The 72,089-nt window shown below is 35.5% G+C and overlaps 2 pseudogenes; one reads left to right on the top strand and one right to left on the bottom strand.

Moving 5' to 3' along the window:
* The first annotated feature begins 7,773 nt into the window (after positions 1-7,773).
* LOC124975715 (cyclin-dependent kinase 17-like) lies at positions 7,774-34,316 on the top strand (annotated as a pseudogene).
* Positions 34,317-59,123: 24,807 nt separating this feature from the next.
* On the bottom strand, positions 59,124-59,738 carry LOC124975714 (histone H2A.V-like; annotated as a pseudogene).
* Between the last annotated feature and the right edge of the window lie 12,351 nt (positions 59,739-72,089).

Genomic DNA, 72,089 nt, shown 5'->3' on the forward strand with positions numbered 1-72,089 from the left:
TTTCAAAGTGCTATATGCATATTGACTCTACTAAATTCTAAGGTTCATCATGAGTAAATTTTATTGTTTTTCAATTTTATGTTTGTTACAGACTCTATCTGTAGTATTGAAAGCACATAGAACAGGTAGGCTCTAATGTTTCATGCATGTGACAATTCTTTTTACAAGTCAAAGTAGTAATACACAGATAATGATATAAATTAAAGAGCTTGTTTAATTGAATGAATTAAAAGATAAAATCAGTCACATTTTTAGAACAAGGCTATATATTCAAAATAAAAATACTCCTAGGAATGTTATAATTACCAGAAAGGAGCTTACAAGACTGGCTGCCAGTGTGTCATGACACACAGATTACCTGGCAAGTCTTCCCTCACTGTTCCAGAGATTCTGCTGTAGATTTTTTGGCAGTAGGTAAAATATGGTCACCCTAACCTTTTGCATTGCATGTGGATGCTTGTGCTCTGAGGAAGGGAAAGGCATAGCAGAAAGGTATCTGCATTTTAAATCAGAGTCATGAATTGGGATTTGATATGCTGAAACACCTGGTTGGATAACTCCAAGGAAATCATTTATTCTACTAAGGCTTCATGTACCATATTTCCTTTTCTCTGAAGGGTCATGATTTACCCAAGGATACCCATCTTGTTGGCAGAATGAATACAGCCTAGTTTTCTTTGCTTCAAAATCTACAGCATTGTATCTATTGTCCTAGACCTCCTAGCTTCTGCTGATAATTCACTGAGAGCTGCTATCTTTTATTTAATGTGGGGCAGGAGAGATGGGCTAGTTGGAAATTTAAAATAATAATTTGGATATGGTTGCACGGAGGAGGGGAAGTGTTGCCTTTGTATCAAATTCCAAAATTTATTTTATAACCTTCTATTTTCTTGCAAGATGTTATGTTCTAGATAACTGAAAAAAAATTCTAATTTTCTGTCAGAAACCCATTGAATTCTTGGTATTACTTAAATCCAGTGTGTTCAGGGGCATTTTTTGTTTATTTGTTTTTTGATATCAGGGATTGATCCCAGTGGTGCTTCACCACTGAGTCACATCTCTAGCTCTTTTTAACACTTTGAGATGGGGCCTTTATAATTTGCTTAGGGACTTGCTTTATTTCTTATGACCTTGCTACATAGCTAAGGCTACCTTTGAACTTGTGATCCTTGTTAGCATGCCCAGCTCAGTGTGTTCATTTTTAAGATAGAAGATACTTGCCATTATGCTTGTCAGTGATATTTGGAAATAAAATAAGCACAGTATATCTCTTTATGGGTGGTTTATGGGACATGTTTGTGGGGGGAGGTGTGGTACTTGGAATTGAACCCAGGGCTACTCTACCACTGGGCTGTATGCCTAGTTCTTCTTAGTTTTCATTTTGAAACAGTCCTGGTAAATTGTTGGCTTCTGGTTTGGTGATCCTCCTACTTCAATTGCCCAGGTAGCATGAGTCACTGTACCTTACTAGGACACTTTTTCTTTTCCTTTTTTTTTGGGGGGGAGGGTACCAGCAATTGAACTCATAGGTGCTAAATCACTGAGGTGCATCACCTTTTATTTTATTTTTTTTATTTTGAGAAAGGGTCTTGCTTAGTTGCTCAGGGCCTCACTGAGTCACAACTTCAAACCCAGGACATATTTGAAATGAGTATTTCACTACAAGACATACCTCTTTTTTAAAACAGATATGAATCAAAGAAAATGAACCTACTTTTTGGAGAGTTAGTTATTATTTTAGACTGCATATTTTCTGAAATATTTTAATATTATTTATTAAAACATGTTTAGTTTGTAACCTGGTGTATTGTTCAAAATATCTAATTGTTTTCAAATAGTATATATTGTTTCCTTTAATAACATTCCCTTTTACAATAGTAACTTTGACAGGTAGTAGAGAAGAAAAAATAGAAACAGTTGAATGTCTTTTTCACCAGACTTACTTGATATAATACTTGAGGGAATCATAACTGACATTGAAGAGATTGCAGGTAGCAAGGACTACCACAATCTGATATTGCATATTCCCTTGCTTTCATTAATAACTTTGACAGAAATTCTGCATCTTTTTGTCAGTGCCTGATAATTGCTTCTATCACAGTTTTTTGATATGTAGTTTAGGTTTATTGTTGTTAGCATAAAAATTATTTTACACTAAAGAGAAGTGTAGAATTTTTTCTAAAGTACCTGCAAGAATAGAGAATTTCGAGCCTATCAGATTTTTTTAAATGTTTAATTTTAAACAATTTTTCAAAAAATATTCATACCATTTCCCCTAAGATTTAAATATAAAATTATCATATGAAATAGCAATTCTGTTCCTGGGATTATACTCACAAAGTTTAAAACACATTTACAAAGTCTCATTAATATTATTTGCCATTTTTAACTAAATAACTTTTATTTTTGGTACCAGAGATTGAACCCAGGGGCACTTAAACACTGAGCCACATCCTCAACCTTTTTTATATTTTTATTCAGGGTCTTGCTGAGTTACTTAGAGCCTGACTAGGTTGCTACAGTTGACTTTGAACTCGTGATCCTTCTACCTCACCCTCTTGAACCGCTGGTATTATAGGGATGCACCACTGCACCTGGTCTAAATAACTTTGAAGTGTTATATTTTAGGAATGTTTCTGCTTGGTAGTAGACCCATGATTGTTTAAAGATTCTTTATATTAAAATCTAAAATTTGGGACAATAATTTCATAGCCTGTGTAAATGATACTTAAGTTCTTTTGTTTAATTCACTAACTGACACAATTTTCTGTATGTCTCTCAATAGGAATATAAGTTTATTTAGGCAAGGATTATATCTTTTATATTCTATAACTTGCTTAATCATAAAGCACATAATAGGTAGTGAATTCATGAAGGAATGGATGTAAACAATCTTGAGATAGTTAAAGTCTGCAAATGGATAAAATTATTTTATTAGCTTTGTGATTATTACTAATTTTTATTACATGAAAAAGGGATAGATATTAGCTAAATTAAAATATTTTAAATATTTTTATAAATATTTTTCACAGAAATAATTTTAACTCTACTGCTTTGTATGAATAGACCTAAACATGAGTTTATATGTAGTGATCTCTGTTAAAACTTTAGTTTTCTGCTTTGCTTTCTCATTCTTTCCCATGTGATCCTGAATCTTGGGCTGATGATGGAAAAATTTTCAAATACTGTGAATCACAGAGCCTGTGTTGAAGACTAGCAGGCCTCCACCATCTCACAGCACTCATTCCTTTCTCCACCAGTACTTGGGGTCTTTCAAGAAACCCCCATTGTGGAGACCCCACAGTTACTGGAGGAAGCCTTGGCTCCATTATGGCAATGCCAGAAATCAAAGCAGATTTAGTAATTTGATTATTTGTCTATCTTATCTAACTTTCTGATTGTAGAACATGCATGTTGTTAGATTTTAGTCTGCCAGCTTTTATTATCTGATTTTTTTGCCAGTTAAAAAAAACAAGTTAAGAGTAGGAAGAACATCAGAAAGATGGAAGATTCTAGAGAAGGTATTTTTGATACTACAGAGAAGTAATATTTGAATACCTGTCCATCTGAAAGGAACCAAATCCCATAAGACATGCGGAATTTCAAAATAAATTGCAGCTTAGGGTGGTGATTAATTTAGGATCATATCTCCTTAATGTGAAATAATCACTATAGACTCACATAGTAATAAGATTATCACCTCAGTTGTTACTGTTTTATTATTATATCCTTTTAAATATCCAGGAAAATATATATCTGAAAGTTTCTATTTATTTTATGCCTACTTCCCTGATCATTTTTGGTGGTGTCTATTTTTAAATGTTAAAAAATATGTTTTAGTTTCAAATGGGCACAAGGTCTTTATTTTATTCATTTATTTTCATGTTGTAAGGAGTGAACCCAAGTGCCTCACGTGTGCTGGGCACACACTTTACCACTGACCACAATCATAGGTCTGTAATTTCTTTTTTTAAAATTCATATTTGATTTGACTTTTGCAACATGTTATGTTGTTAAATATAACAATTCAAAATTTCTTGAAAGTTTTTTTTTTTTTTGAGTACCAGGATTGAACTCAGGGACAATCGACCATGGTGCCACATCCCCAGCCCTATTTTATACATTATTTAAAGACAGGGTCTCACTGAATTGCTTAGTACCTCTCTTTTGAGACTGGTTTTGAACTCGCCATCCTCCTGCCTCAGCATTACAGTTGTGTGCTACCACACCCAGCTAAACAGAACAATTTTATTGTTTCATTAGATAATTACATTTACTGAAATTTCTGGCATTTTTTGTACTGCTTACATTCTTTCTTTCCATGGCATTTACTTCCTGATGTGTTTCATGAAATTTGGGAATATGAACTCATGCAGTTTTTATCTGTGGGTAATGTGTTTAGCTTTTACCTGTTTAGGTGTAACCCTACAGAATGGTATGTTGGAGTCAGCTCACACTGAGAGATGATTCTTAAAATTTTAGCAATTTTGCCTGTTAAACATGGCTATTATTAATGTTTAATCATATTAACTTATAATTAAGGTATATTCAGAAACAAAAGTAATGAATATACAAAAGTAATTATTTCTGATTGTTCTAGTGCTTTTTACTATTGTCATCTATGCAGTAAGAGTTACTTCTGTGGTATATTTATTGCAAAGTACCATGTAATGGTGTGCTACTGCATGTTCTTCCCATTTTTTCACATTGTGTCATGTTGGTAGTGTGAAGTCTGCTATGGAGGACTATTGCCAAAAGACATCAGAAAACACTACAGGTCAGGGCTTGGCTGACTGTTGATTGTCTAAACCAGGGGCTTGTTAGTACATTTTTAGGTTTTGTGAACTATAGTCTCTGTTGCATATTGTTCTCTTTTATTAGTAACACTTAAAATGCAAAACCAAGTCAAAACAAAAAAAAAACATGTTTAGTTCAGGAACCATACAAAAACATCTACTCTTTTTTTTAAATTTATTTTTACTGTAAACAAATGGGATACATGTTGTTTCTGTTTGTACATGGAGTAACAGCATACCATTTGCATATTCATACATTTACATAGAGTAATGATGTTTGATTCATTCCGTTATATTTCTCCTTCCCCCCCAACCCTCCCACCTCTCTTTTCCCTCTATACAGTTTCTCCTTCCTCCATTCTTGCCCCCTTCCCACCCCCAATTATGTGTCATCATTTGCTTATCAGTGAGATCATTCATCTTTTGGATTTTTGAGATTGGCTTATCTCACTTAACATGATATTCTCCAACTTCATCTATTTGCCTGCAAATGCCATAATTTTATTATTCTTTATAGCTGAGTAATATTCCATTGTATATATATATACCACAGTTTCTTTATCCATTCATCAATTGAAGGACATCTAGGTTGGTTCCACAGTCTGGTTATTGTGAATTGAGCAGCTATGAACATTGATGTGGCTGTATCTCTGTAGTATGCTGATTTTAAATCCTTTGGGTATAGGCCAAGGAGTGGGATAGTTGGGTCAAATGGTAGGTCCATTCCAAGTTTTCTAAGGAGTTTCCACACTGCTTTCCAGAGTGGCTGCACTAATTTGCAGCCCCACCAGCAATGTATGAGTGTACCTTTCTCCCCACATCCTCGCCAACACCTATTGTTGCTTATATTTTTGATAATCACCATTTTAATTGGGGTGAGATGGAATCTTAGTGTAGTTTTGATTTGCATTTCTCTTATTACTAAAGATGGTGAACATTTTTTCATATGTTTGTTGATTGCTTGTAAATCTTCTGTGAAGTGTCTGTTCATATCCTTAGCCCATTTGTTGATTGGGTTATTTGTATTTTTCATATAGAGTTTTTTGAGTTCTTTATATATTCTGGAAATTAGTGCTCTATCTGAATTATGAGTGGCAAAGATATTCTCCCACTCTGTAGGCTCTCTATTCACATTTATGATAATTTCCTTTGCTGAGAGAAAGCTATTTAGTTTGAATCTATCCCAGTTGTTGATTTTTGCTTTTATTTCTTGTGCTATGGGAGTCCTGTTAAGAAAGTCTGATCCTAAGCCAACAAGGTGAAGATTTGAACCTACTTTTTCTTCTATAAGATGCAGGGTCTCTTGTCTGATTTCAAGGTCCTTGATCCATTGTGAGTTGATTTTTGTGCAGGGTGAGAGATAGGGTTTATTTTCATTCTTTTGCATATGGATTTCCAGTTTTCCCAGCACCATTTATTGAAGAGGCTATCTTTTCTCCATTCCATATTTTTGGCACCTTTGTCTAGTATGAGAAAATTGTATTTATTTAGGTTTGTGTCTGTGTCTTCTATTCTGTACCATTGATCTACCTGTCTATTTTGGTGCCAATACCATGCTGTTTTTGTTACTATTGCTTTGTAGTGTGTGTGTGTTGAAGTTCTGGTATTGCGATACCCCCTGTTTTATTCTTCCTGCTAAGGATTGCTTTAGCTATTCTGGAAAACATCTATTCTTGTACTGGACCCTTTGTCTAGATTTAAGAAAGCAATGTTGAAAGTTTTAGGAAATGAGATGAAATTTAAATTTACTGGATCTCTAGCTATTATGTAGTCAATGGCACAAAAATTGAGCAAGTAAGTGTTCTTATGGTACTCAAAAAATACTACAGCAAAGAAACAGATTAGTAAAGTTCTGATATAAGCCTGCATTGTTTTCATTTTTCTTGAGGGGATCAAAACTACCAATGAGCATTTGTTTTTGAATCATACTTGTTTGTTAATAACACAATAACTTGGTTGTGTCAGGTAGTATTCAAGTTTTTATTCATAGTCTAAGATTACCAAACTTACCTCAGAATTCTTTTGCAAGAGACATGTTTCTGTGAGGACTCAGTTGCAGTTTAGACACCCAAGGCTTTGCCTTTTATCCCACTGTGCATCTAAACCCAAGCACTTTCCTGCCAGTATCAGAAACCCCTACCAAGAAAGTGACAGTCTGTCTATGCTTAGGAGCTCTTGACTTTCAGTTCTCTCTTTGTTAAATTTGCTTTCTGGGTATTGCCTATACATTCTTGCAACCACCTTTATATATTTAAGCATTATATTTTGATCTAAAATTCATTGAGGTAGGAAAATTTTCAGATGTTGCCAGAAATATAAGGCATGTTTAAATTCTTTAACATTTTTTAATTGTGACAGAAAAAAATTGTTACTGTAGGTATATCTGATATCAAATTTTAAGAGATTAGGAATCAATCACTAATACAATGATTTTTGCTGCCAAGTTAAATTTTTGTCTAGATGTCATTCTGGAGAATAATATTTCTACAGAATCTCTTTATAATAGAAGTGTATTCCATTTTCATTTGCAACTGCTTATGAATATGAATTGGACTTTTTTTTAGTATTTTACCAAGACAAAAAATACAGAAATAAGGTAAATTTTAATATTGATTTGGTAAGAAACCCTTGAGTTAAATTTTTAAAATACTATTTTTACATAACTATTATTCATTAAAAGTTTAAATGTATATTTCCAGGCTGTAATTTTTATTCAACTCTGGATAATGACTTGAATGTAAGTTCTTTCATAATGTTTATAATCCAAGAGTGTAAAAGGATTTTTTAGTACTTCCTATTTGAAGACTTCTGAGTTAATGTTTTGATCTCTTAACTGCAAACATATGCACCTGACTATAAAAGAATGTTATGCTCTGATTTTTGTATGTTGGTTTTCTATTTTACCTGCAATGATAATTACATAGTAGGATAAAATAAGTATTCATTAAATTAAACATTGTCTCTTTTTCCAATATAGATATTGTTCACAAATATCCAAAAATGGGATCACATATTGAGAGTGAACAAGCTTCTGGGAAGTCATCTGATGAAGTCCAGTCACCTACCGATGTTTGTCTCAGAAATTATAATCATAGATGGATCTCAATGGAGGTAACACTTTAAAATATATATACATTTATATGTGTGTTTTTGTATATAAATAAACACACACACATATATGTATACATATATATATCAAGCAAATAAATCAATTTGAAAATTATCATGAAGAGAGTTGTTATAATTATATCAGTGAGTTGTATTCTTAATATTTCCTTTTTCCTAAATATTATTCCAAGGCAAGTACACATTAATCATAGTATTCTATATTCTACAAAATACAGAATGTTCATTTGTAGTTCCCTGCTGAGGAAAACTAATTTTTTAAATTCCAGAAATCTAGACTGACATCATTTTGAGAGGGCCTTAGCAAAGTCCTCTTTTCAGAAATTTTGATTACAGTTATATCTCTTTGAGATTCATTTGGATACTACATATTTGGATTTTAAGAGAGAAAAATAGACACCAGCTTTTTTCCCCCTTGCTTTATGTTTCCTTTTATTTTTTTGGTGGTGCTGGGGATTGAACCCAGGGCCTTGTGCTTGCAAGGCAAGCACTCCCCCTTGCTTTATAAGTATCAGTATCATTTCCTTTGTGTTTCATGGCACCTAGAAATCCCTATTGTATGTAGTAAATTATTTCTCCATGTAAGTTATGTAACATATTTCTTTTTTTATCAATGGGATATTATAACTTTGAAGACAGAATTTATGATTATTATATTTCATTATGTACTGTATATTAACATTTTTCTACAAAAAATCTTTAAAAGTAGAAGTTTGTTTCTTTCCTTGTAGCTGTAGAGGCAATGAAGATTAGAGTGTCTGTCCAGCTGGATGATTATATTTTTATTGTTAAAAGATTGAGTTAAGAAAAAACAATATCAGTGTTCTCTATAATAAATTAACACTTTCAACTCTTGATCACCTTGATATTTGTGTAATTATATAGATATATCAAAATAATAATAAAATTATCCTTAGTTTTCTTTATAATATATGTGATTGTATCACAGATATAAAAGATGTTGTCATTTGGGTCTATATGTAGATCATCTAATTCTTTCATTGAAATATATATTTTCCTGCCAGAGGTGACATGCTATAGATTATATATATATTTTTAGTTTAATTCATTTTAGTATGTAGAACAATTCATTTTTTTCATTCCTCCCTTTGCACATATACACATGATGTATTTCTGATTCATCATGACCTAACTGATGATTTCAACTTTACAATGCTGAAAAATCAATATGCATTTATAAGAACCCATACTTCACATTTTGAATTTTGATTATTTTACTGACTGGCAATATACAGTATGATACTACTTTGTGATGCAATATCACAACTCACAGTTAGCCATGAAGCCACAGAACTAAACTACAGTATTCTACAGGGTTCTGTGTTGCTAAATTGTGATATTCAGTGAGTTAGGTATATTTAAATGCATTTCCAACTTAATGATATTTTCATCTTCAAGTTGGTTTATCAGGACATAACCCCATGTAATTTGAAGAGCATGTACTCTTATTCAAGAATATTTTTGGAAATTTTTTTTGTTTATTGTTCTAGATGAGTTTCATTGTTTTTGGCAAAAACAATCATGGTATTTGATTTTGTTATATAAAATATTAAAATTAATATGGTAATAACCACTATTGTTGCATTCTTTAGGCTAATAATTTGGAATATGGTATATATCTATATTTAAGTCTTTTATCTCTCAGTAAATATTTACACAGTTTCCTTCTTATTGCTTTTGTTTTTCATGATTTTATTATAAAAGGATTTCTTTTTATAGAATTTACATTTCTTGATGTGATGATAGAGTCAAGTTTCTTCTTGAAGTTTGTCTCAGCTCACATTCTATAGCTAAATGAAATAGAACAACTTGTACTTCTATTAACAGCAAAAAGAAAATTTTAATTTTCTTTCACATGTTTTATTTAAAATAATGATATCTACTTGTTTAATTATTTATATTGATCACATGTTGTTGTATCTGCCTGTTCCTACCATATGGTGTAATACTTTCAAAGTAAATCCAAGATAAATTTACTAATGTCATGACTCCAAAAATAACTGAGCCTAATTTGTCTTATATCATTTCTGTAAAACTTCATCATATACTTCTGCTTACTGTAGTAAATATTTTGCCTTCAATACATTATATATAATCAATGTAGGTAACTTTTAAATTGTGCTTAAATTTAGCAATTTTTTGCTACAAAATACTAAAGTACATGAATCAAAAGTCAAATTCCCTGTCTTTTTGGGTTTTTATTACTTTTTTTTCTTTTTGCAGGTTTAGAGAAATGATTTTCCTACCTACAGGTATCAGAAACCTGATGGATATCTGAAAATTTGCAGATCAACAAGCCACCATTTGATCAACCATTGAGCTGGTGGTCTCATAGAGCTTTCCTTTTTTGTTCTCCTACCTGCATCACCAGATCTGCTTTTTCTATTATCTGAATGTAAACCTTTTAAAATTTTGGCAGTTATGGGAATTGAACCCCCAAATTTGCACAAGCAGGTAAGCTCTGTCAATGAACTAAAACACCAGCCCTTATCTTAATATTATGTAAACCTTCTGGGTTTTATTATTTCCAATCTTAAGTGTTTATTGGAACCTGTAACATGCATGCATATTGGAATGTAATTTAACCTATGTTAGAGTTTATTTTTGGTAAATTTTATTGATATATGCTAGATATGCAGAATATGTACCACATATATCTTCTTGGATGTACTGTACTAGATACAATGAAAATTTGTTAATATATATGGATTATCCAGTGAAGTACCCAAACCATCACCCTACAACTCAATGAGTATCTCCAATGTTAACATACCATATGAGTAGTATGCAGTTGAATAAAATTTTACAAATCTCAGAAAGCTCCTTCTGTTTCCTTTCTTTTCATTTAATATCCCTCACCTGTAGCCATGATCCCTGTCTCCTTTATACCAAAGATTAGTTTTACCCTCTTTTTGCTTTCAAATAATAGCTTCAGGAAAAGTAAAGATAATGAACTATAGGGAGAGATAGGTAAAAGGCATATAGATGAATTAGAAATTTATTCCAAATTAGGCATGCTGTGACCATCATATGGAAATAGAAAGTAGAACACATACCCTTGAGGTCATGCTGAGAGAAAATAGGACCTGGTACCCAGCTGAAATTTGTGTCTGAGGGAGGAACAATTGATGATGACTTCTGAGGTTCTCACAGTTGTTTCTCTCCTTTCCATATATTAAATAATGGGATTTATTTTTATTCACAAAGCTTCTGTTTTGATTAGACAATCTAAAGTGTATAATTACTTTATTCTGTGTACACTCTGAGCACATTGACAGAGTATAACAACTTGATCTCGGTACATGTCTGTGATTACCATAGTTTTGCACCTCATGGCTTAAAACACTTAAAATATATTTTGCCACTTGATTTTCTGGTCAAAAGTTTTCTTTGGTGATCAATTTTTATAAAAGATTTGTACTTAGATGAATTCTGAATTATGTTTGTTCTTACTGGGAGGGAAAGAATGATTTGATATCATGTGATTGCTTTTGGGGAGATTATCAATCCTAGGGTCTCCAGCATACTAAGTAAGTGCTCTATCAATGAGCTCTGTCCCCTATATGCAGTTTTCAAAGCTGTCATTTGAAAAGAGTTGTCTCAAGGTGCCAAAAATATGCAATGGAGAAAAGATAGCCTCTTCAACAAATGGTGCTGGGAAAATTGGAAATCCATATGCAACAGAATGAAACTAAACCCATATCTCTCACCATGCACGAAACTAAACTCAAAATGGATTAAGGACCTCAGAATCAGACCAGAGACCCTGCATCTTATAGAAGAAAAAGTAGGTCCAGATCTTCAACATGTCGGCTTAGGACCAGACTTCCTCAACAGGACTCCCATAGCACAAGAAATAAAAGCAAGAATCAACAACTGGGATAGATTCAAACTAAAAAGCTTTCTCTCAGCAAAGAAAACTATCAGCAATGTGAAGAAAGAGCCTACAGAATGGGAGAAAATCTTTGCCAATCATACTTCAGATAGAGCACTAATCTCCAGAATCTATAAAGAACTCAAAAAACTCTACACCAAGATTACAAATAACCCAATTGACAAATGGTCTAATGAAATGAACAAAAACTTCACAGAAGAAGACCTACAAGCAGTCAACAAACATATGGAAAAATGTTCAACATCTCTAGTAATAAGAGAAATGCAAATCAAAACCACCCTAAGATTCCATCTCACCCCAATTAGAATGGCGATTATCAAGAATACAAGCAAACAACAGGTGTTGGCGAGGATGTGGGGAAAAAGGTACACTCATACATTGCTGCTGGGGTTGCAAATTAGTGCAGCCACTCTGGAAAGCAGTATGGAGATTCCTTAGAAAACTTGGAATGGAACCACCATTTGACCCAGCTATCCCACTCCTTGGCCTATACCCAAAGGACTTAAAATCAGCATACTACAGAGATACAGCCACATCAAAGTTCATTGCTGCTCAATTCACCATAGCCAGATTATGGAACCAACCTAAATGCCCTTCATTGATGAATGGATAAAGAAACTGTGGCATATATATACAATGGAATATAACTCAGCCATAAAGAATGATAAAATTATGGCATTTGCAGGCAAATGGATAAAATTCGAGAATATCATGCTAAGTGAGATAAGTCATTCTCAAAAAGCCAAAGGAAGAATGATCTTGCTGATAAGTGGATGATGACACATAATGGGGCGTGGGAGGGGTTAGTTTTAGTGTTAGGGAGGGGGACAAGAATGGGGGAAGGAAGGACTGTATAGAGGGAAAAGAGGGGTAGGAGGGGTGGGGGGAAAGGAAAAAATAACAGAATGAATCAACCAACATTACCCTATGTAAATTTATGATTACAAAAATGGTATGCCTTTACTCCATGTACAAACAGAGAAACAACATGTATCCCATTTGTTTACAATAATAAAAAAGAGTTGTCTCTTGCAGTCTATGTGAAACCCTATTGTGAATGCTTAGTGATTAGCCTTTCCCAACTTTCCCAATTTTATGTAGGTTTCCATTTTCCCAAGCCCAATTTCTGACTGCAAGTAAAACTATGATAAATATAAAATTTCATCTCTTACTCAACTTCTAAAGCTCTCCAATTTTACAGTTTTTAAAAATGGAAACAGTTGGTTACAGTCAAATTGTCAAACATCTATCAAGTTTCAAAATATACTTGATGTTGGAATATTGAAAGAGTCAGAAGTATACCAAAGATTAGTTTTACCCTATTTCATAATTGAAATAGTCAACATACCGTACATAAGGATTGGAAAATGGTCTGCAGTGAATACCTTGTTTTATTTTAAGACCCCAAATTTTAAACTAAATTTTTGGATTTTAAGACACTAAAGAATCTTGTAAAAATTACTATCTGATTTTTTTCTTTTAAATAAATCAAAAAATAATTTTTTATCCAATCTTTGAATTCCTATGGAGACTTGAAACCAACATGATGCTATTTGTTTCAGGTTCTACAATCAAAATAAAATTAAAAAGAAAACCAATTTACATTCTACTATAGATCAGGAAACATGCAAACCCAAAACCAGTAATGTAAGTCTCATTTTTCCCTCCTTGCAAGCTTTAAAAGTGAGTTCTCAAATCCTTTCTTTTAATCCTTAAACTCATTGCTTATTTTTTATTGTGTCAATAAATGGGGTAGGTGAAATATATAAAAATATGTCACAGAAACCCAATATATCCAATGTATATTTTAAAAGAAAATTTAAAAATGTAAGCAAACTTAACAGCAAAGATTTGAAAAAAAAAATACATACAGGTGGAAAATAGAAACTGAGAGAGCAAAATTAAAAAAAAATAGTAAACAGAAGCCAAGAATAAGAATTTTCTTAAAAAATTGTTTTCTAGAATCCATTTGCAAAAGTAGAAGATACAATAATAATCTAAAAAAAGATTCACTTCTTGCACAGATAATGCTAATATCCATAAATAAAAAGTTATTTAGGGGCTGGGGAGATATCTCAGTTGGTAGAGTGCTTGCCTTGCAAGCACAAGGCCCTGGGTTTGATCCCCAGCACCACAAAAAAAAAAGCTATTTAAAGGAAATAATGCATAACTTCACTGTTATAGGTATATAAAGCATATTATTAAAACATTACATTGTACTCCATCCTAGAAAATCAAATATGCATTTTTTCTGAAACTGTCAAATAAAACTGATATGTAGTGATTAGATTTGACATCACTTACCATTTTAGACAAAACAATAAACTTTCCAAACTTGAAATGACCAAAAGTAGAAGAAGTACCACAAAGAAATTGTTTTTATCCTTTTGTTACAATGATATACACCAAGTTAAAATTATGTAGAAAACTGCAAGTCCAACTAAGAGGTGCTTAATTCAAACTCTAGTCATATGTAGTATATTACTACATGACTGAAGAAGTGCTTCTTTTTGTTTTTTTTGTTACCTTTTTTCTTCATGTAGATGAAGTTTTTCATGAAAAACATTAAATTAGACAAATAAAGTTTTAGAACCATCATATGGTACCTACCCAGGTACTGTCTTGTATGTAACTAATTATTTACTAAGTTTATGCTTTCTACTAACCAATAGCTGTGCAGAATAATGAATCAAAACTGTAAGATACAGTATTTTCCAGAAACATATGAAGATTTTATTTCTTATTGATAATAAGGTCAACAACCCACTCTCTGGTACATGAAGTCTGATTCCAACAATTTTTCAATTTATATATAAAGTGAGGTTTACATGATTCACAAAACTATGATAAAATGACATTATTTTCTTATACCTATCTGTGGAATTCAGGTGTTTAAATTCACAAACATGAAACTACTGACTTTCAACTTGAATTTTAAGTTTTGCGTCATCTTTTACTAGAGAAAATAACACTACTTTGAAAACACACATAAGCCAATATGAACAAAATAATGAGTCATGAAAAAATATATAAAATCATTGTCTATAATAATGAGAGTACATGAGAAGACATGCTGTGACCTTTAAACCTTTTTTTTCTGAATAGTAGGGAAATTTTCTTACTCATTTGTGTATGTTAAGTGAATATGAGAATGTCCTTAACATGAAGTACACATTGGTCTAGTGGTGATCTTGACAAAAAAAATGGAGTTTTCTTTAAAAATTATGCAAGTGAACAAAATAGATTGCATAAGTGTACTGACTATAAATTAATTGTTTTAGAGGTGAAAAGTTACTATACAGTTTAAGGAATGATTTATAAAGGGTACATGAAAAATTTAAGACTACAAAGAACCACTCTTTGGAGAATAAAATTGAATGACATTAGAATATGCTAAAAATTTGTTTTTTTTTTAAGAGTAACAGGTTGGCAATAATTAACTGTGTATTTCAGCTAGTGGAGAAGATTGTGAATGTTCCAAACACAAATTATGAATATTTAAGGTGCTAGATATGCCAGTTACTCTCATCTGTTCAGTGCACATATATACATGTATTGAAATGTCATTATACCCAATAAATATATGAGTATTTACCAATTAAAAATAAAGTTATATATAAAGAAAAGCATAATTTAATTATACTGTATTTATGAAGTTAAATTTGAATAATCAGTGTCTAATAGAAACAGCACCACTGAATTCCACCCATGCAAGAAAGTGGAGAATTCAAACAAAAGGCAGTTACATTAGTGAACTATCAGATCCTAATGCAAAGAGTAAAGCATACTGCAATACCCATTTTAGTAATTTCCAACCTTAAGGATTTAATTATCACACCTGAATAGTAATTACTATAATTAATGAATTTTTAAATGAAATTTTTAGAAAAATTTGCTTGCATTTGTATCTGTTGAACCCAAGATTAACAATAGATATAATCACTAGCTTATTTACATGCTCTCCAGTGAAAATTATTCAGAAGACAAAACTCATTTATTTAACATTTTTCAAGCACAATGTTAGGTACTGAGCATACTGTGAAGAAGACAGACATGATCCCTGCTTTCATGAGTTCAAAATCTACAATGATTTGCACCTTATTTTGAATATTTTAAGACTTTAGAAGTTGTATAAACACAGAGTAGCTAAAAAATACAATGAACTTTATATTTTACTATAATATAAAATCTTTCTTAATTCTGCTTTCTAGACAAAAGATAATCATTTTTCTGATATTTCATTGTTCTAAGAAAATACTTCACTTTTTCACAGCCTCAGCAAATTCCTATTCAGATGTCTCTTACAGCAAAAGCACATGAACACTAAAAATATATATGCATAAGATAAATTACAACTTGTAATAGGTCTTCCTATAATTCAGTGGTTTGTAAGCAGTAGCAAGTGCAACAAGAGACTTTTAGGTGGCTTTGTTTCTAGCAACATAATTCATGCATCACAGTCATGAAACTGTATTAATAAGCTGGAGATGCATTTCTAATTTAGCTTTAGAACAGGTGAAGAATATGCTGAGGTTTTGCAGGTGCCATGTTAAAGGTGAGTATGAATTGAAAAACACTGTGGACAGCAGGAGATTACTTCAAACACCCATTTCCCTTCCTGTGAGAATTACTGAATTGCTGTATTTGACAGCAATGGGTTTTTCTCCTTGACATGTGGGGACAGAAAAGAGACTGATAACCTCAATTCTACTGGTCATATATATATATTTTTTTACAAAAATTATCAGCATAGGAATGAGGAATTCACACAGTGGGAAGAAATAAGCACTTCTAATGTACCTAATCTCATAATTTAATATAATGACACAAATGTTCATATATAGACTCATTTTATTGATGTTACACTTAAAAGTCACATCAAACTTGTACTGGGTACGCTATTATTGGAAATGCAACAAAACTGATGAATTCTGACTATCAGCATATATGATTTCTCATTAGTTTAACAGTGTTAAGAGAATACTCCATGTATTATCAATTATATATGCATATTGCATAGCACTTCCCAATCCAGTAACCAGTATTTTAATATGAGATATGATTACTAAATATATCATGATATCCTGGATGGGATTCTGGTACAAAAATGGTTGGTAGTAAAAAAACTAGTGAAATTTGATTAAAATGTGGAGTTCAGTAAATAGTAATGTACCAATATCAGTTCCTTAGTTGTATGAAATGTATTAAAGTAACATTCTACTAATAATAGGATTAACTGGGTATATGGTAAAATCACTGTATTTACTTTGTAATTTCTTTTCTAATCTAAAATTGAAAGTTTATTTAAACAGAAAGTCAATGGGAAGGATGGGATTCAGAAAGGGAGACTGAATATAAAAGAGTTTTATAGGTATAACAGATATTCCAATAACCCTGAGATGAGATGGGACAAAAGAGCAATATGATTGATAAGAAGAGAGTAATTGTAGACAGATTTTTATGATTGTTATTCAGAAAATGGGGGAGTTTCAGGTTTACAGCATGTGTTCTATTATGTAGAAGAGATCAACTAGTTGTTTAGAGTAAGACAGTGCAAATATGCAAAACTGAGGGTCCACTTGAGGTTGATGACCATGAATTTATAAACCCTATCAGCCTTTCTTGTCACTCCCTCCACTAAAAATGCATTCTAGGATTTATTTTCTTAATTCCCATCTAAGATGAAGAGTCTGTTATCCATGGAAACTTGAACTCTTAATACATGTGAGGAATATTTGTTTTTATCCAACTGCTTTCCATACATTTCTAACCTCACCCTTGTTCTTCAAACATAAAGTCTAAGATTCAGATTTCTATATTAAAGAATAGACCTGAATGAGAAAAAAAACTAATTTTAGATACATAATGAATACAACATCTATGTAAATTTGAATTCTAAGTGTTATGAAAAATAATTTTCTTTTCCCACCCCCTTTCCACTATCCCATTCATTTGCCTACTTCCCACCTTCAATTATAAACACAAGGTAAATATTTTTCATTTTGAATATATATTAAAAACAATCTGTTTAGTATTATAAATGATAACAAAAGAGAGGCATGGATAGAAGCTAAAATATAGCTGCCATGATTAATCTGAAACATATCCATTTCAAAATCAAAAAACATGGGAAATGGATAGGAACAGACAACAAAGACTTTCTCATTCATCATCTAAGTGTATGGTTTTGCAAACCATACAAAATTTTGAACATGATTGCCTAAATTATATCTTGCTCTGAAAAGGTAACAAAATTAGGAGGAATGAAACTTTCAATTCTTGAATGTATCCTATCAGCTTGAGAGGAAATGTGTATTTTTAATAGGCTTAAAAACTTTTATTGAAACACAAAATATTTTGCTTTTTTGGTAACACAATAGACATCTGTTTGTTTAGCCTCTAGCAGTCTCCTGTATTCTCATGGGAAATTACATGAGTTCAAATTTCTGAAAAATAAATTTAGAAATAAAAACATCTAATTGAAGGGTAAGAAATTCTTAAAATGTGTTTTTTTTCTTGAACTTGTCACTAACTGTAATGCTACTAATTTAGAAACAGTCTATCTTCCACAGTAATAAAGTGCAAGAAAATAATAAGTAAAAAAGTAATAAAGAGTAACAAGTAAAAATATATAAGTAATAAATAATAAACAGCAGGAAGGAAAATAATAGTTGATAAGGAAGCTTCTTTTCCTTTTTAAAGAATTAATGTGAAAAGATTTTGATAAGTTTGAAAACCTGGGTAAAACTTTTTTTTTTGATTTAACAGTATAATTATTCTTTCATTTAGTGTGCTCAGTTTCCTTCAGTCTTCATTACAGGGAAAGCACCTTTGATTTTAATACTATTGATCAAAATATTAATTTGAATTAAAGCACAAAAAGTAAATTAAATTATTGTTTTATACTTTTGAGACACTTAATGGTCTTATAAAAAATGGAAGCAATGTGTATGTAACTGAAAATTATCTTTGCCATAAGAAAATCTAATACTGGAATATTTTTTGCAAGATGGAATTCAGCATGCTTAGAAATGATAAATTGAGTTAGGGCTCTTTATTACTCTTCATTGTTACCCTCTTATGATACTCTTAACTTGTTCTTCCAAAGTATGTTTTATAGGGTACGTATCCAACAGTTTATAAAGGAAGAAGTAAGCTGACAGAGAATTTGGTAACATTAAAAGAGATCTCTTTGGACCACAAAGAAGGCACACCCTGTAGAGCTATAAGATAAGGTATATTTATTTAGCCTATTTTACAGTAAAAGCTGTATTAGAGTAATTTTAATGCATAAAAGCAAATTAAAATAATGACTGGAAGATATAATTAGACCTTTAAAAATTATTTCTAAAAGTAACATTCAGTAGAAAAAAATTAATATTTTTAAAATATAGTGAAATACTGTGAAGTAATTAAAAGTACTGACATAGTAAATACCTGATAAGGAAATTTTTCATATTGGTATATGGGAAACATGGTAACTGTAAATTAGCTACATATATTAAATATAAGAAATAAATGAAATTTATATAAACATGTCATAATACCATTTTATTTAAAAAGTGAATTATTCAAAATTGTTTTGATTCAGACATGGTGGTAAATGCCTTCAATTCCGGTGGCTCAGGATGCTGAGGCAGGATGGCAGGTTTGAAGCGAGCCTTAGCAACTTAGCGAGGTCCTAAGCAACTTAGCTAGACCCTGCCTCAAAAGAAAAATTAAAGAAAAAGCAGAGAGGCTAAGGATGTGAGTCAGGTTCAATCCCTGGTATCAAAACAAATAAAAAATAAATAAATAAATAAATAAATAATGTTCGAGGCAACTGATTAGCAACCTAGCAGAAAAAAGCTTACCTTGAACTGCATATAAATTAATCCCATAGGCTCAAAACGTTAACATTAAAGAAAAAAAAGCAGAAGATGGTGAGTTATAATATTAGAGGTGACAGGTATCATAATATCAAACTCAAAATCATTAAAAAGGTAAAAGTTGATACCTTCAGTTTTTCTACCACTCATCCTCTTGGCAAATTGCTGTTTTTAACTTTAGAGAATATTATATACAGTTGGTTTATATGTCATACTTACTTCAAGATTTTATAAATCTGGCCTTCCACAGACTAAAAAATTGGCTTTTATTTCTGTTTTACAGTTTCACTCTTAAAGGATTGAAAACATGCAAACATAGTAACCTTACATGACATTGTTCACCAAGGTAAATCTTTGACTCTGGTCCTTGAGTATCTGGTAAGCAATTAAAAAATACTCAATATTTTATTTTTCTTTAGTAATCGAAAATTTGACTTTTTTAACAGTCCCAGGGCCATTGTTTTTCTATTTATTGGCATTTAAATTGATTAAGTGGTGCATTCTGTATCTTTTCCTGACAAACACTTTTCTTTAAAAAATTAATTACTATTAGGTTAATGAGCCATGCATTCTAAAACTGTTATCATGTAGTAAAATGCTGTGTTTTTTCAGGGTAAAGACCAAAAACAGTACATGGATGACTGGGGGAACAAGATGAGTATGCAAAATGCAAAGGTATGTTTATTGTGTAATGTTAAAAAGTCTTCTAAAATATTTTTGATATTTTATTTCACATTATAACTGATCATCCTACATGTGTAGAATAAGTCTCTGCAGGTATATTTAAATTTCTGAAAAAAAAATCCAAATGATGGGTACATTTTGCAAAAGGCCACCTTTAAAATAAACTCTTCTAATATATTTAAACTGGTATTAAATTATACAATAACAGTGCATTTTCAGGGTTATGCATTATGAATAAGGGTTATAAGTAAGACCAGAAACATATAGGTATTGTGATTGCTTTGTTTGAAGTAATTATCTGTATTGTCAGAAGGAACAATCAGATAAGTGTGTTTTTGTAGTATATCTAAGAATTCAAATAATGCTAAAGAAGTTTGCTATAACAATCAGATCCAGAGAAACCCAGAAGTTATTAGATGAATAAACACACTTGACATACTTGTGTTCTTATAGATTTCTTTTTTCTGAGTGGCATATTTTACTTTTCAAAGATTTTATTTGTCCAAAGTTCAACAGTTTATAGAAACCTATTTTGAAAATAGACTGTCCCATCTTGTGTGTTTGAGACCTTTATAATTCTGTAGATAGTAAAAATAACTTCAAGCTTACATTTTTTTTATTGTAAACAAATGGGATTTCCTGTTGTTTCTGTGTTTGTACATGGCATAAAGGCATATCATTTGTGTAATCATAAATTTACATAGGGTAATGTTGTTTGATTCATTCTGTTATTTTTTCCCTTCCCCCCACCCTTCCCACACCTCTTTCCCTCTATACAGTCCTTCCTTCCTCCATTCCTGCCCACCTCCCTAACCCTAACTCGAACCCTAACACTAACCCCACCCACACTCCATTATGTGTCATCATCCACTTATTAGTGATGTCATTCGTCCTTTGGTTTTTTGAGAATGGCTTATCTCACTTAGCATGATATTATCCAATTTCATCCATTTGCCTGCAAATGCCATAATTTTATCATTCTTTATGGCTGAGTAATATTCCATTGTATATATATATACCACAGTTTCTTTATCAATTCATCAACTGAAGGACATCTAGATTGGTTCCACAATCTGGCTATTGTGAACTGAGCAGCTATGAACATTGATGTGACTGTATCTCTGTAGTATGCTGATTTTAAGTCCTTTGGGTATAGGCCAAGGAGTGGGATAGCTGGGTCAAATGGTGGCTCCATTCCAAGTTCTCTAAGGAGACTCCACTCTGCTTTCCAGAGTGGCTGCACTAATTTGCAGCCCCACCAGCAATGTGAGTGTACCTTTCTCCCCACATCCTCTCCAACACCTGTTGTTGCTTGTATTCTTGACAATCGCCATTCTAATTGGGGTGAGATGGAATCTTAGGGTGGTTTTGATTTGCATTTCTCTTATTACTAGAGATGTTGAACATTTTTCCATAAGTTTGTTGATTGCTTGTAGATCTTCTTCTGTGAAATGTCTATTCATTTCCTAAGCCCATTTGTCGATTGGATTATTTGCATTCTTGGTGTAGAGTTTTTTGAGTTCTTTATACATTCTGGAAATTAGTGCTCTGTCTGAAGTATGAATGGCAAAGATTTTCTCCCACTCTGTAGGCTCTTTCTTCGCATTGCTGATAGTTTCCTTTGCTGAGAGAAAACTTTTTAGTTTGAATCTATCCCAGTTATTGATTCTTGCTTTTATTTCTTGTGCTATGGGAGTCCTGTTGAGAAACTCTGGTCTTAAGCTGACATGTAAGATCTGGACCTACTTTTTCTTCTATAAGATGCAAGGTCTCTGGTCTGATTCTGAGGTCCTTAATCCATTTTGAGTTTAGTTTCGTGCATGGTGAGAGATATGGGTTTAGTTTCTTTCTGTTGCATATGGATTTCCAGTTTTCCCAGCACCATTTGTTGAAGAGGCTATCTTTTCTCCATTGCATATTTTTGGCCCTTTTGTCTAGTGTGAGAAAATTGTATTTATTTTGGTTTGTGTCCTCTATTCTGTACCATTGATCCACCTTTCTCTTTTGGTACCAATACCATGCCGTTTCTGTTACTATTGCATTGTAGTAGAGTTGAAGATCTGGTATTGCGATACCCCTTGCTTCACACATTCGGCCAAGGATTGCTTTTGCTATTCTGGGTTTTTTATTCTTCCAGATGAATTTCATAATTGCTTAGTCTATTGCTATAAGGTACATCATTGGAATTTTAATTGGAATTGCATTGAAACTGTATAGCACCTTTGGTAGTATAACCATTTTGACAATATTAATTCTTTCTATCCAAGAACATAGGAGATCGTTCCATCTTCTAAGATTTCCTTTAATTTCTTTCTTTAGTGTTCTGTAGTTCTCATTGTAGAGGTCTTTCACCTCTTTTGTGAGATTGATTCCCAAGTATTTTATTTTTTTCGATGCTATTGTGAATGGGGTAGTTTTCCTAATTTCTCTTTCTGAAGATTCATCACTTATGTATAAAAATGCATTAGATTTATGTGCATTGATCTTATATTCCGCTACTTTACTGAATTCACTTATGAGTTCTAAGAGTTTTCTGGTGGAATTTCCTGGTTCCTCTAAGTATATAATCATATCATCAGCAAATAGGGGTAGTTTGTGTTCTTCTTTTCCTATTCATATCCCTTTAATTTCTTTGGTCTGTTTAATTGCTCTGGCTAGAGTTTCAAGGACGATATTGAATAGAAGTGGTGAAAGAGGGCATCCCTGCCCTGTTCCAGTTTTTAGGGGAAATACTTTCAGTTTTTCATCATTTAGAATGATATTAGCCATGGGCTTAGCATAGATGGCCTTTACAATGTTAAGGAATGTTCCCACTATCCCTATTTTTTCTAGTGTTTTGAGCATGAAGGGGTGCTGTATTTTATCAAATGCTTTTTCTGCATCTATTGAAATAATCATGTGATTCTTGAGTTTACATCTATTCATATGGTGAGTTACATTTATTGATTTCCTGATGTTGAATCAACCTTGCATCCCTGGGATGAAACCCACTTGATCATGGTGCACTATCTTTTTAATATAGTTTTGTATGAGATTTGCTAAAATTTTTTTGAGAATTTTTGTATTGATGTTCATTAAGGATATTGGTCTGAAATTTTCTTTCCTTGATGTGTCTCTGTCTGGTTTAGGTATTAGGGTGATATTGGCTTCATAGAATGAGTTTGGGAGGGTTCCCTCTTCTTCTATTTTATGGAATACTTTGAGAAGTATTGGAATGAGCTCTTCTTTAAGGTTTTGTAGAACTCGGCTGAGAACCTATCTGGTCCTGGACTTTTCTTTGTTGGTAGGCTTTTGATGACTTCTTCTATTTCATTACTTGAAATTGGTCTATTTAAATTGTGTATGTCCTCCTCGTTCAGTTTAGGCAATTCATATGTCTCTGGAAACCTGTTGATATCCTCGAAATTTTCTATTTTGTTGGAGTATAGATTTTCAAAATAGCTTCTAATTATGTTTTGTATTTCAGTCGTATCTGTTGTGATATTTCCTTGTTCATTCTGAATTTTAGTGATTTGGGTTTTCTCTCATCTTCTCTTTGTTAGTGTGAATAAAAGTTTATCAATTTTGTTTATTTTTTCAAAGAACCAACTATTTATTTTATCAATTTTTTGTATTGTTTCTTTTGTTTCAATTTCATTGATTTTAGCTCTGAGTTTAACTATTTCCTGTCTTCTACTAATTTTGGTGTTGGTCTGTTCTTCTTTTTCTAGGGCTTTGAGCTATAGTGTAAGATCGTTTATTTGTTGAGTTTTACTTCTTTTATTAAATGAGCTCCATGAAATAAATTTTCCTCTAAGTACTGCTTTCATAGTGTCCCAGAGATTTTTATATGATGTTTCATTTTTCTCATTTACCTTTAAGAATTTTTAAATTTCCTTCTTATATCTTCTGGTATCCATTCATCATATAATAGCATATTGTTTAATCTCCAGGTGTTGGAGTCGTTTCTGTTTTTTACTCTTTTATTTATTTGTAACTTCAATCCATTATGATCTGATAGAATACAAGGTAGTGTCTCTATCTTCTTGTATTTGCTAACATCAGCTTTGCGGCCTAATATATGGTCCATTTTAGAGAAGGATCCATGTGCTGCTGAGAAGAAAGTGTATTCACTCTTGGTTGAATGGTATATTCTATAAATGTCTGTTAAGTCTAAATTATTGATTGTGTTATTGAGATGTATGTTTTCTTTTTTTAATTTTTGTTTGGAAGATCTGTCCAGTGGTGAGAGATGCGTGTTAAAATCACCTAGTATTATTGTGTTGTGATCTATTTGGTTTCTGAGATTGAGAAGGATTTGTTTGACATACATGGATGAGCCACTGTTTGGGGCATAGATGTTTATGATTGTTATATCTTGCTGATTTATGCTTCCCTTAAGCAGTATGAAATGTCCTTCTTTATCCCTTCTGACTAACATTGGCTTGAAGTCCACATTATCTGAAATGAGGATGGATACGCCAGCTTTTTTGATGAGTCCATGTGCATGGTATGTTTTTCCCCATCTTTTTACCTTTAGTCTATGGGTAGCTCTTTCTATGAGGTGAGTCTCTTGCAGGCAACATATTGTTGGATCTTTCTTTTTAATCCAATCTGCAGGTCTATGTCTTTTGATTGATGAATTCAGGCCATTAACATTCAGGGTTATTATTGAGATATGATTTGTATTCCTGGACATTTGGTTCATTTTTTAAAATTTTATTTATTTATTTGACACAACTTGGTTCCTTCTTTATTTGACAGTTCCTGTAGGATAATTCCTCCCTTTGCTGATTTGTTTCTTTGTTTTTTATCTCTTCCTCATGGAATATTTTGCTGAGAATGTTCTGTAATGCTGGATTTCTTTTTGTAAATTCTTTTAGCTTTTGTTTATCATGGAATGATTTTGTTTCATAATCAAATTTGAAGGTAAGTTTTGCTGGGTATAAGATTCTTGGTTGGCATCCATTTTCTTTCAGAGCTTGAAAAATGTTGTTTCAGGCCCTTCTAGGTTTTAGGTTCTGGATTGAAAAATCTGCTGATATCCATTTTGTCTTCCCCCTGAATGTAATTTGTTTCTTTTCTCTCGCAGCTTTTAAAATTCTGTCTTTATTTTGTATGTTAGGTATTTTAATTATAATGTACCTTGGTGTGGGTCTGTTGTAATTTTGTATATTGGAGTCCTATAAGCCTCTTGAACTTGATTTTCCATTTCATTCTTCAGATTTTGGAAAATTTTCTGATATTATTTCATTGAATAGATTGTTCTTTCCTTTGGTTTGTTTCTCTAAGACTTCCTCAATCCCAATAATTCTCAAATTTGGCCTTTTCATGATATCCCATAGTTCTTGGAGATTCTGTTCATGATTTCTTACCATCTTCTCTGTTTGTTCAACTTTGTTTTGAAGGTTAAATATTTTGTCTTCAATATCTGAGGTTCTGTCTTCCAGGTGTTCTACCCTATTGGTTATGCTTTCTATGGAGTTCTTAATTTGATTTATTGTTTCCTTCATTTCAAGAATTTCTGTTTGGTTTTTTTTCAATATCTCTAACTCTTTATTGAAATGATCTTTTGCTTCCTGTATTTGCTCTTTTAACTGTCGATTGGTGTGATCATTCAATGCCTGCATTTGCTCTTTCTTCTCATCATTCAATGCCTGCATTTGCTCTTTTATCTCATTGTTTGCTCTTCTGTTCATTTTAATAATGTACATTCTGAACTCTCTTTTTGTCATTTCTTCTGCCATGCTGTCATTGGATTTTATTGATATAACATCTAGATTTGTTTGAGCATTTTCTTCCCTTGTTTTCTCATATTGTTCAGGAGTCAGTGGATCATTAAGATATTGCAGATTTCCTCTATTGACTTATAATGTCCCTGAAGATTGCTAGTATATCCCCTCTTATCCTTCAGTAGCCTGAAATCTTGGAGGAAGTTGATAATGCGGTGCTCCACAAGGAAGCTGCCTGTCTAGTGGTGGTGACCCTCACGTGGGGTATATTACCTTATAGTGGGCAGAGGTACCTCCACTTGTTGACCAATGGTCATGCAAAATCGATCTAGGCTGCAGGCTTAGGTATGGCCTGTTTGTACCTGTGTGTCTGGTTTTATGTCCTTGTGGGAAAACCTCACCTGGCAGGGAAAACTCACCCAGTGGAGAGGTCTCGCTGGTCAGTTCTCCTCCTAGAGGTTCCCCTCAATCTACAACTACTGCCTGGACTGGGTTGCCTTCCTCTGCAATGTTCCCAGGGGCCTGGACCTACCTCCTGGGTCTGGGAGCCTCACCCTTCACAGAGGAGTCTCCTTAGGCTGCCTTTCCTAAGAGAATCTGCCCGCAGTCCTGGAACCTTCACTCCACCCCTAAGCCTGTCTCTGTGCGGCTCTTCCACCAAGAAGCCTCCTAGGTCCTGGGACCCCGCTCTGCACCTAGTCACCTGGTTATGTGGCCCCTCCTCTTAGCAGCCACCTGGAGCCCTGTACAACAGCTTCGAGTCCCAGAGACCCGCCACATGCCTCTTCCTCCAGACAGTTGCCTTGTGTTCCGACGCAGTCTCTAGGAGTCCAAGCAACTCACTTCACATCTCCTCCTCCTGCCAACCGCCCATAGCCCTAGGCAGTCACTCCAAGTCCAAGTGACCCGCCCTGTTTCTCCTCCTCCTCAGGGTAGCCCCCCGGGTTTTCAGGAGTGGTCGCTTCGAGACCAAGCGACCCACCACACTCCTTTTCCAGGCAGTCCACCAGTGTTCAGGAGCGGTCCCTCTGAGACCAAACAACTCACCACTCGCCTCTTCCTCTGAGCAGCCACCCGGAGCTCTGATGCAGTCACCCCTAGACCAAGTGACCCGCCATGCTCCTCCTCTTCCTCCGGACAGCCCCCCAGTGTTCAGAAGCAATCTCTCTGAGTCCAAACAGCTCACCATGCAGCTCCTCCTCTGGCAACCACCTGTAGCTCTGATGCAGTCACTACTAGACAGAGTGACCCGCCGCGCTCCTCCTCTTCGTCCAGGCAGCCCCCAGTTTTCAGAAGCGATAGCTCTGTGTCCAAACAGCTTGCCATGCAGCTCCTCCTCAGGCAGCCGCCCGGAGTCCCAGTGGTTGCTCTGAGTCCAAGCACTGTGCTGAGCGGCCTCCTCTACGATGTTCCCAGTTGTCCGTGTTTACCGCTGTAGCGGGGGGATGGACGTCTTGCCAAGCAACTCTACTTCACAATGTTCTCTGCGTTCCGGGACTACCACCCCATCTGGGACACCTCCCCAATGGGAGAGACTCACCCGGAGGCTTTGAGTTGGTCCCAAGTCTCTCACTATCTCCTCTTTTGAATCCTTCGTCCTGGAGCAACATGAAATGCAGCCTCCTTTTAGTCCGCCATCTTGAAACCCCCCCAAACTTACATTTTTTAATAGTGAATTTGGTAAATATAAAGGTAAGCCCATTTCTGTTATTGATAGAGAAATCTGAACATATGGCTAACACATTGCTAAGAATTTTAGAAAAAGTCTTTAAAAGTATTTCCATATACATTTCATGAGGATTGTTTTCATCATAGTTCTATTTTCCTTTCCAAGGTGTTTTGAAGGTTATTTGTAGATTTTCTCGTTGTTAATATTCTTTTTTTTTTCTACTTTTATATTAGCACTAATTTGTAAACAAAAATTGTCTTTAATACTCATCATTTGACAGAGGTGTGAAAAGTCTTTTAAGTCAGGTCTAAATAGCTGGAAAATAGTTTATTGTTTGTTAAAATTGCATTTAGTGTTTTCCAAATACAAAATTTAACAGGAGTATATTGAAAAGTAACTGTGCTCACCACTGAAACCCAAATGCAAGCCAACAGGAGTGTATTCAAGTAGTAACTTTAGAGTTTTCAAAACACATAAATAAATATGTGGAGTCTGAAGACGTCACATCTTACAGTCTATTCAGGCCATGTGTGGTGGTGCATGCCCACAACACAGTTATTTGGGAAACTGAGGTAGGAGGATCACAAATTTGAGGGCAGCCTGAGCAATTTAATGAGACCCTGTCTCAGAATTAAAATGCAAGAGAATTGGGGCCATTGCTCTGATGAAGAGAGCTCTTGAGTTCACTCCTACTGCAACCCTCCAAAAAACCACCAGAGGCATTCCTGCCATTAATCACCTGTTGCCTTGGCTTATTCTTGGTATTCAGATGTTATTTTTCATCTATAAGTGAACTGAAGGTACCACTTGAGTCTTCAGTACTTAACGTTATTTTTGGTAACCCCAGAATATCAAGATGTGTTCCACATCTCTCTTTTCACCACAATACACAACAAAACCTCTACCATTAACCTTATAGGAATTGCTTTTTTCAGAGCACTATAGTACATTACTCCTTTTTGAATCACTGCTGATTTTGAAACTGAGTAGGAATTGGTAAACGTAAAATATCCAGCAGGTAGGTGTTAAAAGCTGATTGAGTTATTTTTATAACTGGTAATTTGCCAGGATGTGCAGCCCCATTCTCTGTAATACCTGAGACTTTACATAAAGCCACCAGGTCCAATGCCACATTTAAAACTACTGAACCATATCAGATTGTTTTTTAAGGGAGTAAGTGCCTGTTTGATTGCATACTGGTATTTTATAATCAAACTATAAACTTTAGTATTATAGAGGATACATCTGTTTAGGCTGCTTTCTCTAATAAATGAACTATTACTATGAAAACAAAATTTTGTTATATTTATAATATTTTCATAGACACTGTCGACAAAAAGGATAGATGTTTCAAACTGAACAATGGACTAAAATTGAGAGAACAACTTGAAGTGGAAAAGGCATTGGGCATTGTCCTTAAAATGATATAATTTCTTGTTTTTTTTTTAATTTTCTAAACCAGTTGCTTTTCTGCTTATCATAGCTTATGCAAATACTAAATATATCTTGATATCTGTAAAACTAATTTTTACTTACTTGCTTTTGTAGCTGTTTCTATAGCAAATTCTGCATGGGTTAACTTATTCCTACAGAAGAATGGTGTTACACTGAGTCTTGAAACAACAGAACTTTATCATTAATGAAAAAGAGGAATTAAAGGTATCAGATTTTGGTATGGAATGATTAAATATTTATAAATTCCTCCAGGTGGTTAGGTATAAAAGAACAACCATTTTTCAATGTGTCACCACTTTCATGTGAGTTTGGAAATTTTCTCTGAACCCACTGAACAATTTTTGACAGAATTTTGTGGGGAGTTTACATTGGTTGTTAGCAACAAGTACTAAAAGGTGTGAGTTCCCAGGCGTGGCCCATGGACCCCAGGTTTCTGATACCCTTTCAGGTAGTGTACAGAGGTAAAAACATATTTTCAGAAGTACACTATGTTAGGGGTCGCTGGCTCAGTTGTGGCTCACTGGTAGCTCCCAGAAAAACACTCCACAGACATGAGAACTCACACAAAAGACTTTATTTATGGGGACGGATAAGGTACGTTCGGGGTGGAAAAAGAAAAGAAAGAGAGAAGATGGCGTATGGCTTCTCCCAGATATTGGAATTTCATGGACTGGGAGGAACCAATTGTGGAGGAGAATTCTTGCAGACTGACTGATTGACCAATAACATGTTAGGACGTAATGTGGGAGGCAGGAAGATGACGGCAGCGTAAGCTGGACACTCCTGTAATGTAAGAGGCGGGCAGAATGCAGACTGACAGGTGATGGGGAGGCGGGAAATTCCTGTAATGGAAGAGACAGGCGGAGCGCAGGTTGACAAGTGGTTGGGAGGCAGGAAACTCCTGTAAATGGAGAGAAGGGCTTTATACCTTACACACTAAATGCTATTTGCTTTTTTCCCTGTGTTAATATTTGCACTGTTGATCCAGAAGCAATAAGAATAAAACTGCTGTTTCCTGGTATTTGTTCAGGCAGTGCCACCAAAGTATATCATAGTATTCTTCACCACTGCACATTCTTAAAGAAAAAGTATCAGTTACACCTAAAGTATTTTGACAAGAAGTAAAATGCATTAATTTTATTAAATTTACATCCTTGAGTAAATGGCCAGTATTTTTGTGTTGTATATGTATGATGAAATGGGAATTATATAAAAACACAAGGACTCTCCACAGAAATACTATAGCTATCACAAGGAAAAAATTTTGGGTGATTATTTGGCTACAAGATGAACTAACCCTCTCTTTTTTTTTTTCAAGGAACATCATTTTTTTCTAGAAAATATGACCAATAGACAAATTGTGGTTATTCAGATTTAGATATTTGGCAGATTTTTCTTGAAAAATTAATAAAGTAAGCTTGTCACTTCAAGGAAATCACTGCTAGTATTTCTTGCCAATAATAAAATTGAGGTTTACAAATACAAATTAGATTTTGAATTTTTGGATCTGCTACTTTAAGTTTAATATCTTCCCACTACTTAGAAACTTTTCTGATGAAGTCAGTTGTGATATTAACAAATAGAGGTTTTTAAAAATTTTGAATAAATATATAAAAACCTTAATCTATAAATCAAGAATAAATATTTTACCAGCTATCAGCATCTTATATTGTAGAATCATGCATGGTAAAAATTCATTTAAAGTAGAAGATAGACCAGTGAATTTTAACAAAATATGAATAGTTTATTGATATAATTTTGGTTACCATATAACCTCAAAGAAAGAACTTAATCTAATTCTAATATATCAAAGAACACTGTCTACAATAATTAGAAAATACTGTTAAAATATTTCTCTTCTTTTCCAACTTCATATCTGTGAGATTTGATTTTCTTCATATAGCTATATATATTGATATGTTGTGATAAGGAGTAAAGCAACATATCACAACAGATAGAAAGCAAAAGCAAATACAAAATACAGCTGTCTTCTATCAAAACAGACTCTAAACAATTTATTGAAATGTTAAAAAAGACCATTCTTAACTTATTTTTGGAAAAAAATTTCATAAAAATGTTATTCATGCTAATGAGAGGCATTTTTAATACATAACTAAATGTTTTAATTTTTTCATATTTTATGGCAAACATCAGCAGTAATTCATATAAGTAAAAATACTTGGGGGTCCCTAATAATTTTTAAGAACTTAAAATGAGTTCCAAGACCCAAGAATTTAAAATCCACTTCTGAAATGGGTTCCCTTTATATGCTTGCCACCATGACTGCATTTATTATGTGCTTAGTAATTTAATTGGTAGCTATTTAATTATATCATTTTATGTAATCTGATTTTAAGGGACTTGAAAGTAAAACAAAATTAGATGTTCTTTTTGTTTTGAGTAAATTGTTTCTACTAGAACAAGAAAGAACTTTGTAGATTAGCTTTGAAATTTTTTTTACTGTCAGAATACTTTGATAGAACTTAGTTTTTAAAAACCCATGCAGTTTTCCAAAATTACATTTTTAATTTTTCACAAATTGTTACAATACTTTCACTTTTGGAAAATTTTACTAAATTTTATAAGTATGAGTTTTTCAGGTTATTATTCAGTAATAAATTAAAAATTTACTTTTAAAATGGTGATTTTGTCTTTGGCAATTTGTATACTTCTCTTCACTTAGTATTTTGCTATTTGTTTGAATGGTAAATTCCTATTTGTATTTCCTTCCTTAAAAAGGAAATGAGTGGACCACCTATGTTTAAAAAATTACAAGTTATTTACATATGCTTGCATAGATTATACAGAATTTTTAAAATAGTTTGTTGTTATTTTCCTTTTAATTGTCCCCACCCCTACTTCTCTCTTTGTCATACTGCATTTACTGCTCTTTTATATAATCACAAAATGAATGGCTGTGACAGAGAGACATTCATGAGTATTTGAAATGCAAAAGGAATGTCAAGAACCATCAACAATTCCCTTTTATATGGGAATACTCTGAGTGCTTTAAATTTTGCCTCTGTCTTCTTTAAAGGAAGCAAAGCAAATTTTATCTTCTCACAGGCCTGTAAAAAGTTCTGATTACTTCCAGGAGCATTGTTGCATGTCTGCAATCCCAGTGGTTTGGGAGACAGAGACAGAATTATTGCAGTTTCAAAAACAGCCTCAGCAAGTTAGGGAAGCTGTTAAACAATTTAGCAAAACCCTGATTCAAAATAATAGCTCAGTTGTAAAGTGGCCATGGGTTAAATCTCCAGTACCAAAAAAAAAGAAGAAAAGAAAGAAACAAAATAGAGAGAAAAGAAATTCTGATTTATCCATGAGATAATATGATAAAATTTGTTGCTTTTGTTATTTATTTTAATGCATTGTAAATACACTTGGGGCTTCAAGTAAGTAAGGGTCAATTAAGTTTGAGTCTTTATGCTGTAAGTTGTTCTTGATCCTTCTGAAAATTCTACCCTTCTTTCATGATCTGTAAAAATCAGAGGTCTAGGAATTACAATATAGTCATTTTCATTAATGATAAAAATTGTCTTGTGTAGAATCATTGGACATTTAGTTAGTTGAGTTTGAGAGATTGTTTATTTCATATCATACCAATATCAAAATTCTGATTGTACACCAGGTACCTATTTGGACAATCATGCTAATTCATGATCTTCTCAGGAACAGGAGAGTAAAATATTGGGGGAACTACAACTGGCAACTTGGAAACCTATAGGATAAGCAAATTTATAGCTCTGTTCTTTACCTCCTTATAACTCAGTCTTACCATCTGAAAGATAAATCATAAAGCAACCTTCCATCCTATTAATTACCAAAATTATAGAAAATAATTTGTTGAAATTATTTCTGAAAGTTGGGAGATTAATAGTAAAATTGATAATAAATAAAATGGTGCTAGCATTCTTCCAGTTACTGTTAGCCATAATTTAACTTTCTGGTATTGCTTATGCAATTTTTATCCAATGTAGTAAAGTATTGATTTGTTTTTTGATATTTTTAATATTTTAATCAGATATCTAAAGTTACGTGTCATATAAAGTTATATGTAATAGTAATCTCAGCCTAAAAAAATTCTCTCATTTGAAATAAAATATATGGTAAAAATAAATTTATTTTCTTAATCTACCTTTCAAAATTGCTCCTTCTTCAAGTGATCAGGATTTAGAGGCTTGGAGATGATAACAACACTAGTGCTAATGGGAGATAAAATTGGGAAGCCTAGTCTTCATTTCTGGATAATTAGTGTATTCCATGTCAAATTGACAAAGGAATGACAAATGTTTTTCATCATTTACAGCAATTAGTAATACTCAAAAGCAACGAGGTCTCTCTCAGTCTAAACTTATCCATTTAACAAGAAGAGTACAGAATCCATTGTAATTTCTATTCCATGGAAACCTTTTTTGAATGGATTTCTGCAAGGTAATTGTTTGTAAAACTCAACTGGATTATGTACTCATGACTTCAGTATTTTTAATAAAAAAATTGTAGAGCAAATGAATGTTAGAATTAGGTTAAAAGTGATAAAAGTTTATAACTGTGGCAAGTAAAATTATGTATCTCAGTGTCATTAATCTATTTTGGATTAATTTAATTTCAGCTAGAAAATAACTTTGGCACTATGACTTATGGACAAAAGGAAAACTTCTTTAACTTAGATTAAGATAAACTAAACATCTACACCTTATACCAGGTACATTCAGCACATAAAAGTAATGAAATTTTGTGGTCTCAGAATTATTGCATTTAGTTTTATTTTATAATAATATGCTGGCCCAAGACCACATGTACTCAGCAGAATTCATAAAACCAATTTTGTTGAAGCTTCATAAAGCCATGGAGTCGCCATCTCTGTCCCTGTGAATGGAGTCATGGTGAGGATAGGGACTAAGAAATACTCTATATTCTTAATGGATTTCAGTATATTTAATTCTTTGTTTTCTTTTCCCTAGTAGAGACTAGCCTGATCCATATCAGTTCCCACATGATCTACTCAAGTGATTTTGTCACACTATGGTATCAGCCACCTGATGTGCTCTTGGTTCTGCAGAGTACTCAACAATGATTGAGGAGTGGTAAATATATACAGATACAATATTACTACATTTATACTTTTGAAATCATGTAGCTGATAACACAGGGCATACTAATAGTAATCTTAAAAGAGTTTTTATTTTAAAGAGCCACAGCAGTGAATAAAAGTTCTGGCATGGTATCAAGATTATCTATGTTTAAACATCAATTTCATTATCCAAATCACTGGCCTGTGCCTTAGATTCCACATTTAAGTGAATGAGAATATTTAACAATAACTACATTAATGTTCTGTACAAATGTTAAGTCCAAAGTAATTAACACATAAAAAATTTAGGAAAGTATTGATTGACACCATAATTGAAAGAAAAATTATTTTATCATTATTTAACATTCACCAAAATCTACCAGTTCTAAAAACATAATTAAAATGCTGTAACCATCTTTCTCATGCATCACCTTGATCTCAATATTCCCCTATTTAAATACCTTTGTGGCCAGTGCACTCATTAAGCTATAAAGTGCATTTCTTAATCCAATACTTAGAGATTTCCATAAAATGTCTGTAAACTACTTTTTCCAACAATTTAAAACTATTTCTCAATGCAAATATTCCCTTTTAGCTAAATGTACTTCAGAAAAACCTGGGTTTTCCCATCTTTGCTTTATGTGTTCATATCACTTCACCTATCCCAATTGTCTGCTCTGTTGCTCTAACTGGGGCCTGTGCCTCATAACCTTCAAAACACAACTTTTCATAAATCCTATCCTGAATACAACCTTGCCTCTGGGTGCAATTTCTTCCTCTGACTGGCAGTGCATTTATTTTCTGTATTTATGTATTAAGTCATAAACTTCTATCATTGCCTTGAGCAACTTTATAAAATCTTGTTTTGTGTAGCATTTTTCTTTATATAAAATTTGAGTAATATGTGTATAACATGAAATTTTTCATTTTAACAAGTTTCAAGTGTAGTTTTCAGATCTTAAAAATGTTCACATCATTGTTCACCTATCTCTGTCTTCAGAACTTTTATCTGTCTGGCAAAACTGAAACTCTGTACCAATTAGACAACTTTCTATTCCACCTCTTTCTGCAGTCCCTGAAAATTACCATTCTTTTTTTCTCTGAAATTTATGGAGCACCCCATAGGAATGGAATTACACAGCACTTTTTGTAACTGACTCATTTAAATTATTTTCCTTAGTATAATGTCTTCAGGGTTTATCCATGTTGCAGATTGTGTCATGAGGACTTTCTTTTCAGACATTTACATACATGCCACCGTTTGTTTATCAATTCATCTTTCAAAGAGCATTGGAGTTGCTTCTGTATTTTAACTTATGTAAACAATGCTGCTATAAATGTGAACATGCAAATATGTGTTCAAGATTTGCTTTCACTTCTTCTGGGTCTAGATCTGGGAGTGAAATTTCTGGATCACAGTGATTCTGTTTTTAAGTTTTTGAGGAACAACTGTACAGTTTTCCATTTCAATCATATTATTTTGATTTCTGTATAATATTTTAATATTTAAAGTTAGATTTTACATAATTTTTAAATATTTGCTAGATTGTGAGATATTAATGGAAGGACTATGTCTTAAATGCCTGTGAGTTCACACAACTGCTAGATAATACTGTTTCTACATTGAGCCTCTCTATTTTTCTTCTCTTACAAACACACACACACACACACACACACACACACACACACACACACACACCACCCTGCATCTGCATTTTCTCTCTTCTTCCTGCATTAGAAAGGATTGAATTATTTGTTTCCCTTTATCCCTGTTACCTTATGCCCTAGTTCATGCCACCATCATCTCCCAAATTACAACAATCTCCTTATTTGTTGGTTTTCCTTCCTGTCTTGCCTCTTTCAGCCCAAAAGTATTAATAATTTCTATCATTTTAATTTCAGATGAAATAAAATATCTCATAAATGTAAAATGTTCTCTAACCACTTTCTTAGTAATGTCTACATATATGTGCATAAGGATAATTTACATTAATATGTATAAATTTCTATGTATATTTATTTTTTTAATTCAGGATCTCCATCTCAGGAATCTTGGCCAGGTGTTTCTTCAAATGATTAATTCAAGAACTACAACTTTCCAAATTATAAACGACAGCCTCTAATTAGTCATGAACCCAGGTATTTTTTAAATGAAAAGGGGAGAAATTATATGATTCTTTTTAATTTCTTCAAGTATTTGTCACAATAAAAATTTTATACAAATAATAATAATACATACAATTCTTAAATATTTTGGGACCTAATGTAGTTAAATTTCTCCCTTCCTTTGTCATATTAATTTTATAATTCAGTAAGGAAAAATTAGTAAAGTATGAAGTAGCATTGAGCTATAAATAAAATGAGTGTAGAACTTATGTATTAGAATTCTAGAGTTTATCTACGTAGCTCCTTTTCCCAGAAAGAAAGCATCGATTAATGGTACCATAAAGACCATGATACATTTTTGTTTTACTTTCTATTTACTCACAAAACACCTAAATGTTATAAGTAAAATTTTGACTCTGATGCTTACATCAGATGACCCATATGTATTGTAATGTATAAAGCTGCTACCCCGCCCTTTCTCTTGCAGCCATTTTCCCTGCCTCCCAACCACATGTTAATCTGTGAACATCATAGCTAGATATTGGTTCATCAGTCAGCTTGCAAGTATCCTTCTCTGATATTGGTCTCCTGTTAGCCCAGCAGAATTCAACTGTTTACTGTAGCTACCCCGCCATCTTTTCTCATTCTTCTGTCTCTCCTCCTCACTTTCTCTGTCCTCCTGGTTTTCACACTCTCTCTAGTGCACGCCCTTTCTCTTTCCCTTTCTTTTCCTCTCTTACCCTGCAGGGAGACACTCTACTTGCTTAATAAACTCCGTTATGTGATTTCCCGTGTCTGGCGTGGTTTCCATGGCATCCCTTACATGTATTTTGTTCAGCGTTACTGAAATAATTTGTACTTGAAGAATATAAACATGACTCCACAGCCAAATGTGATGTACTGAATGTCAGCAGTTCAGTTGAAGTTTCTTCTTACAGCTACATCCAGATGAGTCCAAAAATCCCAGTAAAATTGGTCTGAATATTTTGTGGAATGCATTATATTTGCAAAAACATAGAATAATTTTTGACTTTATTTTTCATTAAAAATTTTAAGTCACCAAAATATCAAATGGATATTGTCTATTTTAATTAAAAAATTCACATTGCTTACAACATAACACATTTCTTGTAGTTCCATTTCTTCTCTAACTAGGGAAGTAATAGCAAAACATTACTGATACCAGAAATATTTTTAAATATTTGTATGTACTGATAGTGTAAGTATAAAACCTTATATTCTCAGCTAGACATTCTTAGGAAGAATATTCATTTATGCTAAACTTTTTTGGGTCTCTCCAAAGTAGTATAATTTCTATTTTTCTATTATATATATAATATACATATATTATATACATATATATATGTATGTATATATGCCATTGCCTATAATAATTTTCAGTGTAGAAAGCTGAAGTCCTGTGAGGCAGATGTCCATGAACTTAGCACCAAGCTTGTCAGTGCCTAGGGTCCTCTGCATATGTACCAGAATGGCAAAGTGCTGAAGACTGTTAGAGTCTGGAGAATGTCTAGGTTTGCAGGATCCCCTGGACACACTTAGAACACTCAGGGGAGAATATTTCTCTACTTGCAATGGTACTTTTGTCAGTGAAAGGCAGTGAAAGATAGAACCTCTGATTTCTCAACCATATATAATCCCATTAAAATAATCCCTACCTCCACTCTTTCTGGTTATGTTAATTTCATAACTACAATTAGTGTTCATTATTAACTATTGGCTTTGTGGTCTTGGTTAATAAAGTTGTATAAAGTTATGGACATTTAAATTGAGCTTCGTACCTTCTAGTACCCATTGCTATAAAAATTTATTGAATGGCTTGTCTCTGTGTTTATCTTGAACCACACTGATATATTTTGGCATCCTTTTTCTGTGTTTTTACTCATATGATAGAAAAATGATGCTTTTATGCACTTGCCTTCATTTCAATACTGTGAAAATTGATGTAGTCATTAAACTGTCCTTATTATGGATGTCACTTGGTTTTGAGACAGAATGATGACTCAAATTCAATAGCTTTAATATTTTTCTTGAATATTGAAAATTTGAATTGAAGTTATTTATGGTTTCTTCCTAAGGCAATGACAAGATAATCCTCTTTAGACTGAAATAGTTTCGAGTCTATTTGAACTCAATAAGAGTCTCTGTTTTAGGGCACTTAAATTTAGCAAACAAAAACACTTAGGAAATAGTTTTAGCTGAAAAGTTTCTATCAGCTAAGATAAAAATTGCTGCATTTTTTATTATTATATCTAGGTTAGACTGTGAAGGAATTGAATTGTTAACAAAATTTCTACAGGTAAGTCACATCTGAATTTGTAATTCTTAAATGTTGTTAAGCCTCAGTTTCCTCATATGTAGCATGATAATGATTATTTATGGTAGTATCCAGAATATTTCAGGAATATACTTAAGTTAAACACACACACACACACACAACACACACACACACACACACACATATAGTATAATACATAATACAATATGTGTTATATTTATTACATAGTTTCTCTTAATTATCTGGATCTCTTATTGTGACCAAGAACAGTTGCTGGCATTATCAGCTATGTCAAGGCCATGTTCTTCAAATTTTTGATCTCTTATGTTCTCTTTTTACTTATAGTTAATTTCTTTCAGGTTGCCACAGCTCCAAATACCACTCACATTTCCTCCAAAGCAGGAAGAAGTGGAAGGAAAAGGGTGGTACCAGACACATTTGCCCTTATATCTTAAAAGCAAGGCTTTAAGTAGAAACCGCTCAAAGACTTCTTCCCAAATCTCATCGGCCAGCACATTAATTGTAAGAGAGGCTGGAAATTGGGGGTAGGAGTGTTGTAATTAGCCTAAACTTATAAACAGTTCTGATTTATGATCCATCTATCAACTAACAAGGAAAAGGGACAGTGGGTATTGATAATTTACTAAGAACATTATCAACGTTCTGAACACTAAGTGTATTGCCCCCAGTCCTCGGTGATTCATGAAGAAAAGTAAAAGCAAAAGTTGAATATTTTAATTTTTCATCACTTCAGAAAATAGAGGAATCTAAAGTTTTATTTAAGGTCCAGATTTATCTTGAAAATGTGAAACTGAGATATGATTATTACTGTATAATTTCAACTGCAATTCAAATTTAGGTGTATCTGGAGTACTCCAAACAGTACTTAAAATAGTCCTCATATTAAACAGCCAAGATTTTAAAAAAATGCTCTAAATACTGATTTGTACTTTTCCAACTTTTATAGTAACTGAGCGTAAAAGTTAAAGAAGCAGTTCTTTGCATTTTTACAGTTGAATCTAAGAAAAGAATTTCAGCAGAAGATGTCATGAAGCATGCAGACTTTCAAAATCTGGGCCCAAGAATATCTGCTTTACCAGAAAGTAAGTGTTAGGTCAAAATTTAGGTGACTGTTGGTGGCAGAGCAGAGCAACTGAGACAAAAACCAGCCTCCCAAATGTGACCAATCAAGTGGGCTAGAGAATTCCACTGACCCTTCACATCTACCTGTCACTCAGCAGGACCCCCTCCCATTCCAGCCTATAAAAACCCTGGGCAGCCAGGGCCACTTGTGATTTTCTCTGGGTCCCTACTTGAGCTGTATCCTGGGGGTCTGGTAATTTCGCCCAAGAGCCAAATTCCAGTAAAGTTTGCTTCAGCCACTTTCTGTCCAATTTTATTTGGCTGTTAACTGTGCCCCCGAGGTTATATTTGGTGCAGAAACCTGGGAGAGGTTTTTTGAGTTCCCCCCCTTGGGGTTGAGAACCACCCCCTCCTCAGAAGAACCAGGAGATTCCATTCCATTCACTCAGCGCTGCTCCATCCCACTTCTTTTTATCTGTCATCAAAGTGCGGTAAGTTCCCTAAGTTTATTTATTTTTTCCCATTTGCCATTCTAACTTCCCTCTGTTCCTCCGGGGTTCTGTTCCATTGGGTGTGACACATACTCCCTCCGCCTGTTCTGGCTCTCATCACCGCGAAGGCATTCCAGTCTCCAGTTAGCCTGTGTTTATTCCGTTTTGAACCCTTAAAAGTTGAGAGACGTCTCAGTTTTTGGCGTGTCCGCCATTTTCCTGGTGTACACAAGCAAGAACTGCAAGAACTGGGAGGCCTTTTCTGGTTTCTATCCATCTATATGGGTAAAATTGGATGGCTAATGGGAAATACCTGGAGCTCATTGGACTCTAAAACTCCTTTGGGCTGTCTCCGCTGTAATTTTAACTAAACTGGGACTTCCCCAAGACTTAAGCCATAAGCGACAAGTTTTTTATTTGACTGTGGCCTGGCCTCTGTATATTCTAGATAATGGCTCAAGATGGCCACCAGAGGGGACTAGTGACTTTCAAATTCTCACTGACTTGAGCAACCATTTGCAAGCCTTTCATTTTGGAATTTGGCACTCACCCCACTCTTTCTTCTGCCTGTTCCACCACCCAAAATTTCCTCCCCGGGGCGGTCCCAAACCCCAGCCCCCTCCATGCTTTGGCCAGAATTCTGTCTCCTCTTCCTGTGCTCCTCCTGCAAGCCCACCCCCTCCTCCCGCAGATGCAACTCCTCCCCTGCTTCCTTCTCAGAGCCCTCCCACTTCCCCTCCTTCTCCTCCTTCAGAACCTCCCTTTGCCCAGTTAGTTCCCTCCTCCCCTGTTAGCACACATTTTCGATCTCATTAGAACCTTTTGCTGTCTGACCCAAAGCTTCTTTGCCCTCTCCTTTGCTAAAGGAATTGTGGAAGTTCATGTTCCATTTTCTCTCCAGGACCTTTCTCACACTGAGAAATTAGGGTCTTTCTCTGCTGATCCCTCTACTTATATTAAGGAATTTAAATATCTTTTCCAAATTTATAGTCTCACCTGGCATGATGTTCATGTTATTCTTTCTTGCACTCTCACTCCAAATGAGCAAACCAGTATCCAACAGGAAGCACAGGACCAAGCTGACCAAGCCCATTTAATGGAAATAATTTTACCCACAGGGGTAGCAGTGGATCCAATAACAGAACCAAACAGGAACTATCAAAAAGGCCACCATTACTGTGCTCGCATGGTCCAATATCTTGTAGCAGGAAAGCAAGCAGTCTCTAATAAGATAGTAAATTTTGATAAACTGAGGGAAATTACCCAGAATCCAGATGAGAATCCAGCTCTGTTTCTTAATTGCCTTACAGAGGCCCTTACTAGATATACTAAACTGAACCCTGAATCTGCCCCTGGGGCTACAGTGCTAGCAACCCACTTCATTTTCTAATCAGCCCCTGATATGAGAAAAAAGCTCAAACAAGCTGAGGAGGGCCCTCAAACCCCTATCTGAGATCTGGTAAAAATGGCCTTTAAAGTCTATAATGCCTGGAAAAAATCAGCCAAATTGGCCAGGAAAGTTTGTTTGCAGAAAAAGGTGACATTCCAAACCCAAGCTTTGGTAGATTCCCTGTGGCCTGCAACTCCAGCGAGAGCTTCAAAGGGGAACCAACAATCTTCTCTGCCAGGGGCTTGCTTCAAGTATGGACATGAGGGTCACTGGGCTTGTCAATGTTCAAACCCACAGCCCCCCACCAGGCCATGTCCCACCTGCAAACCAGCAGGACACTGGAAGAGTGACTGCCCTATGACCTGTCCCTCCCCAGCATCTCTACACAGAGGTGTGACCAATCAGGCAATCCCTTCTCATGAGCTTTTGGGATTCACAGAAGACTGAAGGAGCCCAGACTCAAGGACCCCTATAACCCTAGCTGGGCCCAGAGTAAAAGTTCCAGGTAGCAGGTAAGTTCATAACTTTCCTTGTGGATACAGGGGCTACATATTCTGTCTTGCCTGCCCACTCTGAGCCTTTATTTCCATCCCAGGTTTTGGTTATGAAAATTGATGGAAAACCTCATTCCCAAGCAGAATTGCTAGATTAACCTATGCCCTGGAGGGACATCCTTTTGCACACTCCTTCCTAGTTATTACCTCCTGTCCAATCCACCTCCTAAGAAAAGATGTTCTCCAACCCCTAGGATCCACCCTACAGCTTCTTTCCAGGCACACTGCTAGTGCTCACCTTCTTCTACCTCTGTTTTTTATATTCTCTAATGCCCCCACACCAGCTACCCTACCATTGCCCCCAGATCTTGTTGTCCCCCAAGTCTGGGACACTTCCAAGCCAGTCCTTATCCAACTGAAACCACAAGCTAAGTTTCCTACATGTCCCCAGTTTCCAATTTTCCATACTCACAGGGACGGACTTAAACCCAGGGACTCTTTATCCCTACTGACTCCCCTTGTAACACCTCATACTGCCATTATATAAACTGCCAAAAATGGCAGATTACATTCTCTCCTTCCTGGGTTTGACTGTTTTTTTCAGACACTGGGTTTCTAATTTTGCACTTCTTGCCAAACCCCTATATCAGGAAGCAAAGGAGACTCCATATGGGCCCCTCACCTTCCCCAAGATGATTGCTAACTTTTCTTACAAGCTCAGGTATGCTCTTACATCCTCCCCTGCTCTCTCTCCCCAACCCAAACCATCCTTTCCACCTCTTCACAGATGAAGAACTGGGTGTTACCACTGGCCTCCTTGCACAACCAACTGGACCTTCTCACAGACTTGTGACATATCTCTCCAAGCAGCTTGATTCCACATTTGTGGGTGGCTACCATGTCTCCAAGCACTGGTGATAGCAGCTGAATTAACTAAGGAAGCTCTAAAACTCACCATACTTCAACCAATAACTGTTTTCCACCCATCAACTGCATGACCTCTTAAACCATAAATCCCTTCTACTCCTACAGGTGCTAGATGTTACATTCACCTCGTAAAGACCTCTTCAATTACCCACTCCCCTCACCTAACCTAACCTAACCATTTTTGTAGATGGCAGTTCTGTGCTGTGTCCCGAATTGTCACCACCGCCTCAGTTCTGGAAGCTGATTGCCTTCCAAAAGGGACCACTTGCCAAAAGGTCAGACTGTTTGCTCTGATCAGGACTCTAATTTTATCCATAAGTAAACAGGTCAACATCTATATGGATTCCAAAAATGCCTTCTTGGTTGCTCACTCACATTGGTCTACATGGAAGGAATGTGAATTTTTCACCACAAAGTGCTTACCAGACAGGAAAGAAAAACAGAAGGTTCTAAGTATGGGAATGTATTCAGTAGAAGGGAAAAGAATGTTTCTAGGTAAGAAAGTTCTTGTGTGATGGAATACATGAGGGCCAAAGTAAGTACTAAGAAAGTCTGTGTAAGTAAAGGGCAAATTTCAACAAGTTTGTATATAATTAAGGTGGTTATATGTATGTGGGACAGGCTGTGGCCTGGCACCTGGGAGTGTTCCTGTGCAGGGGCACAAGATACCTAACTGCTGTGGCAGTACCCTTACTGGGGAGACTCTGTGCAAGAGTCCTATCAGCTCTGGCATTGATCTCAGCACACAACTCCCTGGCAGGAAGGAACTCTTTTGCCAGATAATCAGCATTTCTTCAGTTCCCTTCTCTGGTTCCTGTCTGCCTTAAAGTAACTTTGGACAGTGGACTTTCTTGAGAGCTACACAGCGCTCCTAACATTGCACTTTGTAGCTACAAAAATGTTACATAGATGTCCTAGTCTCTGTAACTTTCCTGAAAACAAAGAATAATGCTTACATAATCTTTAACCTGATAATAAGACATATATAAAGATTGCTGATATAACTCTTTAGAACTGCATTTCCATCAGAGAACAGAGCTCCATCTGATCTCAGCTTAATCTTCAAAATATGTGTTTCGTGAAGAGCACCACCTTACCTGAAATAAGGCTCTGCCTCACCCTACTGCATGTTATAATGGCTCCAAAGTAAGCCAGACTTTAATTCATTTAAAATTGTTATCAAAAGTTTGATATTTGTTGTAAAGAATACTGTGATCTCCAAGAGGGGATATAAACAATAATCCATTCAAAATTTAGTATACCTATTGGACAATCTGAATGTTTTACTGTTGGTGAGTCCATTTTGTATTTTCCTTGTAAACTCTGTTGCCTGATTAATTTTTGCAGAAGTACTGCTTCAAGAGCAAACACTGTAAATTAACTTGAAATAGTAAGGCATCACCAACAGGACTGATAATGTAAACCCCAATTAGATAAAAGGGGGTGAATAACTGTAAAGTCATAGATATTGAAGTTAAAACCCAGGACTCTTACTTTATGATCAATTTTAGAGATTGATTAAATACAGAGACCAAGAAAAGTCAGTAACAGGTCAGTTTGACCAGTTTAATCTTAAACACCTAACAAAACAGTTAAAACTTAAATATAGCCCTTCTTGGGCATTTAAAAGAAACAATCGTTAAATGCAACCTAAGATGTACACTTGTGTTAACCCCCCAAGAGTAAATAAAGATTGGAAACTACAAGAGAAAAATTCTTAGGCAGATGTACCTGCTAAACTATCAAGAGAAACTGCCAGAATCAGAAGTTTTTAGTCAGTGTAAGGCCTACAGATCCTCCTAAACTACATAGGTAGGCTTAATCTATGCTTCCTAGTATGATTATCTAGCCCTAAGTCACTGAAATATAGAGATCTCAACTAAACACAGGTTATACCAACAAGAGGACTTGGTTATGCAGGCACTGCAAACCAAAAGCTAGAACAGCAACTCCAGAAGGCAAGTAGAGGCATCTGCTTCCCTCCTGACATCCCTGCAATGCTAAATAACATTTATTGCTCAAGTTTTCTTGCAGAACCATTGAGCACTAGATCTGACAGCAGACAAAGGGGAAATACGCCTCTTCCTAGGAGAATGTTATTGCTGCATCAATGAAACTGGTCTAATGAAAGCAATGTTGAAACTCTAAGATGTCTAAATAAAAGACTGAAGCAAGAAAAATCAAATGACCCCTGGTCAGGATGACTGAACTCCACTCTTGTCACCTGGCTGACCCCTACCCTTACTCTCCTATTTGTGATTGGGCTTCTGCAAATGATTGCTCCCTGTCTTCTCAGGTTTGCCTGGGACTGCATGAGTGAGGTTGCCAGGGTGACATACAACCAAATGCTCCTACACTCTTATAGCCACCTCCCCACGGACCTAAAACCTGAACTTTTTTCTCTCCATGATGCCCCCTAACATGCAGGAAGTAGCTAGATGAGCTCCAGCACCCTATATCACCAAAAAGGTCAGGATGTTAGGTCAGAATTTACGTGACTGTAGGGAGAAGAGCAGCTGAGACAAAACCAGTCCACAAAAGGTGACCAATCAAGTGGGCTAGAGAATTCCACTGACCCTTCACATTCACCTGTCACTCAGCAGGACCCCCTCCCATTCCAGCCTATAAAAACCCTGGGCAGTCAGGGCCACATGCAATTTTCTCCAAGTCCCTTATTGAGCTGTACCCTGGGGGTCTAGTAATTTTGCCCAAGAGCCAAATTTCAATATAGCTTGCTTAGGCCACTTTCTGTCCAATTTTATTTGACCATTAACCATGTCCCCGAGCTTACAGTAAGAAAATACAAAGTTTTCCCCCTTTGTATTAATTTGTCTAGTGTTGGGGAATAAGATGGTTTACAGATTTAGAAAGAGAGGGTTGCTGATTTTAAATCTGAAACATTGGTCATTTTCAAAAGTAGATAAAAATTTGTTAAAGTAAGAAGCCCCACTGTACAGTTTTACAAATCAGAAATAATTTTCCATTCTGTATAATTTTTTTAAATATTTATATTGCCACTTCTCTAAGAAACCAATAATACTTAAGTATGGGTCATCAATCTTACTGCATTTAATTTGAAATATACCAACTGCGATGGCATCTGTAGGTCTTATACAGCTTCAATTAATTTGTTAAGAGTGGATTTCTATAAAGATTAATGTGACACAGGTGAAACATAAGATAGCTTCCTTGTGGAAGAATCTTAATATATAAAGATGATTTCCCTTTCTGGGGGTCACTCTGACTTTACCATCCCTATAACAGGGGTCAGTGTCACATCAGAGCCATTAAAATAATACATTTCCCATGTGGGAGTTAACTCTTCAGTTGCACTTCTGACGTTCTTTTTTAAAAATTAGCCCAGTGCTTTACTTTAAAATGGAGTAAGGTAAGTGAGGGATTAGGAGAATATTTGGGAACTGAGCTATAAAAAGTTTTCATTTATTTCTCATTCTCATTTACTAGAGGATAGTGATTCATTGAGATTTATATAGCAATCAGCAACAAGAAAATTGAATAAGAAATCTTTTAGACTTTTACTCAGCATTTACAGGATATTTTTTAACATAAGACTACCTTCTGACAGAGATTGGAAATGAGAAATGAATTACAGGTGCTTTTTAAGAAAAGCTTATATTGCATTATAAATACCAAATTTCAGTTTAAGGTAGTAGTACCAATCTGTTCCATGTTCTTCACTAAAAATCTGAAGGTAGTTTGAGGACCTGATACCTTTATGCCATCATGAGATAGCAATAAAGGAAAGAGAGAATAAGAAACTGGTAATGCATTTGATGAGGTCTCCCAACCCAGTAAGTTCTGGAACAAATAGCATATTTTTTTTTTTTTTTCCTCAGAGAAACACCTGCTTGCTTGGTGCTTTAAAGCAGCATTTGGGGAAGGGTTCTGAAAAGGGATTACTTCCTTTGGTTTCCTCCTGAAAATTGACAGAAAAAGACAATTCTTTGAGCAGGGCTATCTAGACTTATAAGTGCAGTATATTTATGTTGGATTACTATATACTTTTAAAATGCTATTCTATAGTTGGATTGTATATGTTTGTAATGTTGACCTTCTCCTAATGGTTTTTGTCTGTGCATTTTATGTGTGTCAGCATTCAGTTTGAAAGAGATTCAGTTGCAAAAGTACCTGGAGTTTTGAAATTCTTCTTACACAGAGCCAGGTGTGTGTGTCATGAACCATTTTATGTGTTGATCATGAATTTTTGTGTGGAACCATGCTTTTGGTTTATAAATTGATGAGTAACATTATTGATGTCAATTTGAAGAAAAAAGTCAATTTGAAGAACTGGGATTGTGGCACAGTAGTAGAATACTTGCCTAGCATGTGTGAGGCACTGGGTTCAATTCTCAGTACCACATATCAATAAATAAAATAAAGGTCCAAGAACAACTAAAAAATATATAAAAATCCAATGTACAGTGCATTCCACAACTGTATGTGTTTAGCATTGCACACAGTCAATTTTCTATATGAGTGGGAAGCTCAGAAAATCTTGAGAGAGGAATCTGATTCAGTCACATGAGGGATTCTGAAGGCTGCAGATGGCACAAGGTCTTTTACAAGTGAACTTTCTTGATCACTGCATATGCCATTCCTGGTACCTGAGGCAGAAGACACATCTTGTGCTTCCCTAGTCATCAGGGTCATCACTTTGAAGCATAGAACCTGCAGATTGACCCCATCTTCAAAAGGGTCATTTAAGATAGTGCTGATTTCCCTTACTGTGGAATATGAACTTTAGTGGTGGGAACAGTAGCTTCCTGGAGTCACTAAATACTGTATGTGGGATAAAACAGAATGTTGAACTGCCTTCATAAAATGACTTTGTATTTTAGGACATGGGAAGAACAGAAGACAGTATGCTGTCTGATAACATGGTAAAGCCCAGCCCCCACCCTTTCTTACTAATCAAGGACTCAGATCTGGAGGCAATTTTTTCTTTTGGTGGACTTGGGATCTCCATTTGTCTACACTGTCCTCTTCACAGTGTAGTCTTTATTTCAGACATACAGCTTACATGGTGTGATGCTTTTTTGTACAGTCATTTTTAAGTTCTTCTCTGCCATTAGAGTCAGTAGGTTACACCTATTGAGGTAAATGTAGCTGCAATTTTTTGTGCAGGACTGAGAAACACAGTGCATTACTTATTGTGGAATCATTGCTACTAAGTAACTATTGCCTGTTTATTTAACACAAAAGCTGAATGCCTGAAGAAGTTGCAGTGACTGTATTATGTGTGAATGCATCCATTTCTCCTCACAAGTTGTCTTCTACTGCATATTTTGCTTATTTTAAAAATTAAACTGCAGTGTTTCCTGGAATGTTTATTTAGTTTGCTTAACAGTAAACTAAGTGAGCCATGTTGAACACTCGTGTTCATGCTACATAATTTCTTACTGAACATTGGCAATTAGAGTAGCTGAGATTGATAAGCACATTATGTTTAGGAGAGCATGTGACAGAAGTTGATTCAATCAAGTGAATATCTGACATTTTTGGATTCTCACATTAAACATCAATAAATTAAAGCCCCAAAATTATTTGTTTTTACCTATTTCTCATTTTAGACATGTTCACTGCATATTACTGGATATTCGTATATGAATACACTTAATTCGTATATGAATATACTTTACATTCTGCTTCAGTTTAGTTCAAACTTAACCATATGAATCCATTTAAAGGTGAAAGATACTGCTTGTCTTAAATACATTTATTAGAAACTAGGATGATACTTCATTGGAGGATAATTTGTTTCATTTGGGGCTGTTTCAATAACATTCACTGAAATATTCAATAATATTCAGCTAAAAATTGTCATGTCTTTTGAAATGAGCCATGAGAAACTAAAATGAGAGAAATAAGAACTTAAGAGAATTTTGTGTTAAAAGTATTTTGAGGAATTTTCTGTTTATCAGAGATGCTAAATATTACAGTTTTAATTATGCATCTCCTTGAACATCATAAACACACTTTAGTGTTGGCAACAGTGTTTTTAAACCTTTGTGTTCACCTGTAAGGAATATTGTTTAGTGCATCTTACAAACTAAATCTTAATTGGTATATTTTTAAATGGTCATGTAAATTTTTGCCTTATATATTATGAAAATAGTCATAGCTTAATTGTTTTCTGACATTCACTGTTAAACATTCAGGGTTCCTACCATTTCTGTTGAGGAAATCTTGAAGTTTATTATCATTTACAGTATTAGCTGAGTTTCATATATTTCATTTTAACTTTATTTGTGAAGAGCGATTGTGGCATGTTTGGTGTTATTATTTTAATACTTTATGATACTAAATTTTTATTTAAAAATCATAGAAGAAATTTGTAAATTGGTTTTATATCAAACACGGTAGCCTAACAAAATGCTGTTATTTATAACTGACAGGTATTAATATTGTATTTGCAGGCTATAAATATTATTTGGAAATTCCTCAATTTTGCTTTTAAATTTGTAATAACAGAATCTCCATGTTGTATAAAATGTGATTTTGTTGGGTCATACTTCTGTTTTGGGGAAGATGACTGTTCAAAGTGAGATAATTTTCTTTTATGATTCTTTTGTAAGACCATGAAGTTACTGTGTCAAAAGTGATAACTGGGGGGGCAAGATGGCGGACTAGAGGGCGGCTGCATTTCACGTTGCTCCAGGATGCAAGATTCAAAAGAGGAGATAGTGAGAGACTTGGGACCAACTCAAAGCCGCCGGGTGAGTCTCTCCCGTTGGGGAGGCGTCCCGGATGGGGCGGTAGCCCCGGAACGCAGGGAACTTTGTGAAGTAGAGTTGCTCAGCGAGATGCCCCTCCCCCCGCTGGAGTGGTAAACACGGACAACTGGGATCATCGTAGAGGAGGCGGCTCAGCACAGCGCGTGGACTCGAGCAACCACTGGGGCTCCGGGCGGCCGCCTGAGGAGGAGCTGCGTGGTGAGCTGTTTGAACTCAGAGCGAGCCCTCCTGAACACCGGGGGACTGCCTGGAGGAAGAGGAGGAGCGCGGCGGGTTGCTTGACCTAGGAGTGACTGCATCAGAGCCACAGGCAGTTGCCGGATGAGGAGCTGCATGGTGAGCTGTTTGAACTCAGAGTAATCACTCCTGAACACTGGGAGGTTGCCCGGAGGAAGAGGAGGAGCATGGCGGGTTGCTTGACCTAGGAGTGACTGCATCAGAGCCACAGGCAGTTGCCAGAGGAGGAGCTGTGTGGTGAGCTGTTTGAACTCAAACAACTGCTCCAGAACACTGGTGGCCTGCCTGGAGGAGGAGAGCAGTGGGACGCTTAGTCTAGGAGTGACTGCATCAGAGCCACAGGTGGTTGCCAGAGGAGGAGGCAAGTGGTGAGTTGATTGGACTAAAAGCGACCGCACCTGAACACCGGTGGCCTGCCTGGAGGAGGAGCGTGGTGAGTCACTTGGTCTCAGAGCCACCGCTCCTGAACACCCGGGGGCTACCCCAAGGAGGAGGAGGAGGAACAGGGCAGGTCACTTGGACTTGGAGTGACTGCCTAGGGCTACAGGTGGTTGGCAGGAGGAGGAGAGCCGAAGTGAGATGCTTGGACTCCTAGTGACTGTGTGGGAAACTGGGTGGCTGTCCGGAGTAAGAGGTGTGTGGCAGGTCTCTGGGTCTTGGAGCTATTGTACGGGGCTCCAGGAGGTGGCTCAGAGGAGGGGCTGCATAGCCAGGCGATTAGGTGCAGAGTAGGGTCCCAGGACCTAGGCGGCTTCTTGATGGAAGAACTGCACAGACACACGCTTAGGGGAAGAGCGAAGTTTCCAGGGCTGCGGGCAGATTCTCTGGGAGAGGCAGCCTAAGGAGACTCGCCTGCGAAGGGTGAGGCTCCCAGGCCCAGGATGTAGGTCGGGGCCCCTGGGATCATTGCAGAGGAAGACAGCCCAGCCCAGGCGGTAGTTGTAGATTGAGGGGAACCCCTAGGAGGGCAACTGACCAGCGAGACGTCCCCACCGAGTGAGTCTTCCCGGTCAGGGGAGCTTTTCCCACAGGGACGGTAAAACCAGAGACACAGGCACAAACAGCTTTGCCTCAGCCCGCAGTCTAGTTCCCCATTGGATGACCATTGGTCAACAAGTAAAGGCATCTCTTCCACTAGCAGGGAATATACGCCACCTGAGGGTCACCACCCCTAGAGAGGCAGCTTCTTCGTGGAGCTCTGCATTATCAACCTCCTCCAAGATTTCAGGCTACTGAAGGATAAGAGGGGATATACTAGAAATCTTCAGGGACATTATAAGTTGATAGAGGAAATCTGCAATATCTTAATGACCCACTGATCCCTGAACAATATGAGAAAACAAGGGAAGAAAATGCCCCAAACAAATCTAGATGTTACATCAATAAAATCCAATGACAGCATGGCAGAAGAAATGACAGAAAGGGAGTTCAGAATGTACATAATTAAAATGATTAGGGAAGCAAACGATGAGATGAAAGAGCAAATGCAGGCATTGAACGATCGCACCAATCGACAGTTAACAGAGCAAATTCAGGAAGCAAAAGATCATTTCAATAAAGACTTAGAGATATTGAAAAAAAAACAAACAGAAATCCTTGAAATGAAGGAAACAATAAACCAAATAAAGAACTCCATAGAAAGCATAACTAAGAGAATAGAACAGCTGGAAGACAGAACTTCAGATATTGAAGACAAAATATTTAACCTCGAAAACAAAGTTGAACAAACAGAGAAGATGGTAAGAAATCAGGAACAGAATCTCCAAGAACTATGGGATATCATGAAAAGGCCAAATTTGAGAATTATTGGGATTGAGGAAGGCTTACAGAAACAAACCAAAGGAATGAACAATCTATTTGAAGAAATAATATCAGAAAATTTCCCAAATCTGAAGAATGAAATGGAAAATCAAATCCAAGAGGCTTATAGGACTCCAAATACACAAAATTACAACAGACCCACACCAAGGCACATTATAATGAAAATACCGAACATACAAAATAAAGACAGAATTTTAAAGGCTGTGAGAGAAAAGAACCAAATTACATTCAGGGGGAAGCCAATACGGATATCAGCAGATTTTTCAATCCAGACCCTAAAAGCTAGAAGGGCCTGGAACAACATTTTTCAAGCTCTGAAAGAAAATGGATGCCAACCAAGAATCTTATACCCAGCAAAACTTACCTTCAAATTTGACGATGAAATAAAATCATTCCATGATAAACAAAAGCTAAAAGAATTTACAAAAAGAAAGCCAGCATTACAGAACATTCTCAGCAAAATATTTCATGAGGAAGAGATAGTAAACAAAGAAGCAAATCAGCAAAGGGAGGAATTATCCTAAAGGAACTGTCAAATAAAGGAGGAACCAAGATGTGTCAAAAATTTTAAATATGAACCAAATGACTGGGAATACAAATCATATCTCAATAATAACCCTGAATGTTAATGGCCTGAATTCATCAATCAAAAGACATAGACTGGCAGATTGGATTAAAAAGAAAGATCCAACAATATGTTGACTGCAAGAGACTTACCTCATAGAAAGAGATACCCATAGACTAAAGGTGAAAGGATGGGGAAAAACATACCATGCACATGGACTCACAAAAAAGCTGGAGTATCCATCCTCATTTCAGATAATGTGGACTTCAAGCCAATGTTAGTCAGAAGGGATAAAGAAGGACATTTCATACTGCTTAAGGGAAGCATAAATCAGCAAGGTATAACAATCATAAACATCTATGCCCCAAACAGTGGCTCATCAATGTATTTTAAACAAATCCTTCTCAATTTTAGAAACCAAATAGACCATAACACAATAATACTAGGTGATTTTAACACCCCTCTTTCACCACTGGACAGATCATCCAAACAAAAATTGAACAAAGAAACCATAGATCTCAATAACACAATCAATAATTTAGACTTAACAGACATTTATAGAATATACCATCCAACCAAGAGCGAATACACTTTATTCTCAGCAGCACATGGATCCTTCTCTAAAATAGACCATATATTATGCCACAAAGCTAATGTCAGCAAATACAAGAAGATAGAGACACTACCTTGTATTCTATCAGATCATAATGGATTGAAGTTACAAATTAATGAAAGAGTAAAAAACAGAAACTACTCCAACACCTGGAGATTAAACAATATGCTACTGTATGATGAATGGATAACAGAAGATGTTAGGAAGGAAATTTAAAAATTCTTAGAGGTAAACGAGAACAAAGAAACATCATATCAAAATCTCTGGGACACTATGAAAGCAGTACTTAGAGGAAGATTTATTTCATGGGGCACATTCAACAAAAGAAGTATAAATCAACAAATAAATGACTTAACACTACAGCTCAAAGCCCTAGAAAAAGAAGAGCAGACCAAAACCAAAAGTAGAAGAGAGGAAATAGTTAAAACCAGAGCCGAAATCAACAAAATTGAAACAAAAGCAACAATACAAAAAATTGACAAAATAAATAGTTGGTTCTTCAAAAAAATAAACAAAATTGATAAACCTTTAGCCACACTAACAAAGAGAAGAAGAGAGAAAACCCAAATCACTAAAATTCGGAATGAACAAGGAAGTATCACAACAGACACGACTGAAATACAAAACATAATTAGAAGCTATTTTGAAAATCTATACTCCAAAAAAATAGAAAATTTCGAAGATATCAACAGGTTTCTAGAGACATATGAATTGCCTAAACTGAATGAGGAGGACATACACAATTTAAATAGACCAATTTCAAGTAATGAAATAGAAGAAGTCATCAAAAGCCTTCCAACAAAGAAAAGTCCAGACCAGATGGGTTCTCAGCCGAGTTCTACAAAACTTTTAAAGAAGACCTCATTCCAATACTACTCAAAGTATTCCAGAAAATAGAAGAGGAGGGAACTCTCCCAAACTCATTCTATGAAGCCAATATTACCCAGATTCCTAAACGAGACAGAGACATATCAAGGAAAGAAAATTTCAGACCAATATCCTTAATGAACATCGACGCAAAAATTCTCAACAAAATTTTAGCAAATCGCATACAAAAACATATTAAAAAGATAGTGCACCATGATCAAGTGGGTTTCATCACAGGGATGCAAGGTTGGTTCAACATCAGGAAATCAATAAATGTCATTCACCATATCAATAGACTTAAAGTCAAGAATCACATGATTATTTAGATAGATGCAGAAAAAGCATTTGATGAAATACAGCACCCCTTCATGCTCAAAACACTAGAAAAAATAGGGATAGTGGGAACATTCCTTAACATTGTAAAGGCCATCTACGCTAAACCCATGGCTAATATCATTCTAAATGGTGAAAAACTGAAAGCATTCCCTCTAAAAACTGGAACAAGGCAGGGATGCCCTCTTTCACCACTTCTATTCAATATCGTCCTTGAAACTTTAGCCAGAGCAATTAGACAGACCAAAGAAATTAAAGGGATACGAATAGGAAAAAAAGAACTCAAACTATCCTTATTTGCTGATGATATGATTGTATACTTAGAGGAACCAGGAAATTCCACCAGAAAACTTTTAGATCTCATAAGTGAATTCAGTAAAGTAGCGGGATATAAGATCAATGCACGTAAATCTAAGGCATTTTTATACATAAGTGATGAATCTTCAAAAACAGAAATTAGGAAAACTACCCCATTCACAATAGCTTCGAAAAAAATAAAGTATTTGGGAATCAATCTCACAAAAGAGGTGAAAGACCTCTACAATGAGAACTACAGAACACTAAAGAAAGAAATTCAAGAAAACCTTAGAAGATGGAAAGATCTCCCATGTTCTTGGATAGGAAGAATTAATATTGTCAAAATGGCCATACTACCAAAAGTGCTATACAGATTCAATGCAATTCCAATGAAAATCCCAATGATGTACCTTACAGAAATAGAGCAAGCAATTATGAAATTCATCTGGAAGAATAAAAACCCAGAATAGCTAAAGCAATCCTTGGCAGAAAGAGTGAAGCAGGGGGTATCGCAATACCAGATTTCAACTCTACTACAAAGCAATAGTAACAAAAGCAGCATGGTATTGGTACCAAAATAGAAAGGTGTATGAATGGTACAGAATAGAGGACATGGACACAAACCCAAATAATTACAATTTTCTCATACTAGACAAAGGGGCCAAAAATCTGCAATGGAGAAAAGAGAGCCTCTTCAACAAATGGTGCTGGGAGAATTGGAAATCCATATGCAACAGAATGAAACTAAACCCATATCTCTCACCATGCACGAAACTAAACTCAAAATGGATTAAGGATCTCAGAATCAGACCAGAGACCTTGCATCTTATAGAAGAAAAAGTAGGTCCAGAGCTTCAACATATCGGCTTAGGACCAGACTTCCTCAACAGGACTCCCATAGCACAAGAAATAAGAGCAAGAATTAATAACTGGGATAGATTCAAACTAAAAAGCTTTCTCTTAGCAAAGGAAGCTATCAGCAATGCGAAGAAAGAGCCTACAGAGTGGGAGAAAATCTTTGCCAATCATACTTCAGATAGAGCGCTAATCTCCAGAATGTATAAAGAACTCAAAAAACTCTACACCAAGAATGTAAATAATCCAATTGACAAATGGGCTAAAGAAATGAATAGACACTTCACAGAAGAAGATCTACAAGCAATCAACAAACATATGGAAAAATGTTCAACATCTCTAGTAATAAGAGAAATGCAAATCAAAACCACCCTAAGATTCCATCTCACCCCAATTAGAATGGTGATTATCAAGAATACAAGCAAACAACAGGTGTTGGCAAGGATGTGGGGAGAAAGGTACACTCTTACATTGCTGGTGGGGCTGCAAATTAGTGCAGCCACTCTGGAAAGCAGTGTGGAGATTCCTTAGAAAACTTGGAATGTAACCACCATTTGACCCAGCTATCCCACTCCTTGGCCTATACCCAAAGGACTTAAAATCAGCATATTACAGAGATACAGCCACATCAATGTTCATAGCTGCTCAGTTCACAATAGCCAGATTGTGGAACCAACCTAGATGTCCTTCAGTTGATGAATGAATAAAGAAAATGTGGTATATATATATATATATATATATATATATATATATATATATATATATATATATACACACACAATGGAATATTACTCAGCCATAAAGAATGATAAAATTATGGCATTTGCAGGCAAATGGATGAAACTGGAGAATATCATGCTAAGTGAGATAAGCCAATCTCAAAAAACCAAAGGAAGAATGATATCACTAATAAGTGGATGATGACACATAATGGGGGGTGGGAAGGGTTAGTGTTGGGGTTGGAGTTGGGTTTAGGGAGGTGGGCAGGAATGGAGGAAGGAAGGACTGTATAGATGGAGGGGAGGGGTGGGAGGGGTGGGGGGGAAGGGAAAAAGTGGCAGAATGAATCAAACAACATTACCTTATGTAAATTTATGATTACACAAATGGTATGCCTTTACGCCATGTACAGACAAACAACATGTATCCCATTTATTTACAATAAAAAAAGTGATAACTGCTTTTTATTAGGGCTGAACAATTATTTAATAATCTCTGCTGTCATTTTATATAGCTGCAGTCATAAGTTTGTCATTCCGTGGGGTATATAATTGGTTTGTTGCAATTTTGGTTTATTGTCATCTGTAAGTTTGATTCTTACATAGTAATGGTTAAGAAATACATCCAGTTGTTATATAAAATTCTTATTCCTAGGATGTTCTAAGGATGTTTCTTCATTTTCTTGAGAAATTTGGCAATCAAACAACTGTTTGTTGGGGTTGTTTTTATTTTTTTATTGATACTTGAGCATCATTCAGGTCCTGAAAACTTCAGTGAAGATAATTTGAACTCAGAAATATTTGAACCTTGAATACGTACAAATCCTCTTAAACTGATGACGTTCTTAAAGGTAAGAGAAGATTTCTCCTCTATTTTGTCTTTGTTAAGCAGTTTGTTGGCATACAGTTGCTCATGCTCTTTTCCCCTAATTCTTTTCTTCATGTACATTCAGTAGTAATGTTTCTCTTTCATTTCTCATTTTAGTAATTTGAATCTATTCTTCCCACCAATCCAACAAAATATGTTCTGGAGAATATTTCACATGTACTTCAGAATATTTTGTGTTTACTTCTCATTCCATGAAGAATGTTACTAATCTAATCAATTGGACCAACTTTTTGTTTTCTTGAGTCTTTCTTCTTTATCAGTAATCTTTATTATTTTCTTCCTTCTGCTAGGTTTATTTGTATTTATTTGTTCCCTGAAATATAGTTACATATTTGATTTGACATATTTATTTTTCAATGTAAGAATTGAAGCTATAATTCTCTCTCCCACTGTCACGTCTATTTCCTGCCACTCTGACATTTGACATCGCTCTGTTGGAGTAGAGGATACGACACTTGACATGGTCTATTGGAATAGAGGACTCAACACTTGAAATGGTTCTGTTGATTGCCCTTCCTCTTGGGGGCTATAGGTGTGGCATGTCTCCATGTGTAGTTGCTTTTTAATATTAATAATCAATATATCATTAGACACTTATTGTAAACAATATTGGAAAGGTTTTAATGTATTGGGACACAAAATAGTGCACAATAAAAACTTAGCAGTAATACATAGATAAAATATATGAAAAACAATTGTAGCTGTGTTCAAGTTAAAAGGAGACTGTGATTACTTTAGTATAATAATAGATGGATAAAAAGGCATTCCTCTGAGCTTGTATGTGGTATTTAGCTTTTGTTGCTTTCCTAGTTTTAATAATTGATTCTAGAGATACTTTACATAATAAAAACATTTAGGTTAGTTATAAATATAATTTGTTTTTCCTATGTTTAGTCTAATTCTTTGAGAATCAGAATAAGATTGTATTCCACCATCATATGAAATTAGAATAGACTAAATATTAACTATAATTTGATTTCTTTGCTATTTGATAGGAAAGACATTTGCATGATTTCAGTTCTTCAAAAGTTATTGATATTCATTTTGTGACCCAACATAGTATATTCTGGAGAATTATTTTGCATGTACCTGAGAATATTTTGTGTTTACTTTTCATTCTGTGAAGAATGTTCTTGGGTAGAGTGTTTTGTACATGTCTCTTGTGTATGACTGATTAGTAGTGTTCAGTTTGTCTAAGTACTTATTGATCCTCTAACAGTTACTTAGAAACTGACAACAAAAAGTAAAATTTAAAAGATTGTACAAATTAATATATGTTACTATATCAAGAAAAGACCACCAAAAGTTGGAATTTTAAACCAAAAGCAGAAAGTTTTGATAAGTCTAACATTAATTCTTGGTAAGTGTGTGGGCTCTTGAGTCAGTAAGGTCTAGGTATATATCCTAACTCTGCTCCATTCTGTTAGTTCTCAATGTTTTTTGGCAAATCATTTAATTTTGGTGAACCTCAGACTCCATGTCTATAAAGTGAGGATAATAAGAGTTCTTGATTAGTGAAGAACTGACCAAAGGGCCTGGCACATGGTGAAGTGCTCAGTAAAAGAGTCCAGTAAATCTACTATCTCATTTCAGTCTTAAATGCACATTTTTCCATAATATAACATCTCTGAAATTGAGAAGTACCCTGCAATTGATGGAATTAATTCAAGGAGTTTTTGTTCCTTAGTGGTATATAATAAAATAATGGAGCATTAATACAAATTGATAGCATCTAACATTCAATATAACATGACATATCAATCATTATAAAGCTATATTCCCAATCTCTATTTTAAGATTATTCTGAAAAATGAATTTGAATTAAAATAATTTCAAAAGCTGACAAAATATTTCCAATACATCATAAACAGAACAGTTTTGAGACAATTAATTTTGTAAAAAATGGTTTATCAATTCCATTTTTGTATAAAACATATGGGAGAAACCTAGTCAATCAACACACAACTGTCACCACATGAAAAGGTACTTTATCTTCTAGTCTAAGAACATACAAATGTTTCTTTTTTTAGTATGTCTACAGTAAATTTCTATGTCATTCCATTTAACTGTTTTTAAAAATTTCACATATTCCCATTGTTATCTTCTGTCTCAGTTACAGTACAATGACAGGGAGGAAGAGGGTTAGTTAAAACAACCCTCTAAGCAGTTTTCTGCTGTCCCTTCTTTCCAATCAGAGATTTGTGGATATGAAGGATCAAACCACCCCCAGCTATGGTAGCCTTGATAAGAGAATCCAACTCTTCATCACCACGAATTGCAAGCTGCAAGTGATGTGGAGTGATACACTTTACTTTAGGATCTTTGGAAGCATTACCTGCCAGCTCCACCACCTCAGCAGTGAGGTACTTCAGAATTGCAGCACTATACATGGCAGCAGTGGCACCCACTCGTCCATGACTTGTGGTGGAGTCTTCAAGTGTCTGTGGCTGTGGTCCACAGGAAACTGTAGTCCAGCTCTTTGTGAGACACTGCCTTGGCCTTGGCCTTCCCACTATCCTTTCCACCTTTGCCTCCAGCCTGTAATCCCAGTGACTAGGGAGGTTGAAGCAGAAGGATTACAAGTTCAAGGCCAGCCTTGGCAATTTAGCAAGGCACTAAGCAAGTTAGCGAGACCCATGGTCACAGCTGCCTCTGTCTCCACTTGGCTGCACAACCACCGGCTGCTGCCCCATGCAGCCATGGTTGCTCTTGCAGCTCAGAGCACTGCCAGCGGACTGGACAAAAACTGGGGCCCCTTAAATTGTTTTTTGATGTGCTATACTTAAGGGTAGGTAACAAGATACATTTCCAAACTTGCTTCCATATGCTTTCCATAAAACAAGTAAAGTTTGGGTCATTCCAAGAAAATGGAAGAAAACCAACATACTACCTCTAAACACCTCTCATCACAAAGTATTTATTCCACAAATATAATATCACTGTAAAGATGATACATATATGAAAGTGAATGAAGATTTTCAATCACAGAAATGACATGTTCAGAGACCAATATTTAGGTTGTACAGTTCTAAAAAACTTCAGCCATAGCAGTTTAACACTGATCAAGCAAACATTAAAAGAAGGTTGGGGTTTTGCTGCCCTTTGGAGCCTATTTTGATTAAAGTACTTATTTTAAGAAAAACAGCATGAGGCAGCACTCAGAGTTATTCTCCATTTCTACAGTTGTCCCTGCAAAGAGCATTTTGATCTATCAAAAATTTTATTATCCTACTTATACTAAGTGAGTCTAGAGTGTAGTTAAAGTTTTTTGAGGAAGAAAGAGACCAAAAATGAGATTTTTGTTCATTTGAATATTTCCAATCAGCATGTAATTTTAAAAATATATTGAATTTTTAGTGAAATTCTTGCCCATTGACTTATTTTATTTTATCTATAAGAATCTTGAATTTTGTATGTGTTCTTTTATTCTACAGTATTTAAAAATGTAGTTGTCAATTGATCTCTATTTTATTTATTTATATGTGGTGCTGAACACAGTGCCTCACAGTTGCTAGGGAAGTGCTCTACTTCCCTACTGAGTTATACACTGAGCTATAACCCCAGCCCTTATCCTATATTTTTTTATTATTGTATACAAATGGGATACATGTTTTTTCTCTATTTGTACATGGAGTCAAGGCATACCATTTGTGTAATCATAAATTTACATAGGGAAATGTTTGATTCATTAATTTTTCCCTTCCCCCCACCCCTCCCATCCCTTTTTTCCCTCTATACAGTCCTACTTTCCTCCATTCGTACCAGCCTCCTTATCCCTAACACTAAACCTAACGCTAAACCCTCCCACCCCCCATTATATGTCCACATCCGCTTATCAGCGAGATCATTCTTTCTTTAGTTTTTTGAGATTGGCTTATCTCACTTAGCATGATATTCTCCAATTTCATCCATTTGCCTGCAAATGCCATAATTTTATCATTCTTCATTGTGGAGTAATATTCCATTGTATATATATATGCCACAGTTTCTTTATCCTTTCATCAACTGAAGGGCATCTAGGTTGGTTCCACAATCTGGCTATGGTGAATTGAGCAGCAATGAACATTGATGTGGCTGTATCTCTGTAGTATGCTGATTTTAAGTCCTTTGGGTATAGGTCAAGAATGGGATAGCTGAGTCAAATGGTGGGTCCATTCCAAGCTTTCAAAGGATCTCCATACTGCTTTCCAGAGTGGCTGCACTAATTTGCAACCCCACCAGCAATGTATGAGTGTACCTTTTTCCCCACATCCTCACCAACACCTATTGTTGCTTGTGTTCTTGATAATCGCCATTCTAATTGGGGTGAGATGAAATCTTAGGGTGGTTTTGATTTGCATCTCTCTTATTACTAGAGATGTTGAACATTTTTTCATATATCTGTTGATTGCTTGTAGATCTTCTTCTGTGAAGTGTCTGTTCATTTCCTTAGCCCATTTGTTGATTGGATTATTTGTATTCTTCATTTAGAGTTTTTTGAATTCTTTATAAATTCTGGAAATTAGTGCTCTATCTGATGTATGGTTGGCAAAGATATTCTCCCACTCTGTAGGCTCTTTCTTCGCATTGCTGATAGTTTCCTTTGCTGAGAGAAAGCTTTTTAGTTTGAATCTATCCCTGTTGTTGATTCTTGCTTTTATTTCTTGTGCTATGGGAGTCCTGTTAAGGAAGTCTGATCCTAAGCCAACAAGTTGAAGGTTTGGACCTACATTTTCTTCTATAAGATGCAGGGTCTCTGGTCTGATTCCGAAGTCATTGATCCATTTTGAGTAGAGTTTTGTGCAGGGTGAGAGATAGGGGTTTAATTTCATTTTGTTGCATATGGTTTTCCAATTTTCCCAGGATCATTTGTTGAAGAGGCTATCTTTTCTCCATTGCACATATTTGGACCCTTTGTCTAGTATGAGAAAATTGTATTTATTTGGATTTGTGTCCATGTCCTCTATTCTGTACCATTGATCTATCTATCTATTTTGGTACCAATACCATGCGGTTTTTATTACTATTGCTTTGTAGTAGAGTTGAAGATCTGGTTTTGCAATACCCCCTACTTCGCCCTTTCTACTGAGGATTGCTTTAGCTAGTCTGGGTTTTTTATTCTTCCAGAAGAATTTCATAATTGCTCTCTCTATTTCTGTAAGGTACATCATTGGGATTTTAATTGGAATTGCATTGAATCTGTATAGCACTTTAGGTATTATGGCCATTTTGGCAATAATAATTCTGCCTATCCAAGAACATGGAAGATCTTACCATCTTCTAAGGTTTTCTTGAATTTCTTTCTTTAGTGTTCTGTAGTTCTCATTGTAGAGGTCTTTCACCTCTTTTGTGGGATTGATTCCCAAGTATTTTATTTTTTTCGATGCTATTGCGAATGGGCTAGTTTTCCTAATTTTTACCTTGGTTTATTGTTTCCTTCATTTCAAGGATTTCTGTTTTTTTTTTTTTTTTCAGTATGTCCAACTCTTTATTGAAATGATCTCTTGCTTCCCGTATTTGGTCTTTTAACTGTTGATTGGTGTGATCACTTAATGCCTGCATATGCTCTTTCATCTCCTCCTTCAATGCCTGCATTTGCTCTTTCATCTCCTCCTTTGCTTCTCTGATTGTTTTAATTATGTACATTCTGAACTCCCTTTCTGACATTTTTTCTGCTGTGCTGTCATTGGGTTTTATTGATATAGTATCTAGGTTTGTTTGAGACATTTTCTTCCGTTTTTTTCTCAAGTTTGTCAGATGTCAGTGGGGCCCTGAGATATTGCAGATTTCCTCTAATGGCTTATAGTGTCCCGGTAGATTTCCAGTGTATCACCTCCCAGCCTTCAGTAGCCTGAAATCTTGGAGGAACTTGATAATGCAGTGCTTCTGAAGAAAACTGCCCCTAGCCCCCTTCTGATTCCAAGGCTTGGAGCTGGCTCTGTGCGGAAAGGTTCTCACTGTGGAGCCTGCACCGTGCAGCTGGCCTTGTGGGAGGAGTCCACCACCAAACTGTGCAAGGCTACCTGGGGAAGACTCTAGTTGCCCTGCCCTGCTCTGGTAAGCCGCTCTTATCTGTGCCTGCGCCCAGGCCAAGCTTCACCCAGTGGGGGAGACTTACCCCATGGCTCAATTTTAGTCCGAGTCTCTCAATGCCTCTCCTTCTTGAGTCCTGGGTTCTGGAGCAACTGGAGATGCAGTCACCCTCTAGTCCATCATCTTGGATCACCTCGTGGAAAGAGCCTGTAGCCGGAGGGGGCAGGGCCACCTGGAGAAGTCTCTGACTGCCCTGCCCTGATCCCAGAGGCTGCTTGCGGGTCGAAGCTCTTCGTTGGCTCGGGGACTTGTTGCTGGCTCTGTGTAGAAAGGCTCTCACTGGGTGGTCTGCTGTGAGAAGCTAGCCTTGAAAGGCACCTCCCACTGCAGGGGCCAGGCTGCTTGGGGGAGTCCGTGGCTGCCCTGTCTTGGTCCCTGAAGCCACTTGCAGGTCGGAGCTTGCCACACTGGCTCCAGGACTTGGAGCTGGTTCTGATCAGAAAGGCTCTCACTGGGGGGTCTGCTCCGAGAAACTGGAGAAGCTAGCCATGTGGGAGGGGCCCACCACCGGAGTGCGCAGGGTTGCCTGGGGAAGACTCTAGCTGCCCTGTCCTACTCCGATAAGCCACCTCTATCCGGGCCTGCCGCCCAGACCAAGCTTTACCCAGTGGGCGAGACTCACCCGTGGCTCTATTTTAGTTCGAGTCTCTCAATGCCTCCCATTCTTGAATCATGGGTTCTGGAGCGACTGGAGATGCAGTCACCCTCTAGTCCAACATCTTGGATCCTATAATTTTTAATGTTATTTCCTTTCCTAACAGTTTTGGACCAGTAGTTATTTACAGCTAGGCCTTGGGGAAATGAAATTGGAATGCCCATCACTGTTCTACCTTCGATGAGTTCATTGGCCCCAGACAACTCTCAGCTCCTTCTGCAAACCTGTCCTGATCAAGAAACAGGTGGAGGGAAGCATTCTCAAAAGTCCCTTTTAGCTTCTAGCTTACACAATTCACTTTCAGTAATTGCCAATTACCTGAACCAGCTTCTTTTTTTTTTTACTAAAGACTTAACATATGAGGGAGTCCCAGTAGTGTCTCTTTGTGGATTTTGGAGCCAGTCTCATTACTTTGCAGTTGCAGCATACTGGAGTTGTTGAATTTTTTTCCATAAAACATGTCTCTCCACACAAGAGAGAGAAGCTTCATTCCAATAGAAAATCTGAATTTCTAACTAAACCTAATTTTAGTTTCTGAAAATTCAGGTAATATGTCTTCATAAATTCACTTTTTAGCTTTCCATAATCTCTGCCATTTAAAGCCTGGTTTAGATCAGGTATTTAGTCACCTTTCAAGTTGGTTTTTGTTACTTTGTAGTTAAAGATAACAGTTAACCTAATCTTCAATTGGCACTTCCTAGTTCATTTATCTACTTTGGAAACTTCCTGCTTTATGTATAGGTTTGGTGCCACTGTAATGGTGCCTCATGATTTTTTTTAACAGAACAGAAAATGTTTTATCAGTGTTCTAAACTTCACTACAAAAAGAATCTCTTTGTTGTATCTGAAGGTACTTCCACAGTGATGTAATTTCTGTAGAATTTTTTGCCAGGTTTTCTTCCAATGTTACCATCAATTTAGTAAAATATAAAGCAGTTTATCATGTCTCAGATTCCACAAGCAATGCCTTCATACCTAGTTCAATATTTGTATTATAGTACATTTTTTGATTCATCAAAAATTGTGACTATCCTCACAAAAGTGCTACAAAATCACTTTTTTGATATTTGAGTTCATCACCAGTGAGCTTTCAAAATATTAGATTTTTAAATGTTAATTATGGTTGCAGGTATTTAGAGAAACCCAACTTCTATTGATACAGTAAATATATCAGGTGGGTGTTATTTTTCTATAGAAAGAATCAGGGCTAATCTTTTGAAATAATATACTTTCTAGTTAGAAAATATAGGAGTCTGGATGCTATGGACTGGTGACTATCAATTTCATGTTTTTGTTAAGGAGGAGAAAAGATATGAATATTTAAGTGGCTTCAAAGTTTAAAAAATGTTCTTTAGAACATTTTCTTTATGAATGTTTATTGTCCAAGTATGGCTTATTTTACACTTATAAAATGTTACTTAAATATGACATTTTCTTAATTTTAATTGATAAGAGATTCTAAGGCAATTCTTATACAATTGAATGCTAAAAGGAAAAAGTGATATAAATATGCTTTCATATTTTGCCTATTGTAAAAAATAATGATATTCTACTACAGAGTTCTTTGGTACTAATTTTTGTCTTTCAAATATTTTCTCTTAAAACTAAAAATATATAAATCTTTTACATAAAACTGAATGCAAAGGAAGGCACAGCTGTTTATAATGTGAAGAAAAGCACATTTCAGCATATGCAGAATTAAAGAGAAAAAATGTTCACATCCTTATTAGTTCCACTGAAAACATTAAGAAATTTCTTCACTGCCAACAGTGTTCAATGCTTAAGAGCTAAGAGCATATAAAAACTAAAACATTAAAATTTCCTTAATGCAAAATGGACTTTAATATATACTTGAATAAATAAAAATAGTTTTTAAAATGCCAAAATAAATGTAGACTATCCATGTTATAAAAAGTGCAAACCAAGTGGACAGAAGGTTTCACAATATCATACTTTTTGACACAGGTAAACTAGCTTAGGGGGACAAACTTGATTAGTTAATGAGACTTTAATTTCAGCCAGACTTCATCAGAATTTCTGAGAGCTCAAAGATAGCAGTACTGGAGAAACAACTCTGTCCAGATGTGATTGGCACTGACATGTGACTGTTAAGCAGGGTGGGGAGCTGCAGGGGGCAAAAAAATTAAAATAATTATTACAAATCCCCTGGGAAAAAATGGGGTCTCTTACCTTTCCAAACAGACCACAACAGTTTGGTTCTATCATCCCCCTGTGATAGATCAATTGCCAATCCATTTAATAGAATGATTTACAGATGACAATTCCATAATTACCTAGAGCAAAGAAGAATAAAGCTCATATAATGTACTTAATTGTTCTATATGACAGGCTACTGGAAAAAAGTACATAATTTAGATGTCATTAAAGCATATTCAAATACTGTTTATAAAAGGTTCTAGGCTGTCTGGGAATACTGATCTGCTTTAAATATTGAGGAAAAAATTAGTCTTTATACATCTGTAATTTCTATTACTATATTTTGGAATTTGACATCAATTTTCCAGAGCACTACAAAGATGTTTCTCAGTAAAAATGATAATTGTTTATCTTAGAATATTAAGAAGAAATGTCTCCTTTAGAGTTGAAAATTTATTTTTAAGACATTTTTTATTTGTTCTACTTGGTTATACATGACAACAGAATGCATTTAGTTTCATTATGCAAAAATAGTTTATTTTTTGATTTAGTTGTCAATGGACCTTTATTTGATTATATGTGGTGCTGAGAATCAAATTCAGTGCCCCACATATGCTATGCAAGCCCTCTACAACTGAACTCTAAACCCCAACTCCTGAAAAAATATTTCATTGATAAATAATATCAAACTTATTAGAAAAATGACTCATGAGAAAAAACTTATTGTACAGTTAATTTCTGTATTGCTAGCAACTAAGATGATAAACAACAAGATAAAAAGGTATATGTTTTAGTGACAAGTGTCAGGTCTGAAGTAAATCCATCATCTGTGCTCCCAACTAAACAAACTGAAGTAAAGGCCTCCTATTAATACCTGACTGTCTGCATCTGGATGTTTTTTTGCCTAGGCTCATATGTGTCAAAATGATTTTCTATACTGTCTTGTAGCTTAATTCCTATTTAGTACAGAGTAAGTTTAAATATTAAACTTCAGCACTAAATATTAAACTATAAATCCTGGCACCTGTTAGAAGCGCAATAAATATCTGTAGAAAAGTTAATATATTTTTGCACTTTTCAGACTATTTCAGTAAATTATTTACATCTGTGCTTTCTTGCTTATTAAGGACTGTCATTTCAGTTTATATCTAGGGGCTAAAAATGAGCAGACAGTTAAAGTTCTGCTTACATGAAGGTCACAGCTAATAAGCAGCAACACCTAATTTTAAGGTCTGACTAAAATTTATCTGTACTAAATTGCCCAACTTCTTATTTGGCAGGGGTTAGGGACTGTTTTAATTACTGCTTCAATTTATTCAGTGGTTATTGGTATATTCAAGGTTCTTTTTCTTTTCTGGTGCTTTAAAATTTAATTTTTTCTAAAATGCTATCTACTTCAACTGTGTTTTCAAATTCTTCACATATAATTTATAGTCCTTTATTTGTGCTCCTAACCACTATTCCCATTGACTTGGAGTGAAAAATGAAGAGCAGGCCTTAAATTTTCATTGTTATGAGTTTTTTAAAATATTATGTTTGTGGTTTTTGACCATCTTGTTGATATTTTCAGTAGAATTCCCTTTCTGGGGCTAGGGTTGTGGCTTAGTGGTAGGTAGAGCGCTTGCCTAACATGTGTGAGCCACTGGGTTTGATTCTCATCACCACATATAAATGCATGAATAAAATGTAAAAATTATTTTTAAAAATGAATTCCCTTTGGTTTTATTAGTCTTGTTTGTTGTTTTAAAGAGATCACTGACTTTTACGCATTACTCCTTATTTGGGTACATTCAGTTGTCACAGTTCACAATTAGTCTGACTTTACTGGCATGTTTCTTAGTCCTTTTTAAGGGCTCTTTACATTTTTCCTTCACATAATGAGCATTTAATAGAAATGGAAGTAATAAAAGTACAAATTATATTTAATATAAGACACCCAACAGATGGTCCAGAAAGTAGCTAATGTTGGGGATATATGTCTGGCAGAAGTCCCAAGCAAAACTGGAGCCCAGTGCTTCAGGTTGGACCCCATTTGTTTCTGGACTTTATTCCCTCCCATTTTCTGTCCTTCACCATCTAATCTATAGAGTATGGATGATCAAATCAAAACTGTGGCATCAGAAGGATGTTTGGGATTGCTGACCTGAGATAACCTGGGGAAACTTTAAGAAACCAATAGGAAAATGTGCTTGAATAAAAAGGCAGATCAGTTCCTGACTGAGTGTACTGTGTTGTGTGTGGGTGAGTGGGGTATGGGAGAGAGAGGAGGGGGATTATAGTCCTTTTTACATTGCAGCATAGGCCAGATTTCTGCCCTTGGCCTACTTTCCTCCATAGCCATACATGGACCTGACATCCATTTCCATTTTTGGTGTCTCCCAGTCAGTGCTTCTTTTCCAAGAGAGCTGCTCTTCTCTGGTGCTCTAAGTCAGTGAGAGTAGTGGTTGGGATTGCAAACTAAATTTTAATCAGTCTCTGACACTTACTAGTGTGTGATCTTGGGTAAACTGGATAATAACTCTGTGCCTTAGTTTACTCAAATTTAAAATAGTACTACCAGTAGCATTAAATGAAAAACCATGATGAGTGGCCCAGACTGTCATACAGGAACCCTTCAATTCACACTAGCTCTTGATACTAAAATATTGCCAGTCTCATAGTCAGTTTGCCTCTTCCTCATTTTCACTACCTGCTTATTCCTCTAACTAAACTGAAGTTCTCAATCTTGCCACTGAAGTGTCTTCAAAATTGATTCCTATGTCCACTATCCCTTCAGTATTTGAAGTAGTGTAATGATTTTCTCCTATGTTCCTGTTTTTTCCACTTTCTATTGAGTTCTTCCTTCAAATGGATATCACTCTTTTTTTTGGGGGGGGGTGTTGGGGATCAAACCCAGTGCCTTGTGCTTGCAAGGCAAGCACTCTACAGACTGAGTTATCTCCCCAGTCCCTGGATATCACTCTTGAAGTTATAAAAACATATTAGGGTGGAACTCTTCAAGGCCCACACCTCCTTTTCAGAATTCATCTATCACCAGATCTCGTCCTGAGTATGCTTTCTCTATCCAAACTAGGCCGACCAATTAAGTTCTTTGCTTTGCTCTCTATCAAAATTCTGTCTCTTCTCCCAGCTCAGCTCAGTCAGCACTTATTTCTCAGAATATGTCCCATCCCTGGATGCAAAGAACCACTCAGTCCCTGTGAACTTTGTTTACTCTCCTGTTAATTCACATGCTGTATATCTCTAACAGTCCCTGCTTCAGAGCATTGCAGATATTTGCTGGGTTAGATTTGTTAAAATAAAAATTTCAGCACACAATCTCAAATGCAAACTTAAATTAGTTGCACTGGGTTTCAACATGTATCTGTACCTATTGGGTGCAATTCAAATTTGATAAAAAATTATTTAAAAAGTTGGAATGAACAGACATGTAAGCTCAAAATGCAAAGTTATCCAATTGAAAAAGACCTTTCACTTTGTTAATCGGGATCCTTCTCATTCAACAATTAGCACAGTGTCTTTGGTATCTATCTCCTTATAAAATATATCTCAGCTCAAAAACCTACTTCTTTCAGAAAGCCTAGTGCCTTTTATCCTTATTTGGAATTCTCTAATATCGGCTATAGCCTGCTATAATGATTGTAGATGAATGAAAAATTAATGTACATGAATGATTGTGTGCACAAATTCCTCAGCACTGTGTTAGTTGTCACTTTCAGGTTTCCAGCCTACCTATGCAAAGATCACAAAAGAAAACCTACCATCATCACTTAAAATTTGTTGTAGACCAAGTCTATTTTGTTTCCTTTGCCAGTACATTAATAGCATATGTTTAAGAGGTTTGTTATTTTGAAAGGAGATTACTTTTATAAGTTTAGTGGGGACAAAATCATAATCTGATAGTGAAAATCCATCAATTGCAATATCTAATTTCAGAAAATCTTCCTTGTATTATGTTTTTTGTTTATTATTTTAAAAATTGCTCTAATCAACTATCCTTTTCATTCGGAGAGAAATATTTTAAAAGGTGCAAAATTGCTTTCTCTTAGTTTCATGATCCAACCAAAAAAAGAGGGTCCAAGGCCATATAACACATCAGCCATCCAGACTGGGTTGTATTTTTTTTGGGGGGGCTGCATTTTGAATGTCACAAAAAGAAATCTGGGTCTATTTGGTAAAACTCTAAAGCAAGTCATCTTTAAATGCAGTGATAAAGCCAAGTACGGTGAAACAGGACTATAATCCCAGTAATTCATGACTGGGACAAGAGGATCACAAGTTCAGGGCCAGTCTCAGCAGCTTAACAACAACCTGTCTCAAAATAAAAAGGGCTGAGGATGCTTCTCAGTGGTAGATCACCCCTGGGCCAATCAACAATATCACCCTTCACTACACACAGTGCAATTTATTCTGCAGATGTCTAAATGTAAACTAGGAACCAGTGACTTTCAGTAGTTAGCAAAGTATTATCCCTGAACAAAGGACATTACTAGACACATGAATGAAATGTTTATGTCAGACCCTATCAAAGACCTAAAGACTCAGCAATATTTATTTTAATATAAAATCCAGGTGACTGGATCCTAATTTCCCCTGGGTACATACTTCCCAACTCCCAGAATTCCTGATAATGTATAGAACAACCATGGACATAAACAATACCTGTTGGGAATACTGAATGAGAAATTTAGCATAATTGTAGTCATTCCCCAAACATTTTCTAGGATGTCACCAAGCCATATTTCAACCATATGGCAGAATTCCCAATGAGGAGGGAAAGGAGAGACCATTCATTTTTTACAAATACTTGCTGAACTCCACAGAAGCTCTGGGTCCTAACCCCAGGAGCTTACTGTAGCCACATTAGTCCTTTCTGCTCTATTCATTCCCAGAGTTTTGCTGTTCTAACCTTGAGCCTTTCAGACAATGAGGTCTTCTATCACCATTTTCCAATAAGACCTTAAATCTTATTGCATATATCATACTTCTGGCACACAGATTGTACTTGGTATGTATAATTTTAACAAAAGATTAAGATGCCCAGGCTAAAGTTTTTTTAAAGTACTAGATTTGTTCATTGCTAATTTTACTTTAAATTACTAGTTTTTGTTTCTCTGCCTAAGTTAAAATGGTTAAAAATCAATGTTTTCTGTGTGTGACTGAAGCTTGATTTCATGTGATAGGAATAAGATCCAGGAGAAAGAAGGAAACCTGATTTCTCCTGGGGCATAGTCACATCATGATAGCCTACCCCAAATGCAGTAGTAATCCAGAGAAGTGAAATAGCAATTAGAATATCTTTAGCTGACAATTTTCCAATAAGACATAAATCTCATTGTGTACATCATACTTCTGGCACAGAGATGGTACTTGGCATGTATAATTTTGAAAAGCAAAATTATCCAATTCCATCCATCCGACCAACTCAAAAGGTAAACAGACTTGATTTTTTTAACCCTTAACTTTTGTTGACAACTCTATGAATTCTTTGGCATCTTTTTATTTAGATAGTCATTTATAATTACTGACATCATCTGTACTCCAGTCAACAAGCTAGATGATGGGAGACACCCTGGGAAAGAGGATACAGTTCCAGTTTTGAGGGCCCACAGTCTACTGAAGTTTGCCAGATAAACAGGCTAAATACTAAGTGCTAAATGGTGTTGGAGACAAAGAACTGTAACCAGTTTGAAATGAACCACACTGGGGACACAAGATGCAGGGTGGATGAAACAACTCTACTGTTCAGTAGGGGGAGTTTGCACTGTGTCTAACCCTTCTTTCTTCCTGTCCCTAGGATCTGTCCTGCCTATACTCACATATCCAAACAATAATAATGTGGGTGGATGAGTAACAATGTTTTGGTATCAAAGAAAAAAATTACCAATATCCACATGATAGAAAGTGATACTACTAGATGGGCTACATGGCTTGCAAAGAGATGATGGAAGGTTGGTTTCATTTGTTTGCTATTTCCATAAGCGCAGAGGGCTGGGAACTCAAACCCGGGCCTCCAGCATGAGAGGCAGGCATTCTATGAGATGGATGGGAACATTCCTTAACATTATAAAGGCCATCTACGCTAAGCCCATGGCCAATATCATTCTAAATGGTGAAAAACTGAAAGCATTCCACATAAAAACTGGAACAAGGCAGGGATGTCCTCTT

The sequence above is a fragment of the Sciurus carolinensis genome, unplaced genomic scaffold, assembly GCF_902686445.1.
Source record: "Sciurus carolinensis unplaced genomic scaffold, mSciCar1.2, whole genome shotgun sequence".
Taxonomy (NCBI): Eukaryota; Metazoa; Chordata; class Mammalia; order Rodentia; family Sciuridae; genus Sciurus; species Sciurus carolinensis.